The sequence below is a fragment of the Ostrea edulis genome, chromosome 6, assembly GCF_947568905.1.
Source record: "Ostrea edulis chromosome 6, xbOstEdul1.1, whole genome shotgun sequence".
Classification (NCBI taxonomy): Eukaryota; Metazoa; Mollusca; class Bivalvia; order Ostreida; family Ostreidae; genus Ostrea; species Ostrea edulis.
The window spans coordinates 81,868,265-81,940,353 of NC_079169.1; the positions used below are offsets into that span (position 1 = coordinate 81,868,265).

The 72,089-nt window shown below is 35.2% G+C and overlaps 5 protein-coding genes across 25 annotated transcripts in view; 3 read left to right on the forward strand and 2 right to left on the reverse strand.

Moving 5' to 3' along the window:
- The first annotated feature begins 16,215 nt into the window (after positions 1–16,215).
- LOC130046991 (protein jagged-1-like) lies at positions 16,216–22,616 on the forward strand. The gene is made up of 5 exons (XM_056140954.1): positions 16,216–16,519; positions 21,105–21,215; positions 21,441–21,551; positions 21,647–21,734; positions 22,394–22,616. The coding sequence occupies exons 2-5, from the start codon at positions 21,134–21,136 to the stop codon at positions 22,497–22,499; spliced, it is 387 nt and encodes a 128-aa protein (XP_055996929.1). The 5' UTR covers positions 16,216–16,519; positions 21,105–21,133; the 3' UTR covers positions 22,500–22,616.
- Positions 22,617–27,155: 4,539 nt separating this feature from the next.
- On the reverse strand, positions 27,156–28,202 carry LOC125647395 (uncharacterized). Its single transcript, XM_048874074.2, has one exon. It carries the CDS (start codon positions 28,200–28,202, stop codon positions 27,156–27,158), a length of 1,047 nt encoding a protein of 348 aa, XP_048730031.2.
- Positions 28,203–34,459: 6,257 nt separating this feature from the next.
- On the reverse strand, positions 34,460–44,009 carry LOC125646267 (uncharacterized). Its single transcript, XM_048872491.2, has 3 exons — positions 43,894–44,009; positions 43,069–43,252; positions 34,460–35,069 (listed from the first exon to the last, which is right to left on the reverse strand). The coding sequence occupies exons 1-3, from the start codon at positions 44,007–44,009 to the stop codon at positions 34,554–34,556; spliced, it is 816 nt and encodes a 271-aa protein (XP_048728448.1). The 3' UTR covers positions 34,460–34,553.
- A 2,468-nt stretch (positions 44,010–46,477) lies between these two features.
- LOC125646266 (chromatin accessibility complex protein 1-like) lies at positions 46,478–58,103 on the forward strand. The gene is made up of 3 exons (XM_048872490.2): positions 46,478–46,636; positions 54,732–54,852; positions 57,725–58,103. The coding sequence occupies exons 1-3, from the start codon at positions 46,505–46,507 to the stop codon at positions 57,796–57,798; spliced, it is 327 nt and encodes a 108-aa protein (XP_048728447.1). The 5' UTR covers positions 46,478–46,504; the 3' UTR covers positions 57,799–58,103.
- A 12,818-nt stretch (positions 58,104–70,921) lies between these two features.
- The window catches only part of LOC125646259 (diacylglycerol kinase beta-like), a 100,437-nt gene continuing 99,269 nt past the window's right edge, over positions 70,922–72,089 (forward strand). For 15 of the 21 annotated variants that reach the window (XM_056140955.1, XM_056140961.1, XM_048872464.2 and 12 more), the window contains exon 1: positions 70,937–71,098. The gene's annotated coding sequence lies outside the window, so the exon portion shown is untranslated. Of the gene's footprint in view, positions 71,099–72,089 lie in introns of all 21 variants that reach the window. The other 6 variants (XM_056140974.1, XM_056140978.1, XM_056140970.1 and 3 more) reach the window with 5 other exon arrangements.

Here is a 72,089-nt window from a genome sequence, read left to right on the forward strand (position 1 = left end):
TTATTCCTTCTTTGTGATCATATCAGACACGTGATCAGATATTACTGAATTTCAAAGTTCATGCAATAAATTGCTTAGGTACCTAAAAGGTAGTAAATTATATTCAGCGTTTTCAATTTCTGTGGTTCCATTTTAACGTCGAACTTAGATAACATCTCAGTTCTGTTTCTTAATTCATATAATTACCGCAGAATATTGAACAACTGCAGGAAATGCATGTTATACGGTAAATATTAGAGCTCAGTAAAGTATAGACAGGTTTATTTGAAAATCGTTTAGGAATGTCTTAAAAATTCTTAGCTTCTTTAACATTTGACACAAAATGTCAAAATTGAGGATAATACTCACAATGATCGATTATAACAGCAACAAAATAAATTCTACTTCCACCAGTAAGATTCCCAGTGAATGAAAGGTGAAGATAACGAACAGTGATCAATCTCATAACTCCTATAAGCAATACAAAGTAGATAGTTGGGCAAACACGGACCCCTGGACACACCAGAGGTGGGATCAGGTGCCTAGGAGGAGTAAGCATCCCCTGTTGACCGATCACACCCGCCGTGAGCCCTATATCCTGATCAGGTAAACGGAGTTATCCGCAGTCAAAATCAGTGTACCAAGAACGGCTTAACAATAGGTATGAAACACGTCAGACAGCATTTGACCCAATGCGAGGTTGTACTGACGAAGTAGATCGTTATAACGATCATAGAATTTGCGAAATGTTGACTTCAATCGAGACTGTTGAAACCCCTGTACCATCAACTTGTTTGTCAGTAGCTTACCTCGATTTAAAAACTGAATATACGTAGAACAAGCACTTGCATATCGAATCAGTTGAGATATATAAACACCATATGCAGGTGATAATGGAATATTGCTACATAAATATGGGGAGTTGACGATGGAGAAGCTGAAATCATCCCGCTTGTCATACAGTTGAGTTGTCAGTTTGCCGTCAATGTCTACTTTCAATAAAATATCTTAAGTATGAAGCAGAAGTGGACGACTCTGCGGTGTCCTTTATTTCGAGCTCACAGGGATATATCAAATCGACATATGACTGAAAGCTATCATTGTTAATAGACAAAACGTCATCAGTATATCTAAACGTTGAATTGAAGGCCCCAGCGAGAGATTTTTTCTTCTCACGTAGAAGTTTTTGAATAAATTCTGCTTCATATGAATATAAAAACAGGTCAGTTAACAAAGGAGCACAATTTGTGCCCATGGGAATTCCAACAGACTGTTGAAAGACCTGATCACCAAAGACCACGAAGATATTGTCAATGAGGAACTTTAGATATTTTTTATTTCAACTTCAGAGTACTTGTGCGTGGAATCAGAGTGGTGTTTAACAAAGTAAGTTTTTGAATGACTGATCACTAGATATGAATATTTCCGTTTTTGTTGAAGAAGCAACTGTCTATGATGTCAAAAAGTCTAGTCTTTAATTTATCGTGAGGAATGGTCGTGTATAGTGTTGAAAAATCATAGGTTTTAATGTTATTGATTTGGGAAAAATTCTGCGATTTCAAGTTTACTAAAAGTTCTTTATCTTCACCTTGCATGTTGCTGATTTTTTTCTTCAAATCTTGGGGATTATAATAGTTATACCGATAGTTGTTATTTGGTTCATAATTGGATATTTGAAAAAATGCCGTCTCATTTACAGCTTGTATTGCTTTAAATATTATCGATGTGTCAGATCGTTGGTCTCGGTCAGGAGGTGGGGGGGTGTCTTTCGTTGAATAAGTAATATTGATTGAATATTGATTTATGTCCTTTTCGAGAATATTTCACTCATATGGAGACGTCACCACTGCCGGTGAAGGGCTGCAAAATTTAGGCCTATGCTCGGCGCTTATGGCCATTGAGCAGGGAGGGATCTTTATCGTGCCACACACCTGCTGTGATACGGGACCTCGGTTTTTGGGGTCTCATCCGAAGGACCGCCCCATTTAGTCGCCTCTTACGACAAGCAAAGGGGTACTGATGACCTATTCTAACCCGGATCCCCACGGTAATTGATGAAATGAATGCGAGACTTACCGAGCGAAAAAATATACATTAACTCGTTGGATAAACCTAAATACGTAATTATAGATGTTCAATTTATCTCATACGTTTCTTTTCGCTTAATTTTGAGATGATCCCCAGTTTGGTAGAAACAGCTGATTGAATTTGTTTTGAATCCGTGGCTCAGGCGTCGTACATATATGTACTTATTGATCTTCCTTACGCAGGAAAAAACTGCGCTTATAATTGATTCATGTATATCACAAAGGACATCTTTATAAAGAAATCATGGATGAAAATTGTTTTAGAAGGGATATACTTTATGATTAATAATGGTTTTGTCATTCCAATTATTGACCGAGTGGAACCGCCGCAGTGGCCGAGAGCGTTCGCCCCGCATGCGTTCGAATCCCGGCCGCGACCGACCTAATTCGTCAAAACAGGTAGTGACAGTTCCATCGCCAAACGCTCGACATCAGGTGTGAATGTCACGGGTCCTCGGAGATGACCTTAAAAACGGATGACCCGTGTCACAGTAGGTGTGGCACGCTAAAGAACCCTCACTGCCCAATGGCCATAAGCGCCGAGCATAGGCCTAAATTTCAAGCCCTTCACCGGTCTTGGTGACGTCTCCATATGAGTGAAAAATTCTCGAGCGAGACGTTTAGTAAGATACAATCAATCATTTGACGGACGCCTGACCTTCTGGTAAAAGTTTGATGTCGCCGTCTTTTTTGAAATTTAAACATGTGTAACAACGATCATTGAATATAGGCCTAATATTTTAATGCAGCGTTATTAGAATGTCCAACAGTTTACAATGAAAAGTAGAAGAGTTTGTGTATTTGGATTTTAGTCACGTGGTTTATTTGAATCTGAAGGCGAGAGGAAATCCTGAGGCTTTTTAGTAAATGCAAGGTGAAGATAACGAACAGTGATCAATCTCATACATCTTCTTTACAGGGAAGCGGAGCGGATAGTAAACCATTGGCTAGCGAAGATGTAGTAAATAAAGCCGTTGAGGTTTATTACGTAAAATATGGCTCCAAAGAAAAGAGACTGTGCTTGTGAATGCTTGGAATCGCAGCATGTCGAGGTACTTACGATTAGGCCTGTCCAGTAGGCGGTTGATTCCTTGTTGATGATAATAGAGTGGACATCTCTTTGTTTTCTTACCGTAATATTTTTGAGTAGCTATTGACCGAGTTGACATTTTTATGACCGGTAACTTGCATTATATGTCAGTGGGGGCAATATCATTAGGTCGCCTGAGTTTACTCAGGTGACCTATTGCAATCGGTTGTCGTCGTCCATCGTACGTTAACAATTGAACATTTTTAACTTCGTCTTGATAACTACCGGTCCAATTCTTTTCAAATTCGGTATGAAGCATCTTTGGGACAAGGGGGACATAAATTGGAAATTGCAGGACTCCAGCATCCTTGGGCCCCTAGGGGTGACACGTTAAAGAACCCTTACTAATGGATATTTAAAAAGACCAGGTAGTCCTTTACCAATATTGTAAATTTGATGATCCCAGATGTAGGGGTTTTTGGTATCAGAGTGGGGCCAAAATTGTCAGTTATTAAATGTGTGAACAATAAACATTTTTAACTTCTTCTTGATATCTATCATTCCATTTCGTATCAAATTTAGAATGAAACATATTTGGAACAAGGGGATCATAAATTGTAAATTTCAGGATTTCTCCAAGCCTTAGGGGCGAGGCAAAAACTGCCCAAAATTGCCCAATTTTCAAAAAACAAATTCTCAGGAACCGCACACATGTAAGAAAAACTAAATGCATAGTGATGTGGAGCAGGAAAGCCTCTACCAGAGTTGTAAATTTCATGATCCCAGGGGTAGGGGTTCTGATCCCAGGGTGGGGCCAAACTTATAATATAGTGTTTAAGTGTAAAACACTTAAATAACATCTTCTTTAGTGTTATTGATAATAAATGGATAGAGTTATTGATAATAAATGGATAGAGCAGGTAGTCTTTTACCACAATTGTAAATTTGATGATCCCCAGAGTGAGGGTTCTGACCCCAGGGCGGGACCAAACTTAGTATATAGTATTTATGTGTAAGTTGGATGATACTGTATAAAATCTGAATGCATACTAGGAATAGCAGAAAAGGATGTACAAAAAATGGTGAATTTCAATCAAAACCCAGGGTTATGACTTTAGGATGAGTCCAAATTAGTCATATCTTTTGATGCTTTAATGTTAATACACCTATTATATAAAGCCTTTCATCAGTGTATGCACTTTTGAAGGCAGTGAAGTTTTAAGAACACATCTTGTTTTATACTGTTGCTGAACATTAGAATTTAGCTTAGATATTCAGAACAAGAATTTTTTTTCTAGATTTCATAGCCCATAGAAGTAGTCATACTTTTTCACTAGTATTCAGGTGACCGGTAAGGCCTGTGGGCCTCTTGTTTTAATTTTGCTATAAAAGAAATTCTAAATAAATACAGAATAACAAGTTATACGCTTTATTTCATGCATCGATATGCATCAACACAGGAAATCTGTCATTCAAGTGGGGGCAGTGTCAAAAGTACATGTAGTTCGGACCGGAAGTGCTTTATCAAACGGGCGTGTGATAAAACTAATGCTTTATCTCACTTGCAATATACACCACACATATGAGATAAAGAGAATTATCTTCTACACAATACATGTACATATAGAACGACAGTTACACACAATTTTGAAAGACAAACGAAAATAAAAAGTTGACGAAAAACTTAACGATCACGCTGTTAGATACTGATGTTCAAATATTGCACGTTCAAGTCCGATTAAGTAAGACAAAGATGTCCCCATTTTAAAGACTTGGAGATTGAAGGGAAACTATTATATTGATCTGATATCCAAATATTTAACTCAATAATTAATGGTGGACAAGACGTTTATCAAGTAAATATGTCAGAACATTTCCGGATTTCGAGATAAATGATATATCTAATGACAGTAGATTATCTAACACGAACTCATGTGTAAACCAATGATCTGAACCAGTTCGAGCACTTTCCCTTGTCACATAGTGTATATAAGTTCGGACACTTTCCATTGCAACATAGTGCATATTAGGACACAATAGACAATTGCGTAGCTTCAGTGAATTGTTAAGAAAATGGGTCTTTATTTTGCATTGATACTTGTTATCACATTTTATCATACGACACTGTGTCTTAAGCTTAGTGGAAACATTGTAAGTATTTTATACAACATATATATATATATATATATATATATATATATATATATATATAATTTAAGCAGTGTTTATATGAAGGAAAAAAACAAATATTATACAATCACACTTCAATACAAATACTGCATTTATCATATGATTGGAACAAAGTTTTTCAAAAACTTGATCAAAATGTCAATACTGTAGACAACAAGAAACATGTGTCTAAGTTCACCCTGTATCCATGGAAATTGTGTCAACTCTGTCAACGGCTACACATGTGTATGCGCGGAGGAATACACTGGAGTCAATTGCGAGAATCGTAAGTCCTCTTGTTATTCAATTTTCGTACGTATAGTAAATGTTTCGTAAAGTTCTGATGGTGAATTCTATATACAATGACATTTTAGGATTATACCTTTGCATCATTCTATATTGTAATACAGCGTTTAGTGTCCATGACATTCTATGAATTATGTTTGCTTCCAAGTTTTGCGCAATAAATTCTGCAGTACCTATAAATTTAATTGTGCTTATCAGAATTTCATTTAACATCAAAGATAAATTATGTACTCCTTATTCTATAATTTCAAATGATAAAGCTCTAAGTATAGCCCGTGAGGATCTGGGTTAGAATAGGTTCTCAGTAACCCTTACTTGTAAAAGGCGACTAAATGGGCCTTCGTGTAAACTAAAAGGTCCTTCGGATGAGACCAAAAAAACCACAAAATCGAGGCCCCGTGTCACAGCAGGTGTAGCACGATAAAGATGCCTCCCTGTTCAAAGGCCGTAAGCGCCGAGCATAGGCCTAAATTTTGCAGCCCTTCACCGGCATTGGTGACGTCTCCATATGAGTGAAATAATCTCGAGAGGGACGTAAAACAATAATCAATCTAAGTATAGCATAGTACATGAAAGGTGAAGATAACGAACAGTGATCAATCTCATAACTTCTATAAGCAATACATGTACGAAATAAAGAGTTGGGCAAAGACGGACACCTCGATATACCAGAGGTGGGATCAGGTGCCAAGGATGAGTAGGCATCCCCTGTCGACCGGCCACACCCGTCCTGATCCCCAAATCATATGATCTAAAAACTGCGTTACGTTGGGCTTTTGGAACATTTTGGTACATATTATATTTTGAAAGGACTATATTTTGCAGTGTGTAGTCTTATAGAAGGAAGATATAAAAATCGGTTGAATTTTCCCTTTCGTAATGCTAACCTTTCAACTTAACGATCTATTGTAATTACAATTCAGACACTATATAATCTTCTAAACCTGACACCAGGGATTCAGTATCATCTTAACTTTGATTTATTTATTGTTTTATGTCCCGTCGAGAATTTTTCACTCATATTGAGACGTCACTTGTTGTAGATGAAGTACCACATATTCAGACATATGCTTAACGCTGACGGCCGTAGCAGTGAGGGTTCTTTAACGTGTCAATCCCTATCGCTAGACGTTTATAATGACATATTCGTAAGACCCGTGATTCTCACTTCTAAATGTCAAGCGTTTGGCAAAGGAGCAATCGCTACCTATGTTTACGTTTTTTTAAAACGTTTTACGCGGCCATGCCACGAGCGGGGCTCGAATTCACGACCCCCCACTAATGAAGAAAAAACTTTACCACTGAGCTCTGGCGAACATTTAACCTTTAGGTAAATTTCACCCATAAATAGCGCTTGTAGTTCTCCATCTCAATAATTTCAATATATACCCTTATGGTATCTATCAGGTGACATATTGCAATTGGTCTGTGCGTTGTCCATAGTTTATTAACAATTGAAGATAATTAAATTTGTTTTATTTTCTATTGAAAACAGATAGGTGCAATGGTTCTGGTAACTGGTTGTTCCATAACAACCAATGTTACAGATGTGTTGTCTCTCCAGTTACATGGAGAAATGCTAGAGCGGCATGTCATCAACATTCAGCAGATCTTGTCACCGTTACAAATTCAAACATCCAATCTTTTCTGGAAGGTACAAGTGTAATTACATAGTAGAAAGCAAATATTCGATGAGGATTTAATCCTCTATTTGTTGTCGTAAATGTGAGACTCAAGACTAACTAATTTTTGTCTACCTTTTTAAAAGGTAAATGCAGTGGGATGAAGTACTGGATTGGATTAAATGACAGACGCAATGAGGGGGTTTTCGTGTGGCTCGACAGTACCGTGGTAAGCAATAAATGAGTGGTGTGTTCTACATTCCCTGAATACATTGTAAATGGATATTACATATATATCTTTTTAAAAAAACGACAACGCGTATTGCCAAACCCGGATGTATACATGCAAGATATTAGGGATCATGAAATTGTGATCTACCCGCAAATAATGTTTTATGATAAAATATTCAGTATAGATGTATGAAATACTAATATCATCTAGATGCTTGTGAGAATTAAACTTGGTGATTAATAACACTGCCTTCTTTCATGGTATAATAAAATGTACATCCCTTGTACGAAAATATTTTGCATACGGGAGTAAGTATGGACGTTGATAAGTCACTTGTCGGTATTTTGTAGAATCGGATGAATCCAAAATAATGGTACGCGTGTTCTCAGTCGAACAGTGTTCTTCTATTGTTTCCCCTTGAACAGCGTCATATAGAGTCTCCTAGCGACTGAAATGTTTCAGAATCTCCCAAGCACTGTAAATAGGGTTGAGGTACGTTCGATGGTTTGGGGCTCTCTACATGTCCGTGTTCGATAATTTTCCTCTACAGGTTTTAGTCTACACGTCAGGTACTGTGGACTTTTACTGTCATCTATAAGATCAGTTCAGTCGCTACAGTGTCGGGGAATTGGATGAGAAAATGTATTGACTTGATATCTTAAACTATCCAATAACATTATTATATCCCCCGCAAACGGAGTTTGCGGTATATCGGAATCACCATGTCTGTCCGTCTGTTTGTAGACATTATTTTTTCCATGCATGTTCAAAGACACTAGTGCATGGATTTTTTTTTAGAAGTTGTACACTCATTACTCACCATATGAAGATGTGCACCTGGTATTTTCATATTAATTGGATGATTTATTTTCAATTTACAGGCTTATTACTACTTATGGACTTAGTCATTTTTATACGCCCGTCTTTATGGTACAGCGATGTCTGTACGTCCGTCTGTCCGTCCGTTCGGGTTTTCTCTTTATAATTTCATTTCCCTTTCACATATCATGCTGAAACTTGCTGTGTAGCTTCTTTGTGGGTCACTCTAGATCATACTGCAATTTTGATCCATTTCGACCTTTTTTCCAGGAGTTTTGCCCCTTTATTTGGAAATAATTATTATATGGAGGGTACATAATTTGTCCGCCCTACTCCTCCCACAGTTTTCAAGTGAGAGCCTTCTTATTTTGTGGAGTGTTTCTATGGTTATTGAAGATGTGCATGTGGGATGGATTTTGATTTTCTACAGTTTTTGAGAAAATTACAGGTTGTTGAACTTAGTCTATTTGGAAATTAATATTCTATGGAGGGTACATAATTTGTCCGCCCTACTCCTCCCACAGTTTTTAAGTGAGGACCTTTTTATTTTGTGGAGTGTTTGTATAGGTACTGAAGATGTGCATGTGGGATGGATTTTGATTTTCTACAATTTTTGAGAAAATTACAGGTTGTTGAACTTGGTCCATTTTGAGGAAATCTCGATTTTTAAGCTAAGACCCTTTGTTCATGTGAAAGTTTGTCACAGCCTCATGATGGCTGATACTACCTGAAGCAAAGTTATACAAATTATAGCACAAGAAAAACACCCTATGTAAGCATTTCACGGGCGTATTATGTACCGTTTGCGGTACTCTTGTTTAAACTAAAACGAGTATATCTTAAAAATCCATGATTTGATTTGAATTGTTGTAAATACATTGTTCTTCGACTGAAGTTATTCATTTCTTATTTTTAAATTTGAATATTTAAAGTATTAGAAAGTTATGCTAATTTCTATTTTGTTTAATAGTGTCTCTTTGTCTGGAGAATATTTTAAAAAAAAACAAATTTCAAGGTTTGAATCAGACCTTTTACAAACATTTTTTATTAAAATAACATAACAGTTATGTACCTTACATTTTGATTTATAGTGAATGTATGAATAGTGGTGGTGGTGGGGGTTCATACTTTTGCAATTTTTAAGCCATGACCAAATTAAGAGAAATGATAATAAACAATTAAATTCTCTGAAAATCCTATTTATTGGTATAGTGTTTATATTGAGCATCACCCGAAATATTTTAATATTTGATTGATTCATTGGTGTTTTTTTAAAGCAACATTTTCAATAAAAAATAATAATATATAAGATGTTCATTTGATTAGACAATTTCTCGTTTGTTTTGAGGAATTCTGTTTTTATCCATTATATAGTGTGCCCCGCGTGGGGTATTAGTCCCGAAAGGACAGTTCTAGTATTATCTTTGAGGTCCTCAGAGATCGTCTATGTGATTAACCATGCAGGGAATCAGCAGTGTAGCAGTGTCTAACAAGTTTCAAGACCTTAGATAACTGACAAGTGAGAAAAGGCTCTGGATGGATTGAATATTGTTTAACGTCCTGCCCGAAAATCTTTCACTCATATGGAGACGTCACCACTGCGGGTGAAGGGCTGCAAAATTTAGGCCTATGCTCGGCACTTATGGCCATTGAGTAGGGAGGGGTCTTTATCGTGCCACACCTGCTGTGACACGGGACCTCTGTTTTTACGGTCTCATTCAAAGGACTGCCCCATTTAGTCGCCTCTTATGGCAAGCAAGGGGTACTGAGGGCCTATTCTAAGTGGCGGATTTAAGGGGCACCCCCCCCCCCTAAAATTTTCAAATTGGTAAATCGTGGTCACTTGTTTAGAAAAATGTAGACAATAAAAGAAGCAATAATTTCTTCCACTCTAGGAGAAATAAATGACAAAATCTTTTTGATTTATTGAATTACTGTTACTGGAAGAACTTAGTTTAATTATTTTTTTTAAAAAACCCTTAAAATTTGCGTCATTTTATTAATTTCACACTATCAAAAATGACAGAAAGTAATAGAATTGACTACATAGGAGACATATGTCAAGCCCTATAAAATCTGTAAAATCCAGGAGCCCTGAGGCCCCCGCCAGGGCTTCGCCCTGGAACCATTGGGGGCCTCAACGCGCCCCCAGACCCTTGCCTTAGCCGCAATTCCTGGATCCGCCCCTGATTCTAACCTGAATGCCAACGGGCTCTGAATGGAGCATAGAGTTATGGGACTTAGATTTTTAAAAATATTAATTAGATGACAACTCTTTAGAAGTACGGCACGTGTTACATGTATCTTTGAGTCCAGAGAAAAAAGGTGGGTGTATCAACCGTGCCAATTATCAAGACATACCTATTTCATTGGTAAAACACCTGATGGGTTTATTCTGATTTAAAGTAAATCTATTTTTTCTATAAATACTAAAATTAAATTCCTAAAAGTCACCTCTTGACTTTTAGTAATTTACGTCAGTTATTGTACAAATACGGTCCTTGATACATGACAGCAATTTCAAAGGTACATAAACCATCACTATATCGTCTCCTTCGGATTTTTAGCTTTCATTGGTAACAATCTGATTAAAATCGTATCATTTGTTGCACTCACGTGGATATATGTATCTTTGTGGGCGGATCAACGAATCTGATTTTGATCAGATTGTCAACAGAGGTCAGTATATGCATCAGTTGACGAAAAACGTCCCATTTCTATTTGAATCCCCATCAGCGGCATATTATTTGATAAGCAGTTTTCTTATTCAGATGGATGGAATAATTTTCTTTCAATCTTATAGCAAAGTTCCTATTCGAACTGGGATGATGGTGAACCCAATGACTCTGATGGTGAAGACTGTGTGCACTTCTTACCACCTGGAACTTGGAATGACATCGACTGTTCAGCTAATATTTCTTACATATGCCATAAACCTTCAGGTTGAAACATTTCTTAATTTGAGAATTTTCAATATTGAAATATCAAATCTTAAATATTTCTAATCCTTTACCCCGAAAATGTTGGCATAAATAATAAAATTTATATAGCTCCTTATACAAAAAAAATTACTCAAAGGCGCTTTACCGGGGTAAGAAGAGGAATAGAACAGTAAAATACAATTACATGAGAGTATGACAAGATCGTATATCTGTAAAATTATCGAAATAAAACACTATGATTATGATCAATACCTAAAGATTTTTTAGGTCAAGCATTGGGCAAAATATTAGGTCCTTGTATCTTTTATTTTCAGACATTAATGAATGTTTAAGCCTCCCATGCCATAATGGTGAATGTGTTGATCTCTACAATGGTTACAAATGTATTTGCCAACCTGGATACAGCGGCACTGTTTGTAATATAGGTAAAATATCATAAATGAAATATACATTCTAGAAATGCTGTCCGCTTAACTAAGTTACCTACATGTAATATTTCAAGATGATTTTGATTCTTAAACTCGGTACTGACAGCTAAGCATGAAAATATTGATACGTTGTCGCATTTCAAATCAAATGCTTGTTTAAAAATTACTTCGCAATAAACTAAAGATTATCGACTAAAATGAAAGTAGACGAGAAGTTGATTTTTTAAAATTTTCATATACAGTCAAACCTATTTTAAGAGGTCACCTTAGAGAAGTTATGAAAGTGGCCACTTATGACAGGTGGCCTCTTATTCTAGTTTGCCCTGTAAACAGCCAGTCAATCAATATATGAACAAGTTATAAACTTTAATATACTTCACAGAGTAAAATAAGGTGAATTTCATAAAAATCCTGATCATACATATGTACATTCTAATGTCCATGTAGAAAGGGACTCCGTTACATTTATTCTAAGAAATGTTGCATCATTTAAACCATTCCCAGCATAAACCATTTATTTCTTCATTTCCCGTAATGTGTCGTCGCAATTTTGTTTCTGGATCCACATTATTTTCAAAATCCTCCAGATATCGAGCTTTTCTTTTCAAAACGTTGTTTATCTGAGTCTTGCCAACATTTAATTCTTCTGCAATCTTGCGAGAAGATATACCTTTTTTTATCCAGATCAATCACTTTGATTTTTTCAGACAAAGTTAAAACTTTCCGTTTTACATTCGGCGAAGACATTTCAACAATGTGTAAAAAATGACAAATAACGATAACAGAGTACAAAATATTTAATTTCAACTCAAATCCGTTTAATAGCTTCAGGTACACTAACCAGTATTTATGTTATAAATCAATGCATTAAAGGGACATGGACACCATCTGAGCTGAAAATTTTCAAAGTTTGTGTCCATTTGTATGCCCCCTTCAAGCTTTGCACCTGTCGGTCGGTCGGTCAGTGGCCTTCGATTCGGATTGATTCCGTGTTATAGTAGGCCTTGGCACGATACAGAACCTTCACTGGTACGAACATAAGAGCCATGCATAGGTTAAAAAATATGTGTGGCATTTCACTAGCCGCTAGTGACGCCTCTACATGAGTGAAAATGTAAAATAACAATCAAACAATCTCACTGAAGGTTAGCAAATATAATACCAAATGTTCAATAATTAAAGACTCTTCTTTTCGTTTTTGTTGAAGATATTGATGAATGTCAAAGTTCACCATGTATCCACGGTAACTGTAGTAACCTTTTGGATGAGTTTCAATGCCAGTGTTTTCCAGGTTATGCAGGAATCCGATGTGAATTTATGCCTGAGCATTATATATCTTGTGGTCCTTCACATGCCTGCAATGTCGAGAATGGCATGTATTCAACATTGCAATATACTCAGCATTTTAACTCGTGTTCATTTGTTTTCCGTATTTTTCAGAGATCAATGAATGCCTTAGGTATCCATGTCTGCATGGTACTATTATCGACATAGTCAATGGCTTTCCAGGTTCCCTCGTGGTATTTGCGCTTGTGGCCAAATATTCAGCCAGAAGCGCAAAAACATGTACCATGAGGAACCGTGGATTAACTGTTTCATCCTAGCCTTATGACCCCCTGCACAATGCTGTGCGTGATTACAGCCCGCGCAGCGTCGCGGTCTGTTCTGATACGTGTTTTCAAACTGTACATGCGTTTCTACGGAAGTGATGCTTTTATTTATGCGGGATTTATGTGAATATATTATATTATATTTAGACGGGACGTATTATGTTAATATGCCTCTGTCCGTGCGTCTGGCTGGCTGGTTGTCCGTCCGAGGTCCTGTTTTCCGGACTTTTTTCTGTAACGGATACATATATGGTTTTGAAATTTGGTCACAATTCCTCCATCAAGAAGCGTAAGAGTGAGCGCCAATCGAACGGAATTAAAAGGGAAAGTCGCAGATCTTTCAGATAGGGCCTTAAAGACGAAGGTCACGTGTTCAGGGATGGGGTAATTGAAAAATGTACATGTAATTGTAATTAGATGTATTGAAATACATTTCTATAAAAATGATTTATGTCAATAAATCATTTATATCTGTTGCCTTGTGTTCATGCACACAGCTCGGACTTTTATGTGGTATTTAGAGCATCCCTATTTGCATACTGGCAGACTGCGCATGCGCATTCTGTATTTGATTCTTCGTAAACAAAGGGGAAATTTGAGTCTAGAAGGTGATGTTTTGCTATTAAACGCAGCTAATCGTTATTCAAGTGCTTCTTATATCGGCTGAACAGACAGTAAAGGGAACACAAACTAGGATTCAAATATAAGTAAAAGTTACCTACATGTACAAGTAAAATGTACAGACAATGTATAAGTGTAACCGTGCGGTATTAATGTAGACACAACACAGTTGATTTTTTCGTTAGGTTGTTATATTTGTGATCTTGAAGATGAATATAATATATATATACCCTACAAAACATATAACAACATAACAATTACAGTATCAACATAAATAAATTATCACATTGTTATGATAAAATATATATATCTTACATTTATCATAGGTAATAAGGCAAGGTGAAGATAACGAACAGTGATCAATCTCAATAAATAATTGCATTACACTGAATTAATCTGTACTATGTAATAGAAATAACTTCTAATTTACTCAAGCAAAATAGATTGAATATAATAAATCTCAATTATGAATATGTATACAATGCTAATATACAATATGATAAGCAATAATTACAATAGTTACCGAATTGTGGATTCAGGCAAAAGAAAGAATTGGAACATGTCCATGGTGTAATTACAACACATCAGACCTGTGTATAGTAATACACACATTCACTCTTATGTAAACATTATAATAATGTCTTACATCAAGGCTGATATTATCATATCTACGGATACATAGCATTAATTTTATATCAGTGTAATTTACTTTAAAAACTATTGATACATTTATATTTGATCACTACTCTCTTTCTCTTATATACATGTATAACTATAACTCATCATTTTCATACTTCCATTCATACTCTAGAATTGTTAATGGGAATTATTAAAGAAACAACTTACTTTCAAGGTCTTCAATAAATTGTCCAATTTCCTTCAATTCTTAATTAATGGCAAAATATATAGCACTGGCAATCTCTCTGACTGCTAATTTCAACGTGATTTAAATTTACAGAATAAAACTCTCCAGGACTTTGACCTTCAAGACCTTCCAATAAAATTCCAGGAATACTTACAGTGACCAATCAAAGACTACTGACCTCTAAACTAGTCCTCTGCCTATACTTGTCTTGAATGAATAAAACACTAAAGACAACTCTTATTCTAAAGAAAGATAACTCTGGTTATACTTCAGTAATAGAAACGTGCAGTGCTGGTTAGTAATATGTACATGTATTTTATATGAGTATTTAGTTTGCATTATTTATTTACAAATATTTAATTGGTATATCAATACTTAATTTTAGATTATTTTAAGTTTAAAAACACTTCAAAATAATACACTATCACATAATGACAAATTGCCACATCTCAAAATTAGCACCTGAGAACAAAAAATGTGTCATCTGACATATTATGACTGGTGACAATATATGGCATATAAAAAGTAGACCGAAACATATGTACAACTTGGAAAAAGTCAGAAAAGGGGGCGTTAAAAGGCCATGTTAACAAGCCAGACAATATTTGTAGAAAAGGAATACACGAGACAGAGATATACAAATATAGGCTTGCTTGTTAACGCCCCCATCATCAATTTGTCATTATACATTGTCTGTACATTTTACTTGTAGGTAACTTTTACTTATATTTGAATCCTAGTTTGTGTTCCCTTTACTGTCATTTATTGTATATGTAATGAATGACCTATTTTATTCCTTAAAGGATGTGATGTTTTTATTTAGTACAGGCAGACAGGTATAAAAGCAATTGAATGTTTTTGTAATTGACTTTGCTTTCAATTAGAAGTAATGGAAGGAATTTCAATACATCCCCAAAAAGTCAAGTATTTTCAATTACTTTTCAATTACATTAAATTCTTTATTCAAACTTTGTAAATGATGGAATGAAAGTGTGTTCGACTGTTTCATTGTCGGAGATGGGGTGTTTATGCAATAATTAGATGCCTCGTTATGTCTATATATTCAATGCAGCATGGTCACATTGTCCAGGACTACTTTTGTTCAGGTGTAAACCCTTCTCATGCCAGAGAACAAAAGCACAGGTTAAAAAACACTTGAGTAAGACTTCATCCAGATTTAAACATTACTTCAAATGTACGGGACGAATTTTATGTTCCAGAAATGCATCTGGAAATTTTAAAGTCCGCTTTTTAGCAAAATTGCTCAAAAAACTTGAAGACGAATCAAAGAGGACTTTGCTGTCAAGTCTTCCAAGACATTTTGAAATAAACTTCAGTAATTGAAATGTATTTAATTACGTTCTTGAAAGTAATTGATTACATTGGTTAACATCAATGTAATTGCAAGTAATTTACAACATTATCAATGTAAGTTAAAGTATTTCGTTACATTGCGAACGTAATTGACCCTATCGCTGCCCGTGTTATAGTAGGTAGAACCCTCACATGCACGAACATAAGAGCCAAGCATAGGTCAAAATTTGTGGTATTTCACTAGCCGCTAGTGACGTCTTTACGTGAGTGAAAACGTAAAATAACAATCAAACAATCTCACTGAAAGTTAGCAAATATAATGTCTTCATACCAAATGCTAACATGTTCAATAATTAAATACTCTTCTCTTCGTTTTTGTTGAAGATATTGATGAATGTCAAAGTTCACCATGTATCCACGGTAACTGCAGTGACCTTTTGGACGAGTTTCAATGCCAGTGTTTTCCAGGTTATGCAGGAATCCGATGTGAATCTGGTAAGGAGAACTATGCTTGAGCATTATATATCTTGTAGTCCTTCACATGCCTGCAATGTCGAGAATGACATGTATTCAACATTGTAATATACTCGGCATTTTAACTCGTGTTCATTTGATTTCCGTATTTTTCAGAGATCAATGAATGCCTTAGGTATCCATGTCTGCATGGTACTTTTATCGACATAGTTAATGGCTTTCCAGGTTCCCTCGTGGTGTTTGCGCTTGTGGCTAAATATTCAGCCAGAAGCGCAAATACCATGAGGGACCGAGGATGCGTCGACCAATAGTTATCAGTACAAAAGCCAGTCTGGATACAGTGTGAACATTTGCGGAATAGGTACATCAGTATAAAAGCTTGTTTCTGCGGAATTAGTATTTTCTTTTCTGCGGGATTGATGTGTATGTATTTTGTTGTTGGTCTACGTCCGGCGTCGTCCGTTAACAATTTTACATTTTTTGACTTCTTGAAAAAAGTACAAGGCCAATTATCACTATTTTTGGCATGAAGCTTCTTTAGGTTAAGAGGAATGAAAGTTGTGAAAATTATGATCTGAGCTCTTCCAGGGCAGCATGGAAGGGGACAATCTGCAAAAAATGTCAAATTTTCAAACATCTCTTCCCTACTCCCACACGTGGGAGAAAAACCAAATGCGTGGATATGATATCTATGGAGCTGTGAAATCCATGGCTTCTTTATATGAGGTTCAGGCCCTATGGTGGGGCCAATATGACCTAAATGTATTGGATTTTAGAAAATCTTCTCTGCTCCCATATATATTTGAGAAAAACTAAATACATGAAGATGATGTCCATAAAGCCCTCTATCAAAATTATGAGATCCATGGCCCCTGGATCAAGGGTTCTTGTCCTAGAGCGGGGCAAATATGGCCATGTAGTGAAAATGTATTAAATCTTAGAAAACCTTTCCTACTCCCATAAATATTTAAGAAAAACTAAATGCATGATTACGATGTCCATTAAGCTCTCTATCTGAATTGTGAAATTCGTGGCTCCTGGATCAGGGGTTCAGGTCCTTGAGCAGGGCCAATATGGCCACATCATGAAAATGTGTTTTTAAAAATATTTTTGTCTACTTTCTCAGTCATGGAAGATGACCTAAATGCACGTTTATGATGTCCGTAATGCCTTCTTCTTAAATTGTAAAATACACGACCCATGGGTCAGGTTATTGGCTTTCATGGGAGATGTCACGATGATTTGTATGCTTCAAACGTTCAATTTTCCTTCTTCTTCTCTAATTGAATTGGAATTTTATGCATATTTTGAAAGATCATAAACATGTGTAAAAAAGATTCCATATTGATGTATGGCTATGATACTCAGGTGACCGTTAAGGCCCGAGGGCCTCTTGTTGAATTAATGAAATACGTAGGTAATATTGGGGGTTGAAGTTATTGCTAATATTAGCGTTCGAGTTGTATAATCTTGTGTATCAATTTAAGGAGGAATGCTACACCAGAGAAATTGATATGGATGAAAAGTGGAGGATATGTGCAGCAACATTTTCAAATTGAAAACTTTCAAATTTACTTTACTTAGTAAAAAAAATTCAGTTTTAGTAGAAATCAATCTGGAAAAAAATTAAAACCCCTGCTGGACTCTAACCCGCGATCTACAGTTCATTAATCGACGTACTAACTTTCTGAGCTTCTCAACTAGGTTTTGATATTTGAAATGAATAGACAAATATTGCTGATAATTATATTTTTTTACTATATACTTGTTCATCCAAGTAATACAATCAAAGTACTGATAGACGGTGGCGTGGGTTGGGAAAAGCTTAGCTAAGGTGACCTTAAAACAGAAACTTCCTGAATGAGCAATCATTAATGGTGATCATTTTGTAATAATAATTCAGTAATGGTAAAACAAGATAAACGAGTTCATAGAGAATTTAAAACTCCAAAAGAAGAAACATGTACATATAGTTTAAAAATGCATTTCCCAAAATTGAATTAAGATAATGCCTTGTAAATGAGCAATTTGTTTTCTCGTGAGAGAATAAAAGGAACAAGAAATTCATATTTATGCAATGTTTTCCTCTTGATCTTATAGGAGTTTATTTCAGAACTTTGAGAACAATCGCCTTGTAAAATGCTTTTAGTTGGTTGTATATCTTTTAACGTCCCGCTTAAGAATTTTTCACTCATACGAAACCTTCACCATTGCCGGTGAAGGGCTGCAAATTTTTGGACTATGCTCGGTGCTAACTGCCTTTGAGGCGGGGGTGTCTTTAATGTGCCGCACCTGCTGTTGCACGGGTTCCTGGGCTTTCTTTTTCGGTTTCATCCGAAGGACCGCCCCATTTAGTCGCCTCTTACGACAAGCAAGGGTTGCTATGGACCTACACTAATCAGGAAAAATGGAGAATGATATATCAATGGATTAAATGTTGCCAGACGTATTTCATACCAATTGTTAGGCTGTTCTTTACACATCGATTTTTGACTGGATTACTCCGTTTACCTGATCAAGATACATTGGTAGGGCTCACGGCAGGTGTGATCGGTCGACAGGGAATGCTTACTCCTCCTGGGCACCTGGTCCCACATCTGGTATATCCAGGGGTCCGTGTTTGTTCAACTCTTAATTTGTATATCTTACGAGGTGAAGAAATAATTGTTATGAAATATGCCACATAGACTTGAGCTATCATTGAAAATCTCTTAATTACATAAAGAAACCAATAAACAAATGATAACTATCGTACTAAGACCAACGGAAATTGATATCAATATGAATTACTCCTATTACAAAGAATTTGAAAAATTACATGCAAGTTGGAACGCGTAATCAGCTCATTCAAACAATTTAAAATGAGAAATTGGAAAGTAGATCTTTAAAGTTTAGATAATCAATATCTTAATAGTATTTTGCAAGAAATGTAACCGTTTTCGGTACATTGTAATCTGAGAATGCAATTTTATACTCCGTATAACATGTAGGGCTTTCAAAGGCGGACGCAGAAACCGCAACTTCAAAGGCGCCGACTATTATATAGGCCTAGGCTCGGTCCACGGTGTCCCGTGTTTATAGGGAAGTATCTGTGACCATACTTTATCTACATATGAATAAGAACTCAAATGTACGAAATGTACAAGTAAATGTTATTTTCGTCAGCTCTAGAAACTTCTTGATTACATACGAAAAATCATCATAGTTTTTCAATAATAAAATCCCCTATGTACAATTCTAAAACTTTATTCTAAGTATTCTTGTTTACTTACTCAGTTTCACTAACGAAACCATGTTGAATATCGCATTCAATTGCTTATCTAACCAGCTAAAATGTAACATCAATGTGGACCAGTGCATGTACCGTATTCTTGTTGATGACAACGCCGTCATCTTATATGAATATGTATGAATCGAGGAATGTAACATAACAGCAATTGGGAATTATTTTCGCGTTTATAGCACAAAACGTTATTGAAAAGGTTTCAAAACCTGTTTACAATCATATACATTTGATTTTGATAATGAAAACAGTTCAAATTTCCTGATTTTCTGCCTGCAAATTGCCACCTCTAGGATCTCCGTGTATGAAAGGTGAAGATAACGAACAGTGATCAATCTCATAACTCCTACAAGCAATACAAATAGATAGTTGGGCGAACACGGATCCCTGGACACACCAGAGGTGGGATCAGGTCCCTAGGAGGAGTAAGCATCCCCTGTCTACCGGTCACACCCGCCGTGAGCCCTATATCCTAATCAGGTAAACGAAGTTATCCGTAGTCAAAATCAGTGTGCCAAGAACGGCCTATAAACAATCGGTATGAAACATACCAGACAGCATTTGACCCAATGATAGGTTGTATTGACGAACTAGATCGTTATAACGACCATAGAATTTGCGAATGCTGAATTCAATCGAGACTGTTGAAACCCCTGTACCATCAACTTGTTTGTCAGTATCTTGCCTCGATTTAAAAACTGACTATACGCAGAACAAGCTCTTGCGTATCGAATCAGTTGAGAGATATAAACACTATATGCAGGTGATAATGGAATATTGCTACATAAATATGGGAAGTTGTATATACAGGAACGCCCATTGCAGCGGCAGCACAAGACAGTGGCTATAAATACCCACCGTATAAAAATGGCACACTGTTTTCTCACACACACACACACTCACATACAACACACACACACACACACGCATCACTGAAATGACCAACGATACGAAGTTATATTGTCAATTTGTCCCTTCCTCGGGACAAACGGAACATTTTATATTAGGAAAATATGTACCAAAAAGGGTAGCACTAATTCTACGAACGTATTTACACAGCAAGTTTTAGGCTTGTTGATCAATAAGTTATTTAAGGAGCGAATAAGACACTTCCTATTCGCCAATGGTGCGAAGAGATTATAGGTGACGTAATTATTCTCAAAGGAGGACGAGTTAATTAACGATGGTCATTCATGTCTCTTGGAAACTTGGCAGTCGTCTTTGGAAGTGCTTTGAGCTTTGAAACCATTTTTAATGCATTGGTAATCTTTAATAATTACACCTAGAAAGTGATTTTTTTAAATCATTTATTCAATTTTCCAGATATCGATGAATGTTTAAGCTCCCCGTGTATGCATGGTACCTGTGTTGACCTGGTTAATGCTTATAGATGCCTCTGTCAACCAGGTTACAGCGGAACGAATTGCGAGATAGGTAAAACGTACATGTATTTTTAACCCTAAAATTACTCGTACTCTATCGATTGATAAGCTCTTAAATTGCCAAGTACTTCACCAAACGAAATTGTATGTTTCTTTTTTCGCGAAAAAGTCATAAAAGGATTTTAAGGCATCAGTTCTCACTGCTCGTGTATACACTACGTTTCTTAACCTACTTCTAAGTCTTACTGAGTGTATGTACTTGTATCTTATTATTTAGAGGTCAATGAGTGCCAGAGTTCGCCTTGCGTTCATGGTCAATGTGTAGACGAAATCAACGCCTTTAAGTGTGAATGTGACTTTGGATACTTCGGAAGTTTTTGTTCGGAGTGTGAGTACTGTATAGAAGATACCCAATTTATTCCGATCATCATTGTCTGTAACTGTGTAATGATATCTGAATGTCTATACTTGAATTCGTTTCAGTTAATTATCAACTGTTATGGATCCTCCTTTCCTGCCTACCAATATTCATGGTGATTCTATTCATCGCTAAAAGAGCAAAGATAGATAAGTAAGTTGAATCAGTAACATTAGCGTTATTAACACGTGGCCTTTCGAAAAATAATCCATGCATTAATGTCCTAACATCTAACATTGTTAACAGGAGTGAATGATTATTTAATTATGCCTTCTTCAAAGAAGAGGGGCATATTGCTTTGCATCTGTCTGTCGGTCGGTAGGCCACATGTTGTCCGCTCAATATCTTGAGAACCATTCACTTGAATGTAATAAAATTTCATATGTGGGTTGTTTATGAATAGAAGAGGATCCCTATCGATTAAAAGGTCAAAATGTCAAGGGTCAACTACTCTGGACATAGGAAGACACTGTCCGCTCAATATCTGGAGACCCCTTTGCTTAACAGACATCAAACTTGGTGCACTGGTACATCATAAGAAGTAGACCACCCCTATAAAATTTGGGTTCATGTGGTCAAGGGTCAAACTGGACGTAGTAATATATGGTCTCTTTTATTTCAAGAATTATTTGCTTGTTTAAGAATCATTTGCTTGATTGACACCAAATTTGGTACACTGGTACAGCATAATGAGTAGAAGACCCCTATTGATTCTGATATCACGAGATACTCAAAGTTGTATAATGGCTTCCAGAATGTTTTACGTTTGATGATGGAATATATGTACAGTGTATATATAATTTTCGTTTCAGATTAAAAGAAGACGAATTTAATATTTTTGTGTTTCCTGAAGTTGTACGAGGAGAATCCAAACCAAAATGGCGGTCAACAGAAAGAAATGAATGTGTGCATACTTAGTGTAATTCAACGTAAGCGAAACCAAACCAAACACTATCAGCTTGTAGAAAAAAAACAACTCACGCAAAATAATGAAACCTGAAATTATTAATGAATACATACAATTCTGAAGTATTTTGTAAATGTGAATCTTGTTACTTTCTTTAGTTTCAAATAAAAAACAATTAATACAATGAAAATTTGTGGTACATGTCAACATGTTTATTTTGCAATATGATATTGTCTGATTTAACAAACTGATAGGGCAGACTAACCTTGAGATTTTCTTACGAAATCTTAAAACCATAAAAGGATGAAGTGAAATGGCTATATGCTAACGACCCCCAATATATTTCTAAGAAAAAATGTCTTGTTTCATGTTAAAATTTACATGATTTACCTCATTAACATTTGTACTTTTATTATTTAAATGTTACACGGAACTTACATTTTAAACATTATAATCATTGATCCCACCTCTGGTGTGTCCAGGGATTCGTGTTTGCCCAACTCTCTATTTTGTATTGCTTATAGGAGTTATGAGATTGATCACTGTTCCTTATCTTCATCTTTCATTAGCTATGTCTTCTCCAAATAACGTATGTAAAATATGTATATATATAGGAGTTATGAGATTGATGATTGATTTAGATTTCAATATTGAAATTGCAGAATAACTTATAATAAATCATTTTAAAATCAGCTCGTTCGCCTCAAGTAAGGTAATTCTACCCTTCTAGAATTATAGGTAGAATCTTTTATTTGATTTTTGATTCTTCAAATAATATATCGTAGTAAGAAATAAAAATAAGTATGTTTCGTTATTAATAAATTCTTAACAAATACTATTAGCACAATATACCTGTTATCAACGTCAGAAAATTGCAATTTTCTTTAAACAGCATTGCCAAAATTTCACAAAAACTGGTTCTTACGATATAATAGTATTCATAAATGTAACAATTTCATAAAGCTGTTTCTTTAAAAACATATACAAAATGTTGGTGAAAAATAAAGGAAATCTATCGCATAATGATTTAATGAAAACACAGTTATTGCCCTTGGATTCAATGTTTTGAAACATGTAATTGATTATTCATATATAACTTAGACTTTTGAAATATTTTATGGTTATATTTAACGGAAATATTCATATCTAGTGATCAGTCATTCAAAACTTACTTTGTTAAACACCACTCTGATTCCACGCACAAGTACTCTGAAGTTGAAATAAAAAATATGCTAGAGTTCCTCATCGACAATATCTTCATGGTCTTTGGTGATCAGGTCTTCCAACAGTCTGTTGGAATCCCCATGGGCACGAATTGTGCTCCTTTGTTAGCTGACTTGTTTCTATATTCATATGAAGCAGAATTTATTCAAAAACTTCTATATGAGAAGAAAAAACCTCTCGCTGTGGCCTTTAATTCGACATTCCGATATATCGATGACGTTTTGTCTATTAACAATAATAACTTTCATTCATATGTCGATTTGATACATATCCCTGTGAGCTCGAAATAAAGGACACTACAGCTTCATATTTAGATATTTTATTGAATGTAGACATTAACGGCAAACTGACAACTCAACAGAAGAAAAAATCTCTTGCTGTGGCCTTCAATTCGACATTTAGATATATCGACGACGTATTATCTATTAACAATAATAATTTTCATTCATTCCAGTGAACTCGAAATGAAAGACATCAGAGAGTCGTCCACTTCTGCTTCATACTTAGATATTTTATTGAATGTAGACATTTACGGCAAACTGACAACTCAACTGTATGACAAACGGGATGATTTCAGCTTCTCCATCGTCAACTTCCCATAATTATTTAGCAATATTCCATTATCACCTGCATATGGTGTTTATATATCTCAACTGATTCGATATGAAAGAGCTTGTTTTGCTTATTGTTAGGTTTTAAATCGAAGCAGGCTACTGACAAACAAGTTGATGGTACAAGGGTTTCAACCGTCTCGATTGAAGTCAGCATTTCGCAAATTCTATGGTCGTTATAACGATCTAGTTCGTCAATACAACCTATCGTTGGGCCAAGTGCTGTCTGACGTGTTTCATACCGATTGTTAAGCCGTTCTTGGCACACTGATTTTGACTGCGGATAACTCCGTTTACCTGATCAGGATATAGGGCTCAGGTGGGTGTGACCGGTCAGCAGGGGATGCTTACTCTTCCTAGGCACCTGATCCCACCTCTGGTTTGTCCAGGGGTCCGTGTTTGCCCAACTATCTATTTGTATTGCTTATGGGAGTTATGAGATTGATCACTGTTCGTTATCTTCACCTTATGGTTAAGAAGATTTTTTACAATAACTATTGAAAAAGACTCCAACAACATTTATGTTCCTGTCATGCATAAATCATATTAAATCATTGACTTTGGAAAATCCCATGACATCACAGGAGGGTAGAAATACCTTAACTGCTTAGTGCTACAACATGTATATCTAAGAAGTAATTCAGAGAAAACATAAAAAATACAGACTTGCCCAAGTCTGTCTATAAAAAGGACGCTAGACAACAGTTTTATCTACCAAGCCTCTATTTTTGCTCCTCACGAAAATATTAACAGCTGTGAAGGAGAAACTTCAAACTTACTGTGCGACTACATATGCCAGAAGTGGTGTTAATTGAATGTGGATTCTAGAAAAAATTAAGAACTTTTATTAAACTTGAAATCGGAAAACGTTTCCCAAATCAGTAACATCAAAACCTATGACTTTTCAACACTTTACACGACTATTCCTCACGATAAATTAAAGACTAGACTTTTTGACATCATATACAGTTGCTTCTTTAACAAAAATGGAAAAAGGAAATATTTCTTAAAAGTTATCCAAAAATTACTTTGTTAAACACCACTCTGATCCCACGCACAAGTACTCTGAAGTTGAAAATAAAAATATGCTAGAGTTCCTCATTGACAATATCTTCGTCGTGGTCTTTGCTGATCAGGTTTTCCAACAGTCTGTTGGAATTCCGATGGGCACGAATTGTGCTCCTTTGTCAGCTGACCTGTTTTCATATTCTTCTGAAGCAGAATTTATCCTTACGTGAGAAGAAAAAATATCTTGCTGTGGCCTTAAATTCGACATTTAGATATAGGGAGGACGTTTTGTCTATTAACAATAATAATTTTCAACCATGTTGCATTTCGATATATCCCTGTGAACTCGAAATGAAAGACACCACAGAGTCGTCCACTTCTGCTCCATACTTGGATATTTTATTGAAAATAGATATGAACGGCAATGATAAGCACCTGATCCCACCTCTGCTGTGTCCAGGGGTTCGCATTTGCCCAACTCTATTTTGTATTGCTTATAGGAGTTATGAGATTGATCACTGTTCTTTATCTTCACATTTCTCTATTACTACATGTATTACTGCTGCAATGCTTACCGTCTTGGTATGAAAATCCCAAATTAACAACAGTCACTAAATTTTCCGTTCAGATGAAGCCTCCCATGGTGTAATTGTTTTTCTCCTGATATTGAAGAATTCCTAAAGCCTTTTTTTTTCTTTATTAGTAATATGTAGTCAATGCCTAATCACTAATAAAGAAAAACACGTCACGATTGGAACTCTTCAATATTAGGAGATAAACAATTCCTGTCATTTACCATTTTTACTTTGTGACTTTCATACTTAGACGGTAAGCAATGCGACATTAATAGTGTTAGAGTGTTGGTTTAACTGCCGATATTACCCTAATTGCGGTAGAGTTACTAGCCTTCTGTTAATAAGGAACTTATTTAGCAATCAACCAAACTCTATGCACTTTGCAGTTGGAACCCAAGCCATCATGTCAACTGTATCAATATTCTAACTCTAAAAACTCAAGATTGTGTGTAGGACCCAAAGAGGCTCTGAATGAAGCAAAATTACATTATTGTCTTCCCTTATGTAACGTACTTGATAGTAGCTGTTTCATATTTCCTGCATGTTTTATTTCTTAATATCATGTAACTATTCCGTCTCTATTGATAGTAAGTAAATCAGATTGATCCGCAGGGTTGTAATACTACAAGTTGATATTGCTAAAGATGTTGCTAGTAAACGTTGAAATTAATTAAAGTGTTTTACGTATTCAAGCAATATGCGATCTAAGACACTTGAAAAACAGTAGTAGAAATTAAATAGAGTCTGACAGGTATTTGAACTAAAATTTAAACAATAAAATGCACGTCGCTATTGATTGTTTAACTGAGTAAATATTTCAGGCAAAACAAGCATCTGTTACTTTAATGAAACAAAACTCAGTATGCGTCTTGTTATATTATCAAAGAATATAACTCCCGAACATATTTTTCAGCTTGTGCTAAAATCGGAAACACATCTTCAAAGAAGAGATGATTATTGTGAAACCTTTTCAGTAGACTGATGGACAGACGGTCAAACCAAGATATGTAGAAGTCAGATTCGTACAAAACAGTAATATTCATATTCATAAAATCACAATATTACTCACACATGCAAGATCATAATTACATATACGTATAATCTTTACGCCACGTCTTTTAGAAAAGCTTTAAAATTATTCAAACATTCCAAATAACAATTTAAACTATTATTCTGCGTCATGTTCTCACTCAAAAATGTCTCTATACAGCAATGTCTCAAGAATTACTCCGGAGAGGCCAGCTATTGATCAGAAATAACAACAGCATATTTTACCCCAGAGCAATTTCATGGGAGGTGTTATCAATAACAGAAAAAACGGTTTGATGCTAAAATTAATGATCCAAGGCAGGGGGTTAATCCTGAAAATTCTGAATTCGGATGATGTTGTGAGCTGTTTCAACCAATCGGGTAAATCGGTACCCCAGATCAGGTAGACAGAAACAAGTATGATTTCCTGTAAACACGCCAGGTTAAAAATAGTCAACATTACGGTAATGACAACTGAAACGCTTTTCCTCACGTAGAAAAAGTTATTCCTGATCCTAAGACGCATAAAGTGGAGAATAAGACTTGGAATGAGCGGACATGACGCCATAGCAAGTCTTAGATAGAGATGAGCGATGGAAAAGTTTATGACTAGCTGTTGGTACTCCTCTGTACGAGTGTAATTGATCGAGTTGATGTTCAAGAACAGCGGAATAACAAAAGCTACCCCAAGAGCTAGTCCTGTGAGGAAGAATATCACGTTGGACACAATGATTTTGACCGTCATTCTTTTGGAGTCTGATTCCTTCTGTATGCGATAGCGGACAACTGTGAGTAGCAGGGCATTGAGGATGGACCACATGGTTGTGCATATGATGAAAACGAAATTCACTGCTAGCATGATATCAAAAACTACAATTACTTCAGTTATGTATCCGGTGACAGAGTACGAAACTAAGGCGAGAGAATCCGACACAATCACGCACGCCAAGGCGACAAAAATATCAGAATGGAGCTTCTTGTCTGATACGATCTTTACAAAGGCAATGACATTTCCTGCAATTCCAATACATGCCACGATTACAGCTACTAAGGAGAAGGCGTAGGTAGAACCATCGAAACACGACCACAGCTGAGTCTGGTAAAATCCCAGGCATCCATTACGAAATTCCCTGACGAAGAACTCGTCAATCAAACTCTTGCTGCCAGTGTGGGTATCGGTAGTTCCATTGGAGATACTGACGGTGGAATTGGTGTCGTTTGATGACGTTGTTGTTGGCTCAAACGTTGTTGTAACGTTACCATCCATTGCTCTGGAATTAATGTAGAGCTGTCGTCTAAACGTTCAAGTTTTCCAAAGTTATGATTGTATTGAAAAGCCTCTCGTCCGACCTTACTTGTAAGAATACATCCTACATGTAAATAGTTTCTTGTGTAACTGTTTAGTTTTAAATACATCCGCTCTCTTAGTACAGTGTCACATTGAATGTTTAGTATATGAATCACGAAACAAGGAAATCCGACCACTCGTAATCTCACAGTCTCTAAACAGGAAATTTTTAATGGATACATACATGGGATTACAGGGTTTCAGGCGTGGTTGGTTTAACTTACGTCATTTTTTTTTTTTTTTTTTTACTTTAGCATGCGCTGAATAATAACATCAAATTGTCCAAAGAGGTCACCGAGTGTGTAAATCACACTAACTGTGAACTAGTTTATGAGTTTTCAAACTCGTTCTAACACTTTTTTAATTCATGGATTCACTTAAAATGAAATTTAAAGATCCAACAAGTAGTTAAGCTTCATCTGGCCTGAATCGCTGGGGTGGAGGTTGGGGTGTCTGTTAAGTCTGCAACTTCAACTTTGGTCTGAATTTTGTTTTATCTATTAGAGATTTGTCAAGGTCAACAATATGTGACTTGTAATTTCAAGGTCAGTTATCAAGATATTTCGATGTGATGCATGTAGTTTCACAAACATATATCAAATTGTTGATGTATGCTATGAAAAGATCTATTGCCAGTACGGTGTATATCTGTCACTGCAGATAGCCGATTTCTGATTTCAATCACTTATTCCCGGATTTTAATTTTGTTAATTACAAATCAATTGTAATCATTTGAAATTACAATGAACCTCTGACAGTTTCCTTGCACCCTTGTCCCATTTACTGACATTTTGTCTTTCTGATTCCGCACACGTCTCCCAAATCGATTGATTTTCAAAATAACATATACATGTATATAAAGCACCGAAATCTTAAATTAACTGCCCTAAGTGAAGATATATCTATCATAAAATATAGAATATTTCAATTCATTTATTTGGATACCTACTTCCGGCCCTACCCGGGGCAGTACTTACGACCTGCGGAACCAAATCTAGCAGCATGTGACCAGGGCGCTCGACCATCTAGTTAAGTAAAAAAAAAACACTTTTGATGTCGATGGCATTCTTGCCACGCTGTTACACGCTACACAGTTATTGAGAATGGAAATGGGATACAGTTATTTGACGTACATTTAAGGTAACTCCATACTTGCAGGTTTATCTGATAAAAATATAAAAAGTGTATTTATTTCCTTTATTAGAGTTAAAACTAATAAATTATCAAATAAAATATATAGGTTATCACACTTTTTAAGATGTGAGACATGCATCAATTGCAATTTTCCTTACACAACATTATCAAAATTTCATAAAACTGGTTATGACAATATAATATTCATAACAATTTCATGAAATTGCTTCTTCACAAAAATATGCAAAATTTCTGTGAAAAAGAAAGGAAATATATTGCATAACAGACTTGATAAAGAATCAACAAACACAGAGTTATTGCCCTTGGATTTGGCATTTTGAAACATATCGTTGATTATTCAAATATAACTGACTTTTGAAATAGTTTATGTTTAACAAGATATTTTACAATAACTATCGGGAAAGACACCAACAAACTTTATGTTCCTATCATACATAAATCTAAATAAATCATTGATTTTGCAAAATCTGATGACATCACAGGAGGGTGGAATTACTTTAAAAGGATCATACAAGACACACATTGCATTTAAATATAAATACAAAATGTACATATACAGCATATATATATAAATTCAATAAATTCTTTTTTCTTGTTATCGGGGTAGAATAAAGTCAAAAAATAGAATCCAATACTCAAACTTTTATCTATAGCGCTTTCGCCCTGCGAAATCTACTGACATTGTTGTCAACCAGCAACGGGCTCCGCAGGGCGAAAGCGCTATAGATAAAAGTTTGTGTATTGGATTTTATTTTTTGACTTTATATATATATATATATGTGTGTGTGTGTGTGTGTGTGTGTGTGTGTGTGTGTGTAAATTGATGACTAGATTGATTGTCATTTTTCTCCTGACGAGTGAGGGAGGGTTATCCCCTTACGAAACAGCCTGTAGAGAAATAAATGATATTATGTTATTGAAATCCATCTGGTCATCAATTTATGCAGCTCCGTGAGGCCACGTCGAGCACTCTAGAAGATTATATCGGAGATTTATCCATACATATATATATATATATATAACACTAAAAATCCAACAACATCAGCGAAGATAACGTACAGTGATCAATCTCATAACTCCCATAAGCATACAAAATAGATAATTGGGAAAACGCGGACCCCTGGACATACCAGAGGTGGGATCAGGTGCTTAAGAGGAGTAAGCACCCCTGTCGAACGATCACACCCGCCGTGAGCCCTATGTCTTGATCAGGTAAACGGAGTTATCCGTAGTCAAAATCAGTGTGCTGAGAACAGCTTAACAATCGGTATGAAACACGTCAGACAGCACTTGACCCTATGATAGGTTGTGTTGGAAAACTAGATTGTTAAAACGACCATAGACTTTGCGAAAGGCTGACTTTAAACGAGACTGTTGGAACCCCTGCACCATCAACTTGTTTGTCAGTAGCCTGCTTCGATTTAAAACCTAACAATAAGCAAAACAAGCTCCTGCGTATGGAATCAGTTGAGAGATATAAACACCATATGCAGGTGATAATGGAATATTGCTACATAAATATGGGAAGCTGACGATGGAGAAGCTGAAATCATCCCGTTTGTCATAAGGTTGAGTTGTTAATTTGCCGTTAATGTTTACTTTCAATAAAATATCTAAGTATGAAGTGGACGACTCTCTGATGTCTTTCATTTCGAGTTCACTGGAATGAATGAAAATTATTATTGTTAATAGATAATACGTCGTCGATATATCTAAATGTGGAATTGAAGGCCACAGCAAGAGATTTTTTCTTCTCACGTAGAAGTTTTTTAATAAATTCTGCTTCATAGGAATATAAAAACAGGTCAGCTAATAAAGGATCACAATTCATGTCCATGGGGATTCCAATAGGCTGTTGGAAGACCTGATCACCAGACACCACGAAGATATTGCCAATGAGGAACTCCAGCATATTTTTTATTTCAACTTCAGAGTACTTGTGCGTGGAATCAAAGTGGCATTTAACAAAGTAATGTTTTGGATGAGTGATCACTAGATATGAATATTTGCGTTTTCCATTTTTGTTGAAGAAGCAACCATCTATGATGTCAAAAAGTGCAAGGTGAAGATAACAAACAGTGATCAATCTCATAACTCCTACAAGCAATACAAAATAGATAGCTGGGCAAACACGGACCCCTGGACACACCAGAGGTGGGATCAGGTGCCTAGGAGGAGTAAGCATCCCCTGTTGACCGGTCACACCCGCCGTGAGCCCCATATCCTGATCAGGTAAACGGAGTTATGCGCATTCAAATCAGTGTGCCAAGGACGGCTTAACAATCGGTATGAAACACGTCAGACAGCATTTGACCCAATGCGAGGTCTAGACTTTTATTCATCGTAAGGAATGGTCGCGTAAAGCGTTGAAAAGTCCTACGTTTTGATGTTGTTGATTTGAGAAAAGCTTTGCGATTTAAGTTTACTAAAAGTTCTTTAGAGTTTTTTAGAATCCACATTTGATGAACACCACTTCTGGCATATGTAGGCGCACAGTAAGTTTGAAAGTTTCTCATTCACAACTGTTAATATTTTCGTGAGGAGCAAAGATAGGGCTTGGTAGAACCTTTCCTGGATCCAGCAATGTATCTTTATTTGTAAGGGTTTTTATGAAGTTTAGGAATCCATTGTCTGGGATTTAGAAACTTGTCTAAGACTGAAGCATGGTTTTGTAGACTTTAATCTTTTGAAAGGGCAGTTGGAGTAGAAGTATGACTACCAACAGTGGAATTAATGCCAAGTTCGTTTAAAATACAGTTGTAATAATGAGCCTTACAAACAAAGACAGGAATGTTACAAGCTTTGTCAGCTGGAACCATAACATATTCCTCGTGTAACCTTTTTAATTCTTTTATCACTTCTGGTTTATTAAACACAGAAGGAGGGACGGTACGTACTTTTGTTTTAATATGTCTAATGCGGGATTTTAATATTCCTCTTATACTTTTAATCCATTCTGACAATGTATCAAGTTCTTCTTTTTCATATTTAGCCCATCGTCTGGCATAATCCTCAATAGACTTCATAATAGTTTGTTTATAATTATAAAGTTTGGATGCAATAGTAGAAGTATAATTGTAGGAAATACAGGGTGTAGACTTGTACTTGAAATAAGTTGGAATACACGACTGAACTTTTTTATGACGAAGAATGTTGCTTATGTTGACGGCATGTATTCCTTTGTTTGTAAATCTGAGCTTAGTGAACTAGCGGCATGATTTGGAAGGAATATCATCCATAACTCGTGGTGGCCTAAAGAGCGTGTGATTGGCAACATCCATAATCACAGAGTTCAGTCTATACTCAGGTGTTGAAAAATCCAAGTATAGACTAGCTGTGGCTTCTTGAAATAACAGAGTAAAGTTTTGTACGAATGAGGACCTAATTGTCTGTTGACGTACGGCAAAAGTAAATCAAACGTAACATCATTTATACTTGGTCTTTTATATGAACGATGTCCATTCTCATCCGTTTCCGTCTTTGAGTATTGGGAAAGAGTCCCATCACATTTTCACGTTATCTCCTTGTGGACTAGTCAAATTTCCCACATCATTTACATTCTCATTGCATTCATATGGAAATGCAGTACCTAGGGTTCTGATCCAGTGATCTTCTCATTGTCTACGAAAAGGGGTACTTAATGTTGGACTATTTGTGTGATGATAATTTTCCCCCAGCATTCTGACCTTCACGGACAAGATGGATCTAATAGTAGATACGAGGTCAATGAATAAGAATATAAAAAGCACTAAAAATTACCAACGACACAAACAACAGTGAATTGTCAATTTTCGGGACGACCTGTGAAGATAAAGAACAGTGATCAATCTCATAACTTCCGCATCTTCATAGTCCATATTTCACTTTGCCTTGTTTTCAGAGGCGCCGCATTTATCTTTTTCTCAGCGATTTCCTCCGAACTCATGGGTGCAGAAAAACGACCGTTATTTGCCACATTATGATACAAACTTTGAGTAGGAATGTTCATCAATTGGATGGCTTTAGCATTTTCTCCACCCCAGTCTCCTAGTATAGCAAAATCAATTTCCTTTACATCCCACAAAACCCGATTTGATTGAATATCCATTTTGAAAGTATGCGTGTTTGATTTTCACGGGAATTTTTGTTCGATTTGTACAGACTGGCTCCTTAATCAAAACCGTCAACTCAGGCATGACACTATTGTGACACACTAATGGGAAATCTTCGTCACAAAGAATAGGCTTCGCTACGCTACGCTCCGACCATTCTTTGTGACGAAGATTTCTCTTCATATAATCTTATTCCCTCGGGGATCCGGGTTAGAATAGGTCCTCAGTACCCCCTTGCTTGTCGTAAGAGGCGACTAAATGGGGCGGTCCTTCGGATGAGACTGCAAAACCGAGGTCCCATATCCAATCAATCATATGATCTTACTACTATTACATAATATGCATTATAAATATATGTATATGACTTTCAGTCATGTGGGTATTCAAATATTAGCTACATGTAATGATTTTAACAAATATATGGATTTCATTAATAAATTTCAATACAATGATTCAATAAATTGGATTGATTGATTGATGTTTTCCGCCACACTCAACAATTTTTCAGTTATATGGTGGCGCCCAGTTTTTATTGGTGGAAGAGAGAACCCAGATACAATGTACCTGGGAAGAGACCACCGACCTTCCGAAAGTAAACTGGGAAACTTTCTCACTTACCGGCGCGAGCGGGAGACAGAGGTGAGAGGCCGTGTGATTTTGAGCGCGATGCTCTAACCACTCTGCCACGGAGGCCCCTGGATGAATTGAACATTCATATTGTATATTAAACTGTACTTGATAGGTCCGTGACGTAAATGAGGCATTCTTTATAAGAACACTAATCACTAAAACCACAATTAAGAAATATGTGCCATCTCTTCTAGATTTTAGTTTTTAGTACATAGAGTTTTTCCAAGGTTGATCAAAATTACATAGTCACTTACTTATGAGTTATGACCCATTGATGTATATTTGATTAAAAGACAAAAAGATTTTTTAAATTTTATTTTGGTCGTAAGATGTGGAAAAAAAAACCCACTAGTTCTTAAGGAATCAGAGGAAAAACATTTTCTATTTTATTCCATTATCTTCGTCGTTGCTGGATGGTCTCCGCGTACAGTACAAGGAAGAACAAGAGACTGTACAGAGCCATATATGGAAAGAAGCCATTTGCTATTAACATAATTGAAAGTGTGTAACCGCACCAAACCATTGCCATGATGGAGCGATTTGGAGAGCGGAACATATCTCTAAACGTGAAAGTAATGTCTTCTACGAAATTTTGATAAGCTCCATGGAGTCCTTGACCTCTTACACGACCTCGACCTTGATGAATCCCTATATGAAAGCCAAGGTCATCAGAATCTTGTGTGGATGTATCAGTTGTAAATGCACTGTCCTCCTCCGATACGATTGAAACGGAAGACACACTGGTGATAACATTCGATAGGAAGGAAGATGCATCCAGTCTGGTGGTTACAAGGTTATACTCTATAGCTGACACTGGTGAGAACTGGTCCTCAGACTGTGCGTCCTGTTCCTCACGAAATGAGTACTGGCAACCAACAGATCTCACTTTTAATTTGAATATTTCTCGAATCTTAAAAGAAAATTAAATGGTATATGTACTGGAGAAGGTATTATCCATACGCATATTCATTTATGGTTCAGCTCCATCCGGAGTCCACATAGGATCGTACATATTGGTCGTGGTTTGCGACAATGCTTATATGATTTTCAGAAACTACAATCAAAATCATATTGATTCAGGGATTATGTGACCACATTGGATTATTTTTCCCAAACCACTTCAAAAGAATATCTAGCAGCAAAATTATTATTCAATAGGATAAACCGGGGTAAATTATTATAATCTAAACATCATTCAATATCAGTTAATACTTCAGTGGTGCATCCAGAAAATTTTGAAATGGGGTTGCGACCCAAGTTTGTAAACCAACCCCCATCAAAATAAGAGGGTTTGAAGACCCTAATATGGCCAAAAAACGACATTGTTGTTACAATTTTTTAACCAATGGGGGTGCAACCTCCGTAAACCCTCTTTAGATCCGCCACTGAACATAAGATTTGATTGGTTTATCGTCATTCATCAAACCAATTTACATGGTATAAAATGGTCAGCTTATTTTCCGCGCCATAACTCTGCGGCACATGGATTTTCATATTCATATTTCAGTATTTATTTGAATAACAGAAATAACATCAGATTTTCAGAAAAGGAATGGAGCGAATACTTTTAACAAGAGTACCGTAAATGGTACACAATACGCCCGTGAGAAGGGTTACTATTGGCCGCAGGAGATTAACAAGAGCACCGTACACGGCACACAATACGCCCGTGAGAAGGTTGCTATTGGCCGCAGGAGAGGCCGATCTATTTGTGGTTGTTAGAAAGTGCGCATTGGGAATGAGAAATCATTTTTAGCCGGACTTGGAAACTGTAGGCACGCAAATCGTCAGATTCACAGGCAATTACATGTGTATATCGCTTGGATTCGAATTTACAATTAAAGAATAAAGGTATAGAACTCTAAATATAGGGTACCCAAGTTCACCGATGTCATAGAAAATGACTGCATCTTGTCACTTCCAACTTCTGCCATACAAATTTGGCGCAGTCCGCTTTAGGGAGCATTCCGTGTGCATATAAGAATAATTTTTAAAAATCAAATCAAATCAAAATATTTTTTAAAGTGAAAGAGATGTCTCTTTAACTTAGAGAGATATTTCTTTATCATAAAGAGATATATCTTTAAGTGAAAGAGATATATCTCAAAGTCAAAGAGATAGCTCTTTGAGTGAAAGAGATATCTTTCAAAATAAGAGAGTTATATCTTACTTTAAAGAGATATCTCTCAGGTTTGATAAATATCTCTTGGATTTTAGAGATATCTCTTTTAAGTAAGAAATAGCTCTTTAAAGTAAGAGATATCTCTTTGAATTATAGAGATGTCTTTCAAAGATACAGAGATATCTCTTTTTAGAATACACGGCATGTTATACTCCTGACATAGAGTAGACCCAACTTTGTGCAATTCATGGTCCCCAGAGTAGGTTGGGGCCATAGTATGGGATCAAAGAACTATATGCTGATGTTTAAAAAAAATTCGTTGAAAATATCTCTTCGGCTATTTAATCTAGGTCTTTCATATTATACATTCTTTACGGAAATACCTTTCATGCAATATTAATGGTATGTGATCTTGTGACCTTGAGCTGGAAATTTGACCTATTTTTGATAAAAATCTGACCTATACAATATGTCCTGAACTATTTAAGGCAGCTCTTTCATATCTTGTGTATATATTTCTTATGGTAAGGCCTTTCCTTTCATAGCATGATATTTGACCTTGTGACTTTGAATTTTGAGCTTGACTTACTTTTAAGAAAACATAACATATTAAAATATCCGGAACAATTTTAGATGGGGCTTTCCTATATAGTCTTTATGACAAAACTTGTACACATTGGTGTTTGATCTTTTGACCTTGGAGTTGGACCTACTTTTTAAAAAAAACTGACGTATTAAATTTCTCCCCAACTATTTAAGGTAGGGCTTTCATAATTTTTACCTTGTTACTTTGTGAAGTTTGACCTTAACCTTAGAGGTGGACCTACTTTTTAAATATCTGACACATTTAATATCTCCTGAACTATTCAAGGTAGATCTTTCATATTTTGTATATTGGTCTCTTATGGCAAGACCTTTAATTTCATACTATGACCTTTGATCTTAAAATTTGTCTTAATTTTAAGAAAACATAACATTAAATAAATTTTCTAGGCGGGGGCTTTCATATTTTGTATAGAGATTTTTTATGTAAAGACCTTGTAATACAATCGTATTTGATCTTGTGACCTTGACCTTCTTTCTTTTTAAACCTGACCTAATATATATCTCCTGACCTATTTAAGATGAATCTTTCATATCATGTATGTAGATTTCTTAAGGTACTCATACCATACCAAGATCTATGACCTTAATTGTGACCTTGGTCTTATCCAGAACAGCAAAATCATGTCAGTGAAATTGGTGTTGAGGCATTTCTGTGTTATGTGAATTCAATTTCAGTTATGGTGTGATCCTTTGAGGCCACAATATGGGTTCAAAACTTTGCATGGCAATAAAGATTGATTTTTTTTTAAATCACAACAGCTGAACAATGACAGGGCCAAGATGACTCAGGTGAGTGATATGACCCATGGGCTCTTGTTTCTAATTTATTCAGATTTTTTCAATTTATGTTTTAAAGACAGTTTTGTTCCCGATAAAAGAAATTTAAAATCGTCCCGCCATTTTCCATCAATCGAGTAATTATAAGGTACTAGTAAATCAGAATTGTTTGTCATCAGTATCAAATTCACTAAGTTCAGTTACTTAGAACGGTGTTCTACAAATATTTTTTACCCCACGCAAACAAAGTTTTGAGGATTATATTGGAATCAGCATTACCGTCTGTCTGTAGACATGCTTTTGTCCGTGCATGTTCTAACAAACTAGTGCATGGATTTCTCTGAAAATTTGTACACTCATTACTCACCATATGAAGATGTGCACCTGGTATTTTCATATTGATTGGACAATTTTTCGTCAATTTACAGGTTTTTTACTTTTTATGGACTTAGTCATTTTTTTTAAACTAAAAGGAGTATATCTTAAAAATTCATGAAGAGATTTGATTTAAACGCTGTAAATACATTGTTCTTAGACTGAAATTATGTATTTCTTATTTTGAATTAGAATATTTCAAGTATTAGAAAGTTATGCTAATTTCTATTTTGTTTAAGAGTGTCTCTTTGTCTGGAGAATATTTAAAAAACGAATTGAAAGGTTTTATAGTGAATGTATGGATATTTCCATTTTCTATACATCCATTTTCTGTTGGCACGGGGGGGGGGGGGGGTGTGCATAATCTAGCAATTTTTAAACCATGTACCAAATCAAGACAAAAAGATAATAAACAATTAAATTCTTTGAAAATATTATTTATTGGTATAGTGTTTATATTGAGCATCAACGGAAATATTTCAATATTTGACTGATTCATTTTTTAAAGCAACATTTTCAATTAAAGGGAAAGGCAACCCAAAATATTTTTACATGATAAATGATAGGATTAATCATATGATAAAGATTTGTCATACAATTCTGTTGATATATGGCCTAGATATGCTTCAGTACTAATTCGAAAACGTCAAAAATTGAAATTCCCGCGATCTATAGAGGCTGCCATGATGTGTAACTTTTTTGTATTGAAGACCACAAAAATCAATAGTTTTGACGTCACACCGTCTGTTCCGGTTTTGATGAGATTCTAAGATCATCCACACGTGCTTGGGTTCAACCTCCCCTCCGAATAAGCTACATGAGTTAATTTAATTATTTTTTCTGGAAAATATTTCTAATGCATGTCAACAACGTCTTGCACACCCATAAAGTCCAAAATAAGTCCTTTAAAAAAAAAATAGCCCCACTGGTTATTATAACAGAACTTATAATAACCAGTGGCCTAGGTTTTTTTTTTTTTAAAGGGCTTATTTTGAATTATTTTGGACGTTATGGGTATGCAAGACGTTGTTGACATGCAGTAGAAATATTTTCAACAAAAAATTAATTAAATCAACTCCTGCAGCTTATTCGGGGAGGGGGAGGGTCCTGAACCCAAGCACCTGCGAGATCATCAAAGATGTGCATGTGGTAGATCTTACGAATAAATACATGTAGGTTGATGCCTTCCTGGCAAGCAGTTGATTACACTAATGCGAAGGGGAAATGTGAAAAGGGGTTATTTTTCGAAATCCATGACTCAACCAAGTCATTTGAAAAGAAAAGATTACGTAAACTGTGGATCCATCATTTGCGTAATGACAAGTTGAGGTTCGAGACATTTGTATGAAGAACGTGTACCGTCTGCCTGGTCTGCGACTCGACTGAACGTCTTCTTTTCTCAATTTCTTCTTGCGAAAGAACGGGCTCAAATCTATACGGCTCCAAACTTAACTGTTCGTGACTTGTTAAGTTTACAGTGCTGCTTATGAAATAAACCACAATAGACGGCGTGACGTCAAAACTCCAATGGCCACTCTCTTAGCGGCGGGTAATTTAAAATACATGATAGATTAATATTGATTTAATTGTTAAGCAAGGATTTTTGTAGTTAAAGACTGTCTATTACGATACCAGTAAGTAATACTTTATTCATAAAAGCAACTACATTTGTATGTGGTTAGGGTTGCCTTTCCCTTTAAAAACCTAATATACTAGATGACCATTTGATTAAACAACTTCTGGTTTGATCTGAGGAAGTATTTTATCCATTATTTAGTGTGTCCCGCGGGGGGTATTAGTCCCGCAAGGACAGTTCTAGTTTCATTCTTTCGTTGAATGAAGATGCATTGTTTTGTACCAGTGTATCTCGTTAACGTTACTCTTAATGCCTCCATATTCATTTGTAAGTAGCAGGAAGATTTAAACATTAGGTCTACTGTACTTTTAAAATGATGATCCAAATTTGATTTATGAAAAAAGAAACCCAAGATATCCTTTAAACATGGTCTCCGTTATAATCTAATTGAAAATATATACTGGTAAGTTCTCATGACATTGATTGTGTAAGGAAATGCGATCAATTAAAAAATAAACATTTGGAGTTTAAAAGAAAGGTAAAATCTTTAATATCATTTCCTGCTATTTGAGATTTTCTTTGAATGGAAAGTTTAAAAGTATGTTAGAGCATGAATTTTTCTTGGACCTTTTTTGGAGATGAACAATTTGTGAGAGAAATCGAATTTATTTGGAGTTGATCCTTCTATCCAGTATGTTGAGCAGTCTTGGAGTTTGTGCGAGTTGAACATATTTCGAGATTGAAAGAGCTAATTTTCTTTGAGCTGAGCATTTTGAAACTCTTGAAGTTTTAAATTTCTTGGGAATAAACATCGAAAGAAAGATTTATATGTAAATGTTCATGGCGGTAGATATACAATAAATGAATATCGTGCAGAATTACGTGGTTGAGAGCATGGCAATGCTCGGAGAGAGATACTTGTCATTTACCCCAACTCATACAACAATGATCACAAAACTTGGAAACTGAAATAAAAAATAGAATGAAAATTTGTTAGCAAAATAAGCTTTTGGAAAACTCCAAAAGGCGAACTTATATATTCTGCATGTGTTGCTTCTGAACAAGCAATTGAGTGTGCATTTACGTTAGCCCTTTCAGCCCAACGACAAGTCAAAGAATCTGCTATGATAATTAGAAGGCAGATTTTCGATTGCCACAAAATTGCCAATAATGCTGATTTCATATAATTAAGATTATTCATTTTAAGTCCTGCTTCAAAAAGAATTGTGTTACTAGGCAATATTGATGGAAGCTGTTTGAAAAATCTTCTTTTGTTAGCAAAAAAGCATATTTATTACTCCAGATCACAGGGCTCAAACCCCAAATTGTCGGATGCAATTAATTTGTTGAAATACTATAGAAATATAGAAGAAAATTGTCCAAATATATTTCATAGCAAATCCAAACTGCTTGGTAAATGGTCATTGTATGATAATATAATTGACAAGTAGGTTTGTTGAAAATCATAATAGTTATGTGAAAAAGAAAATGATAACCTTTATCTTTGAATATAGATACAATTCATTGTTATTGTTGTGGGTGTAGAAGGTGCACAGAGTAATTGCAAGTGTAAATGAGTGAATGTACAGTGGCGGATCCAGAGGGGGGTTCCGGGTTCAGATCCCCCCCCCCCTTTGTCAGAAAACTTTGCTAAAACAAGGTAAAAAATAAAGCATTTTGGGGTGGAACACCTCACACCTCTTTTTAAAAACAAATATTAATGGTAGTACCCCCTTTCAAAAATTCCTGGATCCGCCCCTGATGTAGATTATGGTTGTATGTGTATGAAATATATAAATAAACATTTAAGAAGTTTAAGATCGTTTGAGGCGCACCTATTGATTTTAAAATTATTCAGTACTGCTGCAATTTTAACCGGATACATCCAATATTGAAACCTAAAAAATGATATTTTATACATATCTACTTTTTTGTTTGTTTGAAAACTCTTAAACACTTAAATGATAGTATCATAATGCTTTTTTTAAATATAATATTTCAAATAAAAATTTCCGCGTGTTTCTTCGGAAATAGTTTAGAATATTTAGAATTATAGCGGCCGATTTAATGCTCTGCATCAAAATTATCTTGTATAAGGTGTTTTTATCATAGGGTGTTTGTTTTGTGAAATTGATCAGCATTGCAAATATCCCAGGGGTTGTAGAACTCTGCATACATGTAAGGTACGAATGGTGTGGCATATCTTGAAAACTGAATAGAAAGACGGACAAACATCGCTATACCTTAATACATTCTGCCCCCAAAAAATTCTGTAAAATGACCGATGTAGGAAAATAAAATTATAATTAATGCTTGTCATTATAGGAATGTTTTAAAATATCTGTAATAATGACACTTTTTTTGCATCGTATGATAAAACGTCCAAGTTTGAAACCTGTGACAGTAGGTAGAGAGACAAACTAAGAGTTCTGTGTGTAAAATACTTCCCCAAGTTTAACAACCTGCAAATATTTCAAACCACAACGGAAATTAGAAAACTGTTGAGAATGAAATCTTGGCAACAAGTACATCTTCAGAGTTGTTTACAAAGGTCCTAGCTTTAAAACTGTGAGTTAAAAGGACAAACCATGCACTCACTTTATACATGTAATATCTCCTCAACACTGACCAAGTTCAATTACATAGGTCATTTTCTCAAAAATTGAAGAAAATCAGACTCCTTGATTTAAACGTATTTTATGTACATGTATATGATATATACAAAAGGACCAGAAACACGTTTGTACAACTTACGAGTTCTCATAACCTAATGAAAATCCTTGCCACATGAACACATCTTTAATACCCATACAAGCACTTTGTAAAACGAGAAGTCCTCACTTGTTAAACGGATATAGCATGTAATCTCTATGTGATATTTCCTCAAAACTGACTAAAGAGAGAGAGAAAAAAACCCAGAAAAATTAAAAAAAATAAATAAATAAGGAAATCAAAATCCTTGCCACATGCACATCTTCAATACCCACACAAGGAAGGTCCTCACTTGAAATTAGACGGACAAATTATGTACCCACCATATAACATTGATATAAAGTGGGGCAAAACTCGAGCAAAATAGGTTGAAATGGATCAACATTGGAGCATGATCTAGAGTGACCAACAAAGAAGCTACATAGCAAGTTTCAGCTTGATATATGTTACAGAGAAATGAAAATGCACGTAGAAACAGAAAACCTGCACGGACGGACAGACAACGTTGTACCATATTGCCTACTGCACGCCTTGTCTACCTGCACGGACAGACAACGCTGTACCATTTTACCTACTGTACACCTTGTCTACCTGCACGGACGGACAGACAACGCTGTACCATTTTACCTACTGCACACCTTGTCTACCTGCACGGACGGACAGACAACGCTGTACCATATTACCTACTGCATGCCTCGTCTAAAGACGGACGTATATTTATACCAAAAAAATGAGTCTTACGTTATTCCTTTCTCTCTTCCAATGATTGACATACTCCTGAATTGCGAAATTGACACGTGCATTACGCTGCAAGATATATCGAGCACGCATGGGTGACCTACACGTGGGACACGGAAACTTTAGAAAAGAGAGCAGGGCATGCGCATCGTTGTTTCGAGCAATTTTGCAGATTCTGTAAAGACATCTGAAAAAAATGGAATGCCTTTATACAAGAGTATTTAACTAAATGGACAGAAATTGTAATCTGCAATGTATTCTCGTTATAATTGCAATCTTTCTTAATAGTGATCTACCTTTTTTAATCAAATCAAATATTCTGCAATAGCCGAATTTTCTCGGGGGAAAAACACTTAAGTCCAAGCTTGGACTTACAGTGTAAGTCTGAGATTTTACTAAAATTTGATTGCTCAAATAAAAGAAAAACCCAAGCTTAAGTTTAAATATTTTTTCCGATAAATCCAAGCCTGATCTCCATAGTCCTCCTCGTTGTTACACCATCTACACTCACTGGAGAGGCGAGCAGGTGAGATGACTTGTACATCCAACAAATATCAAAGTACACAGTAAGTACTATTCATATATCCAGATGTCGGTGCATGGTAACTTAAAATTTCCTGGCGCGAAAGGTGCCATATATATATGCTATACACTCGTTCCCAAATTTCTAGATATGCCTCTGGACTCGGTTGGTAAATCATTTTAGAAATGAATTTCTTGATCATTCTGTTATGTGTATTCTTTAGAGCCTTCACTGAAAATAGTATGCAACTTACTATGTTACAACTAATATCAAACGATTTGACAAATAAAACTTTGAAGTCATACCTTAAACAAAAGCTATGACCACATTTTAGAGTATGTGGTTTGTGTAGGTACCCCCAGCAGACTCCACATTTCAGGACTCGGATCACTTCGGAAGGAGAAAGCATCTCCTCCGCCATATCAAACTACGGTAAATACACCATGGAACATTATGACGTCCAGTTGTTTTGCTTATTGTGACGTCAAGTGATTGTTCACCTGCGCGTCTTCGAGAACGTTACGCCCTGTCTTTATAATAACGGAAAAGCCTTCATGGATACCCTCAGTACAAAGCGTGGTAGAGATAAAGAAGATTTGAAATTATACTTCAGGCTAGTGAACAAATTAAGATTAAATCAAAGTGAATGTAGCGAGTACTTTGCAAAGGAGAAGAAGACATTCGATAACCTCAGGGAACAACTCGTCAGAATGATATCCGAGGCCAAAGAATTGCACACAAGGACCAACTGCCTGCGCAGTGATTTCAGAGAAACTGAAGAAAAGTATATCGCCCTACGGAGAATGCTTAAAAATGACTTTGGATTTGAAGTAAAGGAGCGTTTACAGGAGTTAGAGGAAACTACTTATTTAAACAGACTGATATGTCACCTTAAAGATGTTGACAAAGGACTTGCGTATCGGGCTATCCACACGGAGGATGCACACGAATGTAGCGGCATGTAGTGAACATTGTACGATATTTAGCTTTTGGTGTTAACAAGGGAAAAATAGATAAGGGAAAACAGTTTAATTTTATGCACCATGGCATGCTACAAAGAAGAACAAGAACCTACTAAGAACTATTTAATGTAAAACTTTACACACAATATTTTCTGAAAGAAGTGAGTTGCAAGGTGAATATTTCATAAAGAGTCTGGAAATGAAATACAAAATAGGCAACACCAAAAGTAGTGTCAGATGTTCTATAAACAACCAACTTTCATACCCCAAGGCGTAGGGGGGAACAGCGCAGTCGTATCCCAGGCCGTAGGAGGGCATTGCGCAGTCCGAGCACGTGACCCTCCACTTTTCAACAAACATTTTTTTCGATTGATATCAGTTATGTAATTATCCTTAAAACTTAACTAGGGTCCGTTTTGTTATCATTAAAGTTGCCTTTCTTGAAGTTTATGATTTTTCTTCTTCTTATATTAAAACTACGGATTACGTTTCTATGGTGGCATGTCTCTGCTTCTTATTTGTAAGTTATTTTGCTATATATAGATTATGTCGACATGCAAGATAATTATGTCAACATGCAAATAATCAGATAAGAATTTGGATTTTTTTTTAAATTATCAAATATCGCTCACATGTGACTTTGAACATGCTAGATGACACTTATTTATGTTGACATGCAACTTATTTATGTCGACATGCGATTTATTTATACGTATCGACATGCAACTTATTTAGGCCTATGTTGACATGCGAGATAAATATGTCGACATGCAACTCATTTATGTCGACATGCGAGATAAATATGTTGACATGCATATTTATCTTGCATGTCAACATAAATAAGTTGCATGTTGACATAAATAAGTGGCATGTTAACATGCCTGTCGACGTAAATATATTGCATGTCCAGTGGCGGATTTAGAGGGGGCGCAGCCGGCGCGCGCCCCCCTAAAATTTTCAAATCGAAGGTAAATCGCGGTATCTTGTTTCGGAAAATGTACTAAACGATAAAAGAAGCAATAATTTCTTCCACTCCCGGAGAAATAAATGACAAAATCCTTTGATTTCTTGAATTACTTTATTGGGAGAACTTAATTTTTTCTAAAAAAAACCCTTAAAATTTGGGTCATTTTTTTTTTTTTATTTCACCTTATTAAAATGATAGAAATAGTACAAATGACTTGATAGGAGAAATATTTCAAGCCCCATAAAATCTGTAAAACCCTGGAGCTTCCGGGGCTTCGCCCCCTGGACCCCCACCAGGGCTTCGCCCTGCACCCACTGCCTCATAAAGTGGCGCCCCCGTAACCACCATTCCTGGATCCGCCTCTGATGTCTGCATAATTATCTTCATTATTACAAACGTATGCGATTGAAGATGAAGACGATTTCTGCCTATGGGTTAATAGTTTACGGCATTAGTTCGGTCATATAATTGTATTATGTTTGAGTGATTCTATATCATGCCTTTTTCGCATTAAACGTAAGTGAATGTGCATTAAATCTGAACAGCGTTCACACGGATATTTTAATGCGCATTAGTTTACTTCGAATTAAAATGCGAATTAACTTCTTCGTGTGAACGAGGCAATGATAGGTACCAGACTGTTATTAAATCACTATTCTATATATTGTCTATCTCTGTAGCTATGTATTGATGGTATCTTACACAGAGCATACCTGCTAGATTCTAGTTTTAATTTGAGTAATTTGGAATGAAATTCAGATAATCAATTGATTTTTAAAGATCCAACATGATAACGATGATAAGTGCCTGAGAACCCTCACTGATGAAATGATAATGTAATAAAAACAACATAGAGACTTGAGCAAGTCTGCCCTCACTGCAACGTTCGTAAATAGTTCAGGCATGTCACCAAATACTATTCCGGAATAAATTACCTTTCACTAGAAAAGTCTTCGATTTTGTACATCAGATGACTTCTCGTTTGAAATGGCGGAAAAACAAACTGACAAAGACGGACAATGTGTTCTTCCCTTGTCACGAATAAGAACAATAATGAAAAGCTCACCCGATGTGGGTAGCATTAGTCACGAAGCACTGTTTCTGACAGGAAAAGCAACGGTAACACATTTTTTCTCTAACAATCAACGATCACAATCAGAAATTTCCAATGGTTTGAATGGATTTTTTTTCTAGTTCAAGTTTTTGTTCTGCATTTTGTTTATCATTCTGGTTCTGTCTGGTAATGACCACAATCAACTGGTTGATTATTTTGCCACAGAGAGCATAATATGTTTTACGGCGTGACCGTGTTTGAGGGCGAAGCAAAAAAATTTTGGCATTAGTATCTATATCCAAAACAGAACAAAAACAACCCGAAGTTAGCATGATTTGATCCGCCTATATATTGAACGCGGGAAATATAACGCAAATGATGTAAACAGTACATTGTGACGTCATATTCAGCGTCGTATTTTAGCAGATTTACAAACATAGCGTCTGAACCACAACAACAAACATGGCTTTAATGGTGGAGTGATTATATATGATTAAAAAAAATAAGATTTACATGCTTTTACGAATTTTTGTAACATCTCAGAACGACGTGAACTAGGGTAGACGAGATTCAAAATGGAGAAATACATGTCCACGCGATAGTATTCGATTCGACGCCATTAGTACCAAAATTTTCAAGTTCCATAGGTATGGTTTAATTTTTCATTGTTTTCCTATATTTTCCTTTTAAACATGTATATACGTGTTACCTATAGGGAGAGCTCCGCTCTCACGACCCTTCGGGCCGTGAGAGGGCTTCGCCCTCTATAATGTAATATGTTGACGGTGCTACAGTTTGAGCGAGCGCAGCTTCATCAGGTCCAGTCCAAAGACTATTTCTACCTACGTAGGTACAATCATTTAGGGTATTTCGGGTCACCCCGATTATTGGGAGTCGTCGGGTTTATTCAGTAACAGTTCACACTAAACGTGAAAGAAAAAGAAAATATTGTTGCAGTCACGTCTAGGAAGGTTTATTCTACGTATTCACACAATTAACAAGTGAAATACTAAAAATAAACAGCATAATTAACACTTTGATTAATTGGCATGCTATCGCGATCGGAGAATTTTGGTGTCCAAAACGAAGACATTGTTGTTTTCATCGATGTTGTGAATGTTACGATTGACGAAACAATACATATTATATACTGCTGGAAAGGTAATTTTATACACTTTCCAATCCAACTTTACTAAACTTAATTACAATAAATTCGTTAATAGCATATTTCTTACCCCCTTCGATTTAGTGTATTTGGGGTCACATGCCTTTTAAAAGGTACATCTTTGTCGAGTCTTTGCTGTGCCGCATGTTGATGTTTACAATATACATTTTCATTCTTATTTTTAGAAAATGTGTTATCATTAATTATAGATTGTAAAATTGATTAATTACGATTAAATTTTAGCTGTTCAATGTAGCAAAAGACATCTTATCACTGCCACGGTCCACTTCAGACTCTTTCTTTAACAATATAGCTATACAATATATCTTTATCAAGCCTTATAAAGCATTGTAGAATTTCTAAAAGTATTTAAAATACCTTGTGAAATTTCAACTTCTAGTTGAATTAATTTAAAAGAGTATAAACAGTGATTGACAGATGAAATATTACTGGAAAGATTCATGACAAGTTAAGGTAAATAAAATGTTTCTAAGTCTATATAGCTATGAAGGTACGTACAGGTAGCTTATGGACAATAAATAATACTACACATGAATTAAATATTTGTAGAATAATGGGAAAAACTAAGAGGGAAAAAAGAAACGCAAATGTAGTTTGGATTCCAGAAAATGTTCCAGAACACTTTTAAAATGTTAAAACTGATGAAGAGAGGGGTCGCAAATTACACGATATAGAAGGTCTTCCCTGTGGATATGTTCCAAGAGGTTTGCATACATATATGTGATGGGTGCTGGAGCAGATATTTCTGCAATCGTTACATATGTACTGGTGAACCAAAGCGAAGTTTTCCACTCTGGCCCCCTATGGTGAAAAAAGTGGGAGGTGTAGGAAGTCCCTGTATAAATACAACTTTTAGTATGATTTTAAAGCTCCCATGGTGCGTTGACTAAACATTATTCAACAGCATGTTGAAAATATGCCTAAAAAGTTGGTAAATGATGTGTCTTTATCACAATTCATATTGTTGCACGAATGAGATGTTTTTATCTAGATTATTTATATGCTGGTGAAAGAAAAAGTATTGTATGCATATAAAGAGAAAATCAATTCCTAAATGTCCAAAAATAGACCACATGTTCCATTTTTATAAAAAAAAAATTTTATATACTAGGCCTAAGTATATACTTTGTTTCTGTTTTTGTGTTTCAAAACTGAAAAATTTATTAAAGAGAATATGCAACGTATATAACATTTTAGAGATAGTGGGAGCTAGAGAGACTGTTTTAGATTTATAATGTCTAGATAGCAAAATGTTCCATAATTTGTAAGAAGAGAGAGAGAGAGAGGATACATGTATATATCTATCACTATTTATTTTATATGAGTCCAAATAATGCAATGTTCCATTTTTGATTCACGTTGGTTTAAATATTTTTGTTATATTGGGCTTTACATGCTAGTCATTTTTTTTTCATACATACATCACCATATCAGCATAGGAGTGAAAGATTCGTTAAACAATATATATACAATGTACATCAATCTTAATTTTTATTGTTACTTTCAAGGATATCTTAGTAGTCATTGTTTCAAATGAATATATAAAATGACTTCAATTATTTTTTGTGAAATAACGAAAGGTGTCTTTTTTTTTTTAAATTGGAGGCGATAGTTTTTTTTTGGGTCCGTCTGCTTGATCTGCACATGCTACATCGCGTCTGTATATCGATCAACTTAAAATGTAAGCCATTTGTCCAGTAAAAATACATTTCTGACAAAATTAAAAATAAATTATAGCAATACTACCTAATCATGGTCACAAAACGATATTAGCAAGCCTTTTATTTAGATTTTATATACTTTTACGAAGTGACTCGAAATAACCGAAAGTGACCTGCAATACCCCAAATCGTTGGTCCAAGTAAAACTCCCGTTAGAGTCGTATTATCAAAGGTAAACCCAAATCGATTTATAGATCTATTCACTCGGAAAATGTACTTCCCAATAATACCCAACAACCAATAATAACCCATGTTAGTTTTATTTACTGCAGTAAAAATGTAAAAAGTGACCCGAAAATGACTGTGCTTATAGCTACGTAGGTACTTAAACCTACTCCAGGTAGCTATTTTTACCTACTTTTTCCTTTATTTGCATTTCGTGGCCAAACACAGGAACGGCGCAATATGGCGTGTACCAAATTTCTTGATTCACTTATACTGATGATGAATACCACAAAAATATTGCACAAAAATGATTACTTTCTAACTTTTCAAATTTGCATCAATAACAGCACCCAGTTCCATTTTCTATGAGTTTAGGATCAAAGTTACGTGAGAAATAGTGTAGAATGTCTAACAAATCTGTAGTTTACCTTCATGCAGTTTTACATTAAAGGTTTTTGGGGCGAATTTTCATGCATTTCCTCTGCATTATCCACCCTCGTAAAGTATTCAAATTTACACTCTGAATTTTGCCGTGCACAACATGATGCATGAAACAACTGACCTGTTTAAAAGATGCGCTTTAATTATTATTTATTTATATTTTCAAAAACAGGTAAAAGTAGGTAGAAGTAGCTACTTTAAGAAGGTTTATTAAATACCTATGTAGCTATTAATAGCTACGTAGGTAGAAATAGTCTTTGGACTGGACCTGTTCATGTACGTACATATTTTTGTAATGTTCATGCTTTGATCAGGTTCAATTTAAACAATATCTACTTGCCAAATATTCATTACATGAATTTTCTCAAAGGGTTTTATATTTAAAAAAAAAACCCATTAAAACATGTGTACATGGATGTGATTAAAATATTTTTATGTTTTACATGTATATACATTTTATTTCTGCTGCCTTCACTGTGACTTGCTTAACCTTTGATGCATGACCTGTTCTGAACTGTATGCTCTCAGCCTCTACTTTCCTTCTTTCCTACTCTCCTGCAATCTTTTCAAGTTACTAATTGTATGATAAAAATGCCCAAACCTTTCAAGTTTGTAAAACTGTGTTTAAACAGCACTGCCTTTAAACACAAAATGCATTTCAATATAATGAAAATTTAAAAACAAATCGATAAATTCAACATGTATATGCCCCCCCCCCCCCCCCCCCCCCCCCCCCCAATGCGAACCTATCTAATTTTTAAAAAATGATATTCATATGATAATCCCCTTGTAACAATGGAATATTCCAAAAGAGAAAATTAGAGCAACTTTTATAATGTTGTACATAATCCTAGTTGTAACACAATGATGAAATATTTCAGCATTCACATATAATCATTGAATAAAATTGCAACATCATTGATTTCAGCCCCTCTCCATGTGCTGTTGTTGTGAGAATACATTGATTAAGATTAATTTACAAAACTAGAATCAATTTATGATTTTTCAGTCGTTGATAGCAAGTGGCACGGTTGGTTATCATAGGGGAGGGGGGGAGGTGTCATCATGGTTTGCATGACCGGACATGTTAGAAGGAAATGGATTCAAGCACTTATTATTTTTAGTCGCGGGAAATAAAACAAAGATTTTTGAAAAATGTTTTCAATCCGACTGATTTCCATTGATTTTTTTGTAATTTTTTGAATAGCACTAATTCAGTACCTGTGATCCCTCACATATTCTAACAATTTTTAAAGTTAATCTCCCTTTTTATACACCCGTCTTAAGACGGGACGTATTATGGTATGGCGTTCATGTCCGTCTGTCCGTCCGTCTGTTAGCTTTTTCGTGTCCGACCCATAACTTAAATACTACAAGGTCTAGAATCATCAAACTTTGTCTGTAGATACATCTTGGGTAGAAGGTGTGTCGCACATTAAAACCAGGTCACTGTGACTTTTCATTAAGAAGATATCCGTCTGTCCGTCCGTCTGTTAGCTTTTTCGTGTCCAACCTGTAACTTAAATACTACAAGGCCTAGAATCATCAAACTTTGTCTGTAGATACATCTTGGGTAGAAGGTGTGTCGCACATTAAAACCAGGTCACTGTGACTTTTCATTAAGAAGATATGGCCATATATGGCAAAAACTTGTCCGGCTCATAACTTGAAAACTATTAGACCTAGAATCACCAAAATTGGTCAACTAATGCATTTTAGGTAGAAGGTATGTCACATCCTACTTTAAGGTCACTGTGACATTTAATTAAGGTGATATTAAAAAAAATGTTTTAATGGGTACAATCTATACTGTTAACAATATGTGACGGGCGTATCATGTGCCATGGCGGTGCACTTTATTTCTTGTCAGAATAAATTCCTATTGAGAATTTAGTATTTTAATCAGATTATGGTTTGCAGTCGATTATAGAAAATTTGTATTCGATGCCATATTACGTATGCCTAATGTTTACGTATATTCAATATTGTCCCGGTAGTATGACTTTTGCAAATGGAAATAACAAGTACATATCTAGATCCGCCACTGTCAGTCTTATTATGACGTACGTCAAAACGTAGACATGACATCACACATCATCTTAGCCTGCCTTTCATAAACATTGCACTACGTTAAACATTTCGCCTAATGGTGCACTGAATTTTGGAGCTAGGAGGCCACAAGATTAGGATGATAATCCACTTAAGTTCACAATCATATTCCAAGGTGTGACTTTGCGAGATCTCAGCCATTATTGACAAGGGACTTCTGGGATTGGCGTCAAAACATTTTCCTTGTTAGAGGTTTAGAGTTAGCTCAGATTATTTCCCACGCTCTAGTCATTAGAGCTCGGAGTACGAGCCAGCGCTTTGCGCTGGCTCGCTGCGCTCGCTATAAAGTAAATATGGCAAGTTTTGAAAATATGAATTCTTCTAATTGTTGGGATGCTGCACCTTTAGAGGCATTAGGTGTGATGGGAACACATTCCATTCACTGGTGGTACATGGGGAAAATAAAAAATTTTGCAATAGGAATTAGTGCACGATGGTTAGTTGGAAAGCAAGATGGTGAAAATGCACAGTGATGGTATTTATTAAGTCTATCACTCTTGTCAAGAGTCTAGCATATTTATAACATTGGTAATATGTATACGGTGTGACCGTTAGGCAGAGCGAAGCATGAAATGGTCATTGGCGTGTTCCAACTGGCCAAGTGATAATCATAATACCGTGTGATGAATTATAATTCATTTAAAAATGTGTTTTATTTATGAAATTCACCTTGCACTAAACGCCCTATAACATCTAGATATGAAAGGGGGACATATGAGGATAGCTGCAGGATCTGCCTATTCATTCAATGCGGGGAATATACCGCCAGGCAACGTAAAGCGTGCATTGTGTCATCACATTTAGCCTAGGCTTTTTTCTCTCTTTCAAATCAAACAATTATAAACAACAATACATCCCGTTTGCAATTTAAAAGACAGTTAAAACTAAACAAAACTAACCAACAAATTCAAAGTGGTAAAAACGTTAGTGTGAATATATCATTATTTTATTAAAAGAAACTCATGAACTTGTTCATCTATTTAGTCATATTACTATTTTTCTATTTGACATGTTTGATGATAATTCATTTAAAAATGTGTTTTATTTATGAAATTCACCTTGCGCTAAATGCCCTGTAACATCTAGATATGAAAGGGGGACATATGCGGATAGCTGCTAAAAACTGTAACAATAATAATTATCCCATTCATTTTTAACAAACAAAGTGTTTGAATTACAAATTGCACGTCTTGTATTTTTGGCATTCAAAATTAAAACACGAATAACTGTAGAAGCAACTAATGGCAGTGCCCATATGGATCACAAAATTTTCAGTGAACATATGTAGAGATTATCTCTATTCCTTTGCTGATTTTCTCATTTTTTCTTTTACATACGTGTTACCTTTAGAGCCTTGCTCAATGAGTGCTTCGCGGATGGGCCTGTCCGAGCTTTGCTTGGTATAATGGTCTCCAATACACAATATGGGTTCCAGTATGACAACAGGTAGTCTACCAGAGATCTAACTAATTATTTGTCAGCATTCTCTTTGACAGATGTTGACCTAATGTTGAGGTTGTTCTGCTTTAAGACTTTTAACATTTTATACATCAATCATAACTGGTTTTCTGATTGTTCTTTTTACATTTTCTCTTTAGCAGATACATTTTTTAGAAACAGAGTAATAATGACAGCTATAGCATGGGATTTTCAACAACAGAGCTCAATTAATTGAGCGAAAGCTTAAGGAGTAACAACACACCAGATATGGATGGGATGTGGAAGATATTTACAATATTTTGAAATTAAAAACTTTCAAATTTACCCCATTTAGTGAAAAAAAATGCAGTTTTGGTAGAAAGTACCTGTAACCTGAAGAAGAAAAAAATTAAAATCCCTGCTAGACTCGATCGCAAGGACTTCAGATCAGCAGTTATTTAAGCACATGAACCTATTGAGATACCCAGCTAGGTGATTAGATTTAAAAGGAATATATATACATGTATTGCTGATATTTTCATTCAAATTTCAAAAGAAAGTCAGCCATTATGACGAGGTACATTTATTATTCCACTTTTTTAAGAGAAATAGCACATTATCAAAACACAAAAACAGGAAAAGAAATATCAGTAGTGAGTACATGTAATACCTGTAAATATAAATTCCTTGTTCTGTTCAAAGTCTTATTGTCTAGCTGTTTAGCTCAGTGGATTAATGTGTGAGATTGTAGGTTTGAATCTAGCAGGGATGTTCTTTTTTTTTCAAACTGCATTTTCCCCCAGTAAATTAGATGAAAGCTAAGGTTTCCAGTTTGAATCATATTCTCTGATTTCCATCCATAACAGTCTTTACTGGTGTATTATTGCTTTTTGAGGATAATTTGCTTTCAATTGGACCCAAAAAATGCTGAAATGCATGTATTTCTTGTGGGGTGAGGATTTTTGCCCCCTGTGCTCCCTAGTAAGGCTTCACTCATGCACCCTGACTGCAGCCCACAAACCACCAGCTGCAACAAATGTTCCTCTGTATCTTTTTAAGGTTGGCAGGCATGCTTTCATATGAGAATTAAATATATGTATATATGCTTATATTTTACAGGAGATGTTTGTGAAAAATTTGACTAATGTGTCTCGTAAGAAGAGCCAAGATAAAATGAATGTTAGTTACAAAGATTTAGCTGAAGTAATCAACGATGATGATATATTGCAGTTTCTTCAAGGTGAGTTAAAACCAAAAATCCATTAATCTTGTAAAAAGTAAATGTAAACAAAAATGTCCAGATTTTAAGTATTGAATTGAGCACAGTTTCCTTTTCAAATAACCAGAAGCATCAATCATTTATTCACATTACATGGCTTACTACTGCATGTTTTCAAATGAAGTAAAAAAAAAAAAAAAACAACTAACCCAATCCTTAAAATATCGTGAAATCTTCCTGTTTTCAATAATAAAAGGGAATAAGAGGCATAGATAAGTTAGCTCCCATCAACAGCTGGATGGATTTTTGAGTCGGCTCGCAAAGCTAGATGCTCCTTGCTGGCAACGGTAATGCAGATTTTTAGCGGCTCACAAACTTTTCCGTTTATTCTTACACCGAGAGCAAATTAATCCCGCGCATTCATCTCAGGCCCTTCAGGCCTTTGATTTTGAGCTAAGGTATTTCAGATCAAGTACATTAATATATCAAGGATTGACATCACATTGAATGGCCATACATTTTACGAAATGCTTTTAGAAAATAAATTTCAGTTTTTAAAATACGTGAGGGAATGAACTGCGATGCTCCACACAGACATACTTCATGAAACGCACTATAGCTCTTCATGAAAAGTAGGCCAGAGCGAAGTGGCACAGTTCAAACTCTCATGTATTTTTAAAAATGAAGTTTATTTCTTATTTTAACATTCTACTTTCATTCTACTGGAATTCCCAGTCTTTAAAATTATAGATGTACTATTTTCATCAAGATTCATAGACACATTGTTCAAAACTGCAGCGCATCGAGGAAATTGCTATCATTACAATTTGTAAAGATACCAAAGGCAAAAACATTGGAAGTGTTATTTATGAAAGTACTGAATAGTATTAAGCATGTGACATCTGGGAATCACATGAAATATTGCTTTACTTTGTTAATCTTAATCAGTTGTAACATTAGTGTTTTTTTAACTATCAGTTCTGTTCCATCACAAACTTGATGAAATGGAGAAATGGATAAGACACAAGGTCTTCTATGAGTCTGTCCCGTGGGGATTTGTGTTAGGATAGGTCCTTAGTACCCCTTGCTTGTTGTAAGAGGCGACTAAATGGGTCAGTCCTTTGGATGAAACTGCCAAAACGAAAGGCTAGTGTCACAGCAGTTGTAACACGTTAAAGATCCCTCCCTGCTTAAAGGCGGTAAGCGCCGAGCATGGGGCTAAATTTTGCAGCCCTTCACCGACAATATGAGTGAAATGTGAGTGAAAGATTCTCAAGCAGAACTTTAAACAATATACAACCAACAATTTTCTCCAAGTCCACTTCCTGTAACTAAGTTGGGTCTGGTCAGTTCTACGTATATCGGTCAACTAAATGGTTATAATGGCAATGGTTGCTAGAATGAATTGACATTCAGGCTAGACTGGTTCCCTGAATGATGTCTCATTGGGAGATACATGCTGTCAAAATAAGCTGATGGATGGCAGTTATTCAGGAACACAAAAATCACAGTAGTAATCCAACCATTGACAAAAAAGCACAATGTGTTTTAAAATCACTTTCAACATTTAATTGAATTATCTCATATAAATGATTAATCAGAGAGTTTTAAAACCATGTCACTCACACCTTTATTTATTAGGTTACTCATCTGAGTCACTCAGGTGACCTATTGCAATTGATCTGCATCTGTCATCATCTGTCGCACATTAACGATTAAACATTTTTAACTTTTTCTTTTTAATTACCCTTTCTAATTCATTTCAAATTCGGTATGATTTATCTTTTGGACAAGAAGAACATAAATTGTCAATTTCAAGACTCCTGTATCCCCAGGGCCTTAGGGTTAGGGCAGAAACTGCCAAACATTGACCAACTTTAAAAAACAACCATGTATCTTTATGAAAAACTAAATGCAGCGGGAAGGCTTCTATCAAAATTGTAAATTTCATGATCCACGGAATAAAGGTTCTGACTTCAGGGTGGAGCCCAATATGCTGGTTTAGAGATGTGTCCGAGTTATTTTCCATTGGAGAACTCTCGTTTATAGTATAAAGGCGCGAAACAACTTGTTTACATGCGTGAGTGGGACAAACGAGTGAATGTGTTCAGGAAGTTTCTCATACCAAATTTCATCACCCGAATTCAAATGATACACAAACTAAGTAAATTATACATGTAAGTAATCAGGGAGTAATTAAACACATGGAGTTCTTATTATATCACATTCACTCAATGCTTGTACGTATCATATCTAGGATATTACTTGCAAATGTTTTTATGTTTCCAATTTAGTAAAACATTTCTTTTGATAGTATTTTGTATTTCCTACGTTTACACATTTAAAGATAACCCACTTTTAATGCATTTTATCGTCTTCCTCACAGACTGTATGTCCACTCTGTCCCACTTAGGCATTCAGAGCTCCACTAGATGCACCTCCTACACAGAAGAGCTCTTTTCTCGAAACTGGCATATTTTGCATATAGTATGATGTGTAAAACATTCAAATAACATCATCTTTAATGCTACTGATACTAAATTGAAACTGAATAGATGGTTAAATGGAGCAGGTAGCCCTTTACTTCAAGGTTTCTACCATAGTTAGACAATGTATCTAATAGTCCTTGCTCTGCAATAAATTAACCTGCAAGTGCTAAACAAATGCCATTATGTAAAGTCAGCCCTCAGACCCCATATCAGATAAAAAGATTTCATAGCAGCTCTTGGGGCCCATATCAACCCTCAGGACTTGTATCAGCCATTGGGCCTTTGGTCCTCAAGCTGATATTGGGCCTCTCAGGCTAATATGACATGATTTTAACATGTGCATGTGTATGTATATATAAGCCATTAATGAACATTTTATCCTCATTACATATATTTTTATACAGATATTATTCCACTGAAAATCAAAGCCAAGGAATATCTAGATCAGCTAGAGGATGAGGACGAAGACTCGCCATGACAGAAAGCATGTAGATACCGCAGTGTTCAGATGGACTATGGAGATGCAAAACCCTCTTGTAAATTAGTTCAAATGATTTTCAAAGTCACATCAAATGTTAGAACACTGCTTGTTTAAGATTCCGTGTATTAGGTGGTGTTTGTAGATGTACTGATACTTCAGTCTTGTTATTGGTAAACTTACATCTTTTGTCCTTGTACACTATACGGGTGGAAAAGTAGTTCTTTTCATAAATACTGTTACATGTATTATCAGAATCAGTTATGAAGCATGTCAAATCTGCAATAAATTTATGTTAACATTCATTGAATTTTTTCTCATATTTCTTTTGAATTTGACATTGCTTTCATCATACAATGAATACATGTTTGTTGCAAACTAGTTTTATCCGGTTTTCTAGTATCACCTGTCTGCATTATCATTACCAAATATGGAGCGTCATGAAGGTCAAAGGGTACGTTGGCTCTTCCGTTAAATGTAACAAATGGGTCAACGATATAATATTTTAGAACTTTCTAGTTTATATTTTTTAAAAATACATAAGAAAATGAATATAAACAATAAAATGTCTTCATCATTCGATGAAACAACAAAGAAAGCATTTTATTGTTTAAATAAAATTCACAATTTCTTCCTAAACACTTGTAAATTTAGGCAGGTAAACACCATATCACCGTTTATATTGCATGTGTATTTAAGTGGAATCGTTCAGACTAATTTCCTGTTTACATTTGTAACATTTCACTTTATTCCCTCGTTTGAAAATACTGATTTATGTTTCCAGTAGCACAAAATCACAGCAGGAAAATATTTTCAGAACTATGGGAGCAAGTCATAACTGACAATAGTAACAGAGCAGAGTGTTTGATATTTTGAACTTTCTACCCCTCTTTAGACCATTTAAGATGCCCTAACCTTCATCTTTTTTAATGGAAAAAAGGTGAGAAAATGATTTTTCTTTCCAACATCATTCCATACCCCTACTCTGTGTCATTATGCGCGTTATTACATGAGTAGTGCATAAAAAATCTTATACAAGTAGTAGAGGTATGACTGTTTATTTTACGTTACTTCGAACATATTTCACTCATTGAAATGTTACCAGGTTGTATATACATGTATATGAATTACCACAAATTAAAAACTTTGCTTAGCGTTCAGGGTCGTTGTAGTGAATGATAATTTACATGTACGTGCCTACGCCTGCCGCGACACGGTCCTCCCATATTGACTTCATATCTGAAAGACCCATGGTAGTTTTTTTTAATACCAAGCGCTAATACATGTGTAATATCGATAAAAAGTTATCAGAAGAAATTCGATGTACCTTATATTTTCTTGAATTTACCATTAGTTCTAAAATGAGAGATATGTTCATATACGTGTTTATGCTGTAAATTGGGACGTTTGTTACATGTATAAAATAAACCGTTGGTATTTACAGTGTATGTCTGCTTTAAGAGAATTTCTAGGTCCATGATATGAACAAATCGTGACGTTGAACTATAATGTAACCTTGACACAAAAACTAGGAACTGTTGCCTCACTTTTCGTAGTGTCAATTTGAATGTATAAATTCTATAGTTGTTGTCTACAAAAGATCACATCTCAACGCGTCCATTAAGGAGGAGAGGATTTCATCCAGAAAGAGGATATGCAAAAAAGCATTAAATTCCTGTTATTTTTACACTGAAAAGAACAACGGTGAAAATATCACTTTTATGCAGTGTATAATTCGATATTTCAGTATACTGATAATGTAATAAAAACACTTTGTCGATGCTACATGTATGTTTGTTGTGTTGCTTGGCAACCATAACAATGAATTTTGGTTTTCCTAATTTTTGAGTCCTGATACAAATATGAGAATTTTTACAGAGAAGTTCATTGATTACAAACATAAAAAGGAACCTGCAATGTAAACGATTATTCATTGAAAAGATTACTAACAAAGAGAATAGTACCAGGGATTCCAACTTTCAAATTTTATTTCGATCGTTATTGTTTATTTTTTAGCATTTGACCTTGCAGACACGTTGTGGATCCGACACTTCTAGGTATCGGGTTTTGTTGGAACTTACTCTTAGTGTATATATATATATTTAAAAAATATGAAAAGAAAACACAGAAATCCTCCGTAAAGCTTTAGCGCTTTCATTACATCTTCAGAAGCTTTTTGTAATATTAGTATCCGATTACTGAGACTCTATTTCAATTTTGGATAGATATATATATATATATAATCGGATACAGTGTAAGTATAATGTAAAATTGTATTCTGCTATTTATAGGATATTTCTTGAAGTTTTGATCCGATCAGCGATACCAAATCACCGGTGATTGTCTTACAATTTTAATACGTCAAAGCTACAAAGACGGTTGCCATGGCTGACAAACATTTGATAAATTAAAAGCATTGATCACCATCGTTTCGGCCCTCAAATACACTCGCTTATACGCGTACGGGCTTCTCGATATATGGAGTAAAGTAGTCCTGTCTTATCATTACGTGTATTCTAAAATCATGTGATTTCTGACTGATCGACTTGAAAAAACAGGAAAGATTTTGTATGTCCCTATGCATTCTTTATTGAGTATGCAGTAACGGTGGACAAAGAAGTTGTCTAGTGTGCTCTATACACAAATAAAGGCGGAAACCCTTAGCTATCGATCTTAATAATAGTGTTTTATTTTGATAATTTTACAGATGTAAGATCTTATGTCATACTGTCATTAATTTCATTTAACTGTTGCATATCTCTTCTTACCCTTGTAAAGCGCCTTAGAGTAATTTGTTTTATATAAGCGCTATACAAATTTTATTATTATTAAATTCCAGTACATACATTATATTTCACATTTCTTCGGGCCTTTCTGATAGTGACCATCAGAATTTACATTCTCTCTCTCTCTCTCTCTCTCATTACTATTATTCTTACCGTTGATCAAACAGTCAACTTAAAGAACTTTCCAATCCGACCGCAGTGAAACGTTCACCTTCAAATATTTTTATTCCTTATGTTAATGCCTTTGGTATTTTTACAAACTGTAATAAGAGCGATGGGGAGGGGCATTTTTCAGGAGGGGGGGGGGGGGGTTATAACTAGGGTCGGTTTTGTTATCATTAAGGTTGCTTTTCTTGAAGTTTATGTTTTTCTCTTCATTTCTTATTCCGCAATAAAGACTACGGATCAGGTTTTCTTTTTAACTGACTTTTCAATGTATCCAGATTTTCACTACAAATTGAAGGCGAACACGAGATTTATTTCTGTCGGTGTTTTGACAGTGTATGGTATCAGTTCGGTCATCCAATGTAAGTATTTTGTTTGAATGATACAGGTTACTAGTATGTCAATTAATCGCTATTCTATACTTTGCCCATCTATGCAGCTTTTACATATTGATGGCACGTTTTACAGAGGCATGCCGGTACCTACTAGATTATTAGGTAAAAGTAGTTTAATGAGTAATTTGGTATTATTTCCTGACTAATCAAATGATTTTTAAAAGACCTCTCTCCACAAGAAGAAAAGTTCTCCTGACACTATTGTTTTTGAAATACCAGTGTTGATTGATAAACGTTTTCTTTTACCTGCTTTTTCAAATTGTCAAAATATGGAAATAATATTAATGATATGAAGGTTGTCGCCTTTTTAAACTTAACTTTTATTTTAATTTGAAGTGAAATATCTCCTGAAAATATTGTTTCTTGATTGTGTTAGTGATAGGATTTGGAACGTTTGAACTTGATATATTTCATTCTTAAGTCGGTATATGTCATTTAAATCAGTGTGTGCATTTTTATCGAAAAACGGGACTGCGAGATAATACGAGACTTGAGGAAGTTGCTAATCTCTGTTATATTTATTTAATAAATGTCTCTGCTTCTGGTACACGTGCGTGAATGCAAGTCGTTAAGACGTGGAAATTGTCGTTTAAAATATCAGTCATGTTTTCTTCACAAGGACGTGGTTTTATAAAAATTTAGTTACTTCGTTTAAATTTATACGGCCGGGATATGAATTAGGAAGGTGTGCTATACCAGTTTTAAGAATCATATATGGACATGCAAAAATATGTAAATGAATATATTTAATATATATGATCTTAAAATTGGCTTTAAAAATTAGAATGACTTTTAGTGTTATCAAATCGCAGCGCCAATATAAACGAACAATGGCTACTTCTCTGGTTTTTCCGACAATCTCGGGAAAGGCGCCTCGAGGTTGTTTGCTGGAAAAGCACGATAATGCGATTCTATACGAAATTGTTTTTCGTTTTCTCTTTGTTTTGAACATTGGAAAACTTGTAAAAAAAAAATTACGTTGTGCATAAATTAGATCAGCACTAAATTATCTCCCTTACAAACAACCCCCCCCCCCCCAAAAAAAAACCCCCCAGTATTCAACCAATGAAAAATATTGTGTATTTTAACATCATGTATTTTCCATCAATCATTATTGAGAGAAAATGCATAGCCCGGAGACAAAAAACAATTTCAACTAAATGTATATATACCGGAAGACGATATAAGTTTAAGATACATGTCAAGTGTAGCCGAGTGCTTACTAGGAAAAAAAAAAAAAGAAATGCAAAATGTACGTTTCGCCTAACATATAGATGAGTGTAAATATGATGTAGATACAATAAGAACGATTTCGGCAATATTGAAACGATATGGAAGAAATGGTAGACAATATGAAGCAAATTCACTTGTTTGTATTGCTCATAAAGAGGTTAATGAAAATATCTAGGAGAGTGGAGTGTTCCAAGAAGGTAATTTGTCGCATTGTATAGACATGTCAGAGTTTTATGTAATCATTCAAATCCTCATCAACATTTCTACCTTGAAAATCAATTAACACTTGCACCAATACCAAAATACTTACACAGGTGATATGATCGGTAGTTTTGAAGATAATTGCACTTTTCTTTTTCTTCTACCTTGCAAACATTCAAAAAATGTGTTGCATCTTTTACAAACAATGACAGTTCAGCTGCTACATGTATATGCACTGTGGAATTATAATTATTTATATTTCATCCTCAAGATCATGCATGTGCCAGTGAAATTAAATGCTAATCCAAATCGTAACTATGTTTCAATGGCAATACATGTACGTGGATTTTCAAACTTAGAGGTACAAAATCATCTGCTTGCTGATTTTTTTTCTTTTTTCACCTTTAAGGCACCAATTCTTTCGTAGCAGTATAGGAATTAAACAGAATATATACATGTATACAGTATGCAGCAATAGTATCTTTGAGTGTGCATCGTTCGTTACCCCGTTTCAGTACTTTCAGTACTTTGATTATATATATCGTACTTGTGTACAATCAAAATACTCCACATTTATTGCATTTAAACTTTTACACTGATGTTGATCACTGTATATATAATAGCTTTCTTTGCCTCTGACAAATGTACAACTATCTGATTTTGCTTGCCAGCCAGTAATTTGTTAATATTGTCAAACTAATTAAAATTAGATGTTAGATCCGCTCACGTACTCGCATACATAACAAGATGCAACGTTATGTATGTGAGTACGCGAGCGGATCTAACATCTAATTTTAATTAGATTGTTAATATTGTCTATGTACAATAAGTCTGTTTGAATTTTCCTTAATATTCATAGCTGAGTTCAGATCCGATTCTCCACTCACAAAGATAAATAAACGGTACTCAATCAAGTGCTACTATGTTGTCAAAAGCGTGCTTTATATCAACGAAATTATCACGATGAAAAAAACCTTTTCATGCTCTCTGTATAAATTGCAATGACCTCCACAATGTCTACCCAAGCGAGACAAAAATATATTTGGTAGAAAAGCAGCAGATGCATTCGAAACCCTGGAGTAAGATTTAATAAAACTAACTCGGACCTGTTTTTCCAGGGAATACATCTAAATAAGTCCAATGAAAGGTGAAGATAACGAACAGTGATCAATCTCATAACTCATATAAGCAATACAAAACAGAGAGTTGGGCAAACACCAATCCAGTGTCTTCGGAAAGAAATACTGTACACAGAAAGACAGTGTTTGCTACGGGTTAAATTACGCTGCAACATTTTATAATTGACCAATACGATGCTTTATTTAGCTACCTGAAAAGGCGATATGTACTACGTATTGACTGAGAAAAGTCAATACATGTAATTGTTTTATGACATGATTAAGTTGCATGCAGTTAAAACATCGTCCGGAGTCGGCTACTAGAGTCTACGGAACGGTACATGACCAGTCACCATTGTCTACAGCTAGAGTACAAGACCTACATGTAGCCCAAAGTGATTAGAGACGCGGGATTTCATTGGACGACCAAAAAATAATAATTAATCGTGGAAAGTTTGGTCCGATGTTAGAAAAATCATGTCTTTCACCTCGAATGTATACTGAGCGCCAAATTAACATAAACTCAAATTATTTGAAGATATCATCAATTCAATTATTGCTCTCTTTAATTGAATTAATGCGCGCATTAAATCAATTATTGCTTTCATCAAATGAATTAATGCGCGCTTCAATTCAATTATTGCTCTCATCAATTGAATTAATGAGAGCAATAATAGATTTGATGCGCGCATTAATTCAATTATTGCTCTCTTCAATTCAATTGATGAGAGCATCAATTTTGTAGAAATATTGCTCGCAATAATTAATTTAGAGCTCGGTATAAATAATTTAATCGGGATCTCTTTAATTCAGTGGAAGATACCTTTAATAATTTACAATGCTTTTGTATAAGGAATTAATGCGCGCATCAATTATTTTAAAGAGATCAACTGTGTTGAATTGAAGATATCTTTAATTATATACATGTAGTTACTCTCTCTAAAAGAATTATTGCTCTCTTCAAATGAATTAAAGATATCATTAATTCAAATGAAGAGAGCAATAATTGAATTAATGCGTGCATTCAATCAATTATTGCTCTCATCAAATGAATTAATGCCCGCATCAATTCAATTATTGCTCTCATCAATTGATTTAATGCGCGCATTAATTCAATTATTGTTCTCTTCAATTTAATTGTAGCGCGCATAATATTCAATTGTTGATATCATTAATTCATTTGAAAAGATCATTAATTCAATTAAAGCGCGCATCAATTCAGCTGAAGAATTAATGCTCTCATCAATTCAATTAATGCGCGCAATAATTCAGAATTGAAGATATCATTAGTTATTTGAAGAGATATTTAATTAAATTGTTGCGCGCATCAAATGAATTGATGATATCTTCAAATAATTGAAGACAATCTTCAATTATTTGAGTTTATGTTAATTTGGCGCTCCATAAAGGTACGAGATGTGAACATATGTTCTACTTTGTTGGGTTTGGTTTTCCGCAAATGATCATGAAGGTTTACCAAATGGAATTGATAAGTTCCCGGTTTGACGGTCTGGTAACAAATTGGGCTGTTGTGTCCTGCACCCGTTGCATTCAATCCAGGGTGTCCTTTCTCACTCCGTATAGTAAACGATTTCCATGACTGAGTCTGGCGGTTATTCATACCTAACGTATACGATAATGACAAATTTTTTACAACGGATGGCATTTACAATTGTTTTCCGTAGAATGGTGTTGATCGAGAAATACACCAAAGTTTTCAATAATGGTACGCTTTCGACGATATGGTCACTCACGGATCTTGAGTTATGATTTAGGTACGTATTTTTATGTTGGCATCGTGGTGAAGATAATCAATTCTGTAGCATCTTGATTCAAATTGAAGTCATCCACGATACAATGTCAGTCAAGTGGAACAAAAAAGTTACCCCAATTCTTCAGTGGTCTGATGGTCACAATGGAAACACACTGATCTCTGTTCTATAAGAATGACTAGATCCTTTCGAGAGCACAACCGCTGAAATAGGCTACGTTTCCGTGGAATACTATGTAGTACCGAGCACGATATGCCGAGTGGAATGGATTTCGAAGAGAATTGGTGTTCACGTATATATTAATCCTACAAGCCAGTATTCTTGCGTTCTGCGCCAGAGTCTTTCTGCTTTTCGCAATGGTTGTTTTGCTATCCTTAGTTCATACATGTACGAATACCACGGATGAACACCGGTTTTATAAAACGCCTAAATTCTCGACATCCTGTACACAAACACCTGTGTTATTTCCACCACTCGTCGGTACATTGTTTTACAACACGTGCATGCAGCACAAGTTCACCAAATAATGAACAAACGACTATCACATGGTATAAATTGCCAGTAATTTCAATTTGATAAATAGCATAAATTATCTGAATCTGTATCAATTCACTTATTTACATACACGTATCAGACAATGTATGCGATCCATGATATTACATGCACGAGTTGTTAAGTTTTTCTGGCTGTTTGTGTACCACTGATTATCTAACAACATTTTAATGTAAAATGCGAAGAAACTTTAAAGAGCTGAACGACTTTAAACCGTTTATTGTATAATAGGCTATATTATGCTATTTAGTATTGAATTCTAGGGTACTAGTGTTTGGGGGAAATGCTTTTTAAAAGTCAGGGGTTTATATTTCCAATGACATCGATAATTTGAGCTTTTTACTTTCATAGCCGTGTCTGACAGCAATGGCGCTCAAAGAATGAAAGAGGTTTTATATTTGCATGTACAAGAGTTTCATCCGTCTCGTATTCAGACTTACCAAATCGTTGAAAACTACATTTTGTACATGTGTATCGAGTACACATGGCCAGTAAAATAAACAATCTGTTAAAAATATTTGAAATCTAATCTGCAAGATACTTGCATTTGTTTACACCGCTGTTCACTCGGTGTAGTCGATTTACACCTTTACATCAATTCTCGTTTGGTGTAGTATAGTATATTCAATAACTTCCGGGTTTATTTTATATATCAAATCATTCTCATCTTACTTTAGCTTTTTATATATTGTACTTTAACTATTCATTTTTTTTTTTAAATGTGAAGAAATCAACTCTCGACAAATGAGAATAACCATGTAAAGTGACGTTTTTATTTCTAAAAATTTTAAAAACAGTATCCTCCCAAATAACCTCTAGCCCAATTAGGATATAACCATTACTACACAGGATACAATCGTGTGTTAGCACAGAGTACAACCAACCCTCGCGGCAATTTACTATGGAGAGTGTAGATGTCCGTGAGGAGGGGTTAGAAAGTGGCCCATAGTTTTCTTTATACAGATAATTCTTAAGAATTATATAGCCTTTCAGGTGACGCAATGAATTCTGGTTTGAATGATATATAGCATTCGGTCAGATCCCCTACCACTTGCTCAAACACTTCAACACAGTTAGAAAAATTCGTGTAAATTGGTCTCGGTCGTTCGTTTTCTTCATTTTTTTCTTCTTCAGAAAACAGAAAAACCCATCTAAAATTCAATTACATTAGTGAAAATTTAAGACATCATTACAAATGTAAGATACATGTACATGTACTTGACATCAACATTACAAATGTAAGATACATGTACATGTACTAGACAACAACATTACAAATGTAAGATACATGTACATGTACTAGACAACAACATTACAAATGTAAGATACATGTACTAGACAACATTACAAATGTAAGATACATGTACATGTACTTGACATCAACATTACAAATGTAAGATACATGTACATGTACTAGACAACAACATTATAAATGTAAGATACATGTACATGTACTAGACAACATCATTACAAATGTAAGATACGTGTACATGTACTAGACAACATTATAAATGTAAGATACATGTACATGTACTAGACAACAACATTACAAATGTAAGATACATGTACATGTACTAGACAACAACATTACAAATGTAAGATACATGTACATGTACTTGACATCAACATTACAAATGTAAGATACATGTACATGTACTAGACAACAACATTACAAATGTAAGATACGTGTACATGTACTAGACAACATTACAAATGTAAGATACATGTGCCTTGGATCCCTCTGCCTCGATCATAAAAAAGTTGCGCCCCCAACCGCAATTACTGGATCCGCCCCCTGTATCTGGTAGTCATATAATTTAGCATTGTGTATGAAAGGCACAGGCATTATCATGTATGGTTTCACCGTATTTCACAAAACAACAACAAACCCGAATGCGTTAAATAGAAAGAATGGACGTCAGGATTTAAAATTAAAAAGTTATTACAGTTTTTCAAAGAGCACAGGGTATTTTTTAAAAAAAATCTTTCAACCAAACGTGAGGAGGGGGGGGGGGGGAGGGGGGGGGGGGGGTTGTCCTCCTGATCATCAACAGCATGTGCCTTCTACAAAGTAATCATTAAGGAATGAATTCGACAAGTGTGGGGAGTCTTTATAAAAGATGGACGTCTTGCGTACTCATTCTTATATAACAAACTTCTGCATGGAAAGTTAATCATCGTTCATAGAACACATTTTTTTTTTTTTAAAAGTTGCAATTGATATAGAGAGGAAATAGGTCCGATGTTTATAAGATACACAAATCCACATACACATATGTATTTACAGTTTATTGTGATGATCAAGATTGATTTAAAACTCCATTTAATTGTTTTTAATGCAGTACCTGTAGCATACATTGATTTTTTTTGTTCAAGAAAAATCCATATCCTTTATTAACCCGTGCTCTTTAAAGCTAATTTGAAAGACGCAGGACATGACTCTGTTCGAACCGTCTTCTAATAGCGTCTCTGATGAAACTGACCATCGCCAGTGGAGAATGTGAATGAAAGATTTTTAATCAGAACGATATTACGGTAACAGTTAGGGAGACTAAAAGTTCTACAACTGTTGATAACAGTTTTCCGTTAGAGGGCTTGTGGAGATTTAGATTGATAGCAACTAGCTGCTATGGTATCGCTAGCGAATCACATTTTGATAAAACATCACTTAGAATGTATCTATATGATATAAAACTATCCGACTTACTTCACTGCATGTCGCGGCTGCTTCATATGCATGTTGTATCACCCAAATTCAGCACACTCTCTTTAAAAATCTCTCTAATCAAAATTTCCTTTTTGAAATCAAACCGTATACTTAAATTATTAGATTTAATTTTTGAAAATACATGAGAGTATTTCGGTATGCTGGCGTGAAGCGCCGCAGCTCATACCCAGTCTAATTAAAATTAGCTATTTTAATATGTAGCCGCTTCTTATAAGCAGTAGGGTAGATTGAATTCATATTCTCACTTTTTTTTTTAAAAATGAAATATATTTTTTTATATTTACATTATACTTTCATTTCTGTACGAATTTCAGTTAATAAAGTAGATGTACTGTATTTATCAAGATTCATATAGCCAACATGTACGTGCATTGTTCACAACTGCAGCGCTTTATATATACCAGTATAGGCCTACATGTATATAGACATATATATATAAATATATATATATATACACACACACACATATATATAAGCACTAAAGTTCCAACAACACCCGATACCTCAAAGTGTCGGATCCACAACATGGATACAAGGTCAAATACAAATAAATTATACAAAGCACTAAAATGACCAACGACACGTGTCGTTGGTCATTTTAGTGCTTTGTATATATATATATATATAAGCACTGAAAAGGCCACGACACTGTTGGTTATTTAAATATTTAAATAACCAACAGTGTCGTGGCCTTAATAACCAACAGTGTCGTGGCCTTTTCAGTGCTTTTATAAATTTCTTTACTGGCCTTGTATCTTCTCAAATCCGACACTTTAAGAAAGTAGGGTGTTGTTGGGTTTTTGTGCTTTTATATATATATATATATATATATATATATATAGGCCTATATACAGAAATTGTTCCCTGCACTTCAAACGCATAAATATATCTCAAATATATTTCAGAAAAAATCATATTGCCTTTTAAAGAAGATGAACCTAAACTTTGCCACTGTTTCCGTAGAATGAGATTATTTATGCACATAAGGGAATTTTCAAACGCATTGATCAGTCATTCAGGTTAGGGGCGATTTGAAGGTCACAATATAATATGAATATTGAGTGGTTTGATATCATAGAGGAATAATATGTAACCGTTTGACAAGAAAGGTTTTCACGTATACAACTTATCACGTAATAACGGTAGTAAATAACGACAAAATATTATTATGACACTTTCCTCACAATACAACTATATAAGTACCAGTACACTGTGACGTACTTTTTCATTGGGACGTCATAGGACCAGAGCGAAGTGCACAGAGGTACTTTTATAACAGCACTGTGGGGTTTTTAATACTGAGCTGCGTAAAAGTTTATTTATGACTCTCTTTCGAACTATGAAAAAAAAAGAAGAAAAAAAAAAAGGTTTGTGAGAGAGAATATTAGGAAGGACATGTCCTCACACCACTTGTCCTGGTCACTAAGCTAATATTTTGTATCTACATCTTTCACATGCTGTAGGTCACATTTTTTTTTTTTTGGTCCTCATAGTGCAATTCTGTCGTCACAACTTCTCTATCCATTGGTTGAAATTTGTCCTCACTTAACACGTTTTACTGCCCCCCCCCCCCCCTCTCTCTCTGTGTTCTTGTGCTTGTTCGAATTTTTCTTCTTCTGAAGACTATCAAAAGAAGAAACTTTTAGTAGATTTATTAATACGAGCAGCATGAAATTGATTATTGTAATGGGGCACAGTGTGACCTGTTTACTGTGCACGAATGTTTATGACAACTTAAAATCCTGTTGTGGTTTTCCTGTGTAAAAATGATAATCATGACAATGTTCATCCTTTGTTCTGCACCCATGTTTAAAATATACTGTAGTAGGCCTAAGTCAAAATCTATGCCTTTTGGGACCCTTGATTGGTCAACACAAACCACAAAATTTTTTAAAAGTCGAAACACTTTCTTATAGCCTATATAAATTTATACATTGCGCATCTAGACAATATTTTCTCAGTAGATGAAGGGGAGACAATAAGCTTTGCCAGCTGTCAATATTTTTAATGACACACCTCACTGGCTGCGAAGCAAGGTTTCTGTTTAAAAATAATTTTCATACAAACTGTATGTGTTAAGTACTTTAGCATACTGATAATCTGATATAACATGCATTTGGAAAGGAAAAACAAAATATTCCGGATCCCCTTGGTTCGCCTCTAAATTTAATCAAGATACAGTCGAGAAAACGCGTGGGTGTTGAGCTCGACAGTTGTGCGAGTTACTCTTCATTAAGGAGATTGAAAAGCTCTAAGTACCGATCGAGGAATGATTTTCATGTTACCAGAAACCCTACACCATTGTATACCACATGAATTTAGTGCGATAGAAGGAACTCTTAATATACAGGTAAGAGCGCCCACTAGTTTAAGAAAGAGACATGAAAAAATGTAAGCAATATTGGAATCTTCATGGTAGATATTAATAGAACAACAAGTGCACCGACCTCGGCTAAATAGACATTTTTTCATGATGGTTTGTTTACATGTACACTGTTCGCCGTCCCAAACAGCGAAAGTGGCATGCCTTTGAAAAAAAGAACATGAAGCGAGATGTGTGTGTGGAATTAACATTTTCCGTAATCTCTTAATTTAAGTTTCATTGATTTTTTTTTGTTTTAAAAATTTTGTTTACGTTGGGAAACAGAAGCTGACCAACCTTAATATTGTCACGCTGTGTAGATTTCGTGAAAAAAATAAATTGATAACTCAAAGAGTTTTACAGGTAAATAAATGAGAAGCATGCATTTCTGTTAAGAAGGAGAATCTGGCACAGACCAAGTCAGTGTAAGTGTTACAAAAGATAAGGTCAAGCTAAGAACAGTAGAATGTGTATTCATTCCCGGATATCCACGGCTCATTCACAATTTCAGCAGTTTAATGGTAGGCTATAGGTATGCTACATCTGCTAACAATATTTTTCTGCTTGTTAAGTCATGAAATGGCCGGCTGTTCATAGATTATACTAACCATGCAAAATGCTGTACGTGAGATAGATGTATCTGTGTATGAACATTTCTGAGTGCATGATGTTTTTGTTAGAGGTAAGGGGGTTGTCACCTTTCTATGATACAATTAAACCCTATTCCTTTGTTGCATGTTTCAGAGCTTAAATTATGCATTAAAAAAAAGAGAGAACTAGATTCACAAACTATATAAGAATTGTTTTTAAGATTCTGAATCGATAAAATGACCTGAAAGTAATGATATGAAATACAATATTGATGTACAAGTTATTTTAAAATTTAATGATGTATTTTTGGCTTTGATAGTTCAGTTTCTGCAGTATATATAATGTTGTTTTTTGGTTTTTTTTTTTTTTTTTTTACATTCCTTTGAGA

What these genes read in the sequence shown, in the direction of transcription:
- LOC130046991 (XM_056140954.1), top strand. Translation starts at nt 21,134, where the DNA reads ATGCATGGTACCTGTGTTGACCTGGTTAATGCTTATAGATGCCTCTGT. An exon ending in CGGAAGTTTTTGTTCGGAGT is followed by an intron (nt 21,552 to 21,646) that starts GTGAGTACTGTA and finishes AATTCGTTTCAG; the next exon opens with TTAATTATCAACTGTTATGG. An exon ending in AAAAGAGCAAAGATAGATAA is followed by an intron (nt 21,735 to 22,393) that starts GTAAGTTGAATC and finishes TTTTCGTTTCAG; the next exon opens with ATTAAAAGAAGACGAATTTA.
- LOC125647395 (XM_048874074.2), bottom strand. Translation starts at nt 28,202, where the DNA reads ATGGATGGTAACGTTACAACAACGTTTGAGCCAACAACAACGTCATCA.
- LOC125646267 (XM_048872491.2), bottom strand. Translation starts at nt 44,009, where the DNA reads ATGGCGGAGGAGATGCTTTCTCCTTCCGAAGTGATCCGAGTCCTGAAA. An exon ending in GGTCATAGCTTTTGTTTAAG is followed by an intron (nt 43,253 to 43,893) that starts GTATGACTTCAA and finishes CATTTTTTTCAG; the next exon opens with ATGTCTTTACAGAATCTGCA. An exon ending in GGAAGAGAGAAAGGAATAAC is followed by an intron (nt 35,070 to 43,068) that starts GTAAGACTCATT and finishes TTTTCTTTTAAG; the next exon opens with ATTCGAGAAATATTCAAATT.
- LOC125646266 (XM_048872490.2), top strand. Translation starts at nt 46,505, where the DNA reads ATGGCGGAAAAACAAACTGACAAAGACGGACAATGTGTTCTTCCCTTG. An exon ending in TTCTGACAGGAAAAGCAACG is followed by an intron (nt 46,637 to 54,731) that starts GTAACACATTTT and finishes TATATTTTACAG; the next exon opens with GAGATGTTTGTGAAAAATTT. An exon ending in TATATTGCAGTTTCTTCAAG is followed by an intron (nt 54,853 to 57,724) that starts GTGAGTTAAAAC and finishes ATTTTTATACAG; the next exon opens with ATATTATTCCACTGAAAATC.